Raw genomic sequence first — 72,089 nt, forward strand, 5'->3', positions numbered from 1 at the left:
GAGGGTTTGACACGTGTCTTTTGATGGAACTAACGACACAACAAACTATGCATAAATGACCTGCCAACCAGCGGACTTTGAGTTAGTTTGCAAACCTTAGCCTAGCGAATTTTAAAATCAGGCATCTCCACTAAAATCATATGAGGGCCTCGTGGGGGGCTTAGAGTATTTGATTTCCAATTGTCCTAAAACATCTTATCTTAGAACGTAGCATCACCATTACTGCCAGAAGTATCAAATCAGACTTACGTTCAATTTTTTTAAAATTTTGAACTTGAGATTTGAGCTATAATTAGCTTATTTTGACTTTGGATAGTAATTGGTATCTTATTTGGGTTTGATCTTAGTATAATATATTTGGGGTCTCGAAATAAGTATTTTTGAATATAAGTATTAGATTTATAAATTTAATAAGAAAGATAGAAATGATCTAATTGTCAATATAATATAATACATAATAAAATATAAATTAATATACATATCATATAATAATTTTACATAAGATTAGAAATTTAATTATTTTATATAAAAGAACCCTATTAAATATATATACTTTATGCTTTTTATAAGGTAAAATTGAATTGTGGTTGTCATCGTATAGAAGTAAAATGAATTATTGTATTCGAAATTAAAATATTTATATCTTAGAGAATTCAAAATTATTTGAATCCGTCAAAGCTCACTCAGCTTGATCTAAGCCCAAATCTGAAAAAATTTGAGCTTGAAAATTTTGAGTTTAATAGGGCCGAGCTCGAGAAAATCTGAGCTCGAGAAAATCCTAGTTCGAAGAAAGCCTAGTCTAAGCTCACCCATTTGCCACCTCTAACTATTAAGGATTTAACAGAATTGGAAAAAAAAAGAAAAACGATAAATTGAGTGACTATATTGTAACATTTTAAAGTTGAATAACCTAACTAGAAACTTATTAATAGTCAAGTGATATTTTATAATTTATCCTCTTAAAAAAGTCAAAAGATGGTAGGTTTTTTTTTTTCCTATAAAGAATCGATGGAGGCAAATAAAATAACGCAATGCAGGATATCTGTCCCTAAATGGGCATTCCAAACTGTTCTCTTCCACTTGGACTCGCTTGCCTTCGCCTACTCATTTCTCTCTCTCTCTCTAACTTCTCTGCATTGAAATCCGCAATCTTTTCCGAAGCTATTAAAACCCCATTTGTACTTTGATTTCTTTTTTCTCTTTTCTCCTTGATTTCAGTTCCCGAATCGTTTTCTTTGACTTAAGAGTCAATTCAATTCCTAGTTCTTTTGTCTTGCCATTCAAAGTTAAAAAAGATTTTGAGCTTTTTACCCCCTTGTTTCATGGCTGAATTAGAAGATATTGGAGCTGATATTAGGTAAAGCTTCATATATATATACCTTTTCTAATAAAATTAAACCCATAAGTTTGTTTTATTCCTTTTTTTTTTTGTTTTTTTTCAATATTGGATGAATTTCGGAGTATTCGATTCAGGCTGTTTGCTGAATAAGAAATGGGATTTTGTAATTGGTATTTCATTGATCAGATTGTATAATATGATAAAATGCTCTCAAATTTTGATCTTGTTGGTTTATTGATTTTAATATTGTAGAAGAAGAATGAAATTTAAATATGGATGTTATACTTTTTTTTTCTGGGGCCAATTAAATGGAAAAAGATTCATGTTTTATATCTGATAAGGTTTTTTAACGGTAGAACGCCCCCCCCCCAAAAAAAAATTAAAGAAGGTAGAAGTAAGTTTCAAAATTTGGCTTAGGGTTTATGTCCTTTTCGTCCTACAAAAGATTGATTGTAGGCATGTTGGTTGACAGTTCCGACATTGAAGTGGATGATTTGAGATGTCAAAATATAGCCGAGAAAGATGTGAGTGAGGAAGAGATTGAAGCAGATGAATTGGAGAGACGAATGTGGAAAGATAGAATCAAACTCAAAAGGATTAGGGAAAGACAGAAGATTGCGGCCCAACAGGCTTTGGAAAAGCAAAAGTTGAAGAAGACCTCTGATCAGGCTCAGAGGAAGAAAATGTCCCGAGCTCAAGACGGGATTCTTAAGTATATGTTGAAACTAATGGAAGTTTGTAAAGCGCGGGGATTTGTCTATGGCATCATTCCGGAAAAGGGTAAGCCTGTAAGTGGTTCATCAGATAACATAAGAGCTTGGTGGCAAGAAAAGGTGAAATTTGATAAGAATGGGCCAGCTGCCATAGCTAAGTATCAGGCAGACTGTTTAGCTATGATTGAGGCGGATAACGGTAGAAATGGAAACCTGCAGAGCAGTCTCAAAGACCTGCAAGATGCTACTCTTGGTTCTCTCTTGTCTTCTTTGATGCAGCACTGTGATCCTCCTCAGAGGAAGTATCCTTTAGAAAAGAGAATTCCTCCACCTTGGTGGCCTACTGGTAACGAGGATTGGTGGGTAAAACTAGGGCTACAACAGGGTCAAAGTCCTCCTTATAAGAAGCCACATGATCTTAAAAAGATGTGGAAAGTTGGAGTATTAACATCTGTGATAAAGCACATGTCACCTGATACTGCAAAGATTCGGAGGCATGTACGCCAGTCGAAATGTTTACAGGATAAGATGACAGCAAAGGAGAGTGCAATTTGGTTGGGAGTGTTGGCCTGTGAGGAAGCTCTGATTCGGCAACCTAGCAGTGATAATGGAACATCTGGTGTAACTGAATTGCCTCGACTTGGATGTAGTGATAAGAAACAACCTGCTGTCAGTACTGACAGTGATTATGATGTCGACGGTGTTGATGATGGAGTTGTTTCAGTCTCTTCCAAAGATGAGAGGAGAAATCAACCTACAGATGCAGAGCCTGTGGCTTATATTACCAACTATGATTCCCATCCAGTACAAAGCAATGAGCGAGTGGCAAAACAACCTAGGAGGAAGAGACCTCATTTAAGATCAAGCCATGGTCATCAACAACCTTTGCAGATCCATGGTGATCAACAATCTGTACCAAGCCATGGTGATCAACAACCTACGTCAAACCATATTACCAACTATGATTCCCATCCAGTACAAATCAATGAGCGAGTGGCAAAACAACCTAGGAGGAAGAGACCTCGTTTAAGATCAAGCCATGGTCATCAACAACCTTTGCCGATCCATGGTGATCAACAATCTGTACTAAGCCATGGTGATCAACAACCAATGTCAAACCACAGTGATCAACAATCTGTACCAAGCTATGGTGATCAACAACCTGGACCACGGCATTATGAACATGTAAATGCCGAGTCAATAAGCACTTTGCCTGACATCAACCAAACTGATTTATCTTTTATGGAATATCATATGCCTGTCACTGAGCAGGAAAATGATGCAAGCAAAGAATTAAGACATGTGGAGGACGGTTTAGATGTTCAGCCACATCTACCTGCGGGTGAATACTGCCATTATCCTGCCACCCCTACTGCCACTGAAATTTCCACACATAGACCTATGCTCTATACATTAGAGCAACATGAGCTGCACCAAGGTGCTGCATATGAATTTTATAATCAATCAGCTGAATTAAGGCCTGGTCATGATAGTCAACAAACTCTGATGGACATGAATGTCCTGCATGTTAGGCCAGAAAATGGTGTTGATGCATCAGCACTGGGTGGAAATGGACATGAAATTGCTGGGGGAGAATTGCATCATTATGTGAAAGACCTATTGCATAATGAGCAAGATAGAGTTGTCCATAATTCGTTCAGTTCTCCAACAAGTGATCCATCATTCTTTGGTGGATTTCACAGCCCCTTTGAACTTCCATTTGATGGTACAACTTCACTAGATGAACTACTTGATGATGACTTGATACAGTACTTTGGTGCTTAGGTTGGAAAAATTGAGATGCTAGAAAAATAGATTGCAAGTAAAACCTTTTCTCTTCAACTCCTGTTTCATTTACGAATGATTCATAAACATTGTTTGGTGTTAGTTTTGCAGGAACTGCAAACTTATGTATTCATCATTGATTTGGATGGAGGAGTTTCTCTTATTCATTAGTTTTTCTAGTACAGGTGGTATAATTTGAGCATGCTATGACTGAGTCAAGTCAAATTTTCTATTTTAGTTTTGCTCAATGCTCTTCTCCTTTCAAAGAAGGAAAAGGGTAACATAACATAACATTTTGTGCCATTTTCCTAGCTACCACTCAATGGTAATTGCCATGAAAGGGTTGTGGTCAATGTCTCGGTTTTAGGAGTGTCCATTCCTCAAACTAGTGATATTTTCCTTGTTTCCTTTGGACGGAAAAACTAATTAGTCGATTGATTTCTTTCCCAATAAATGAATTTCCATCTGTATTTAGTTAATTATATTTAGAGCCTCAGACTTCTCAAGGCTTTGCCCCCCGAACCCCCTGCATTACTCTACTCCGCTTACTACATAAGCTGCTGCTTTTGATTATTATGTTTTATATCCAATGCTTTTGCATTTGTATAGGGCTGGTTTATTACAAGATTGACGCTTTTTGAGCTTTGGATTATTGTATAGTATATAGACACCTCCATGAATGAAAAATGATAATCTACAAGATCTCAATGAACTTCAAAAAGCAAGGTTATTCAGAGCAACAAGCAGATATTATCGGCTTATCTGTAATATCAAATTTAGGATGGGATCCAGTTGATTAAATACACATACTTTCATGTTTATCATATTGAAAATAGATGATTAATGAGTGTATCAATGGGCTCTGCAACTGTTTTAGGTCTCAGAGTAAGTAATTTGTCCATAAATAACTGTTAGGAAAATTCATGCATGATAAAGTGGATCCTTATAGAATAAACAATTTGAGAGTAAAAAAAAAACAAAAAAAAAACCTGACCTATTGCCGAGAAAAAAAATGACAGTAAGCCAAAACACTGGCTTTCAAATCCTCTTCTCACTTTTCCTACAAGTAGCCATTGCCTGCCTGCAAATGATATACACTTCACCAAGTCCTTTATTCTTACAACAATTGAGGATGACTCGGACACCAGGATGAGGGGGCAATCGAAGGACGTGTTGGCAGATTAAATAGGGATACTTTCTACCACAAATCAATTGTAGTATATTTGTAAATAGGAGGTTTGATTGGGATTTCTGTCATGCCTCGTTACACAATGCTTTTCTCTTCCTGCTATAATTATAAATGCTTCTTCCAAACATAACAAGATTAAAACATATTCCTCAAAATACCAATGCTAGTTGATTTTTTGGTTTTACAAATCATTAATAGTTTCCTATTGTAGACCCTTGTTTTTGGTCAATAACTAGCAAGCTAATATAAATTTTATAAATATCGCTCTCCTGTACTAACACATCTTGCACGAATGCTTGTGAGCACTTTGTCCTCCTGGCAACGCTTGTTAGCAACGATACATACTGGCTAGTAGTAGTGCCTGTAGGAGTGGTCCTTGGCACACAGTGCAGTGCTCCTTGACACTTAGTCTAGCACTCCTTGAAAACACTTTCTAGTAGCAGCAAGTCCTAACAACGTTAGAAAGATCCACTGCTACGTGTAGAGCGTAGAGTAGAGCTGACTTCGAAAGGTTAACAAGTTGCTTGAGTTTGTTCCAGTCTTGAAATGTCTTGAAGATTATAGCATGGAGGCTGAGATTCAGAGATTGCTAAGAAGCTTAGTTCTTAAAACACTAGTGCTCCCTTTTTTTATGCATGTTCTAATAGCAAGCAAGACACTTAAGGATCAAGCTCATGGACAATGAGTGGATGTACTTAAAAGACTTGAAGATTTCAGGTGGATCAATTACAAGAATCAAATCTAAGGAGATAAGGTGCAAATTAAATGGAGTTGGGCAACCCTTCATTAATTAATTAATTAATTGAGTTGAAACTTAATGTCTAAGAAACCATGCATGGAAACGACAACATGAGAGAAGACACATAGATCAGCCTTAGTATTATTAATGAGCTAAGTTAGGTGTTTAATTTATTATTGAATGTTTATTATTTATGTGGGGACAACATGCGACTATTATGTGACTTCATTAATTGACCTAAGCATAATATCACCATAACATATCATATTTTTACTTAAGAAATAAGCCTTTTGACTAAGTCAAGACAGAAATTCTTTTCTTGGAGGCAAAGGAAGGTTTGTTGAAGTAGTTAAAATCTACATATAAGTTATTATGCTTTGTACTTTAACATAATTTTGGCAAGTAATAAAAATTTACTCTTTTGTGAGGTTATCTATAAGATTCAATTCTTGTTTCTTCTACAAAGTTGTAGCAACTTCAATTGTTTCTTCTTCACACTATACTTTCTTAGGATATCGGATTGGTTAGAGTTTTTGGATTGCTTTGTTGAATTCAAAGAGACATAGGAACACTTCGAATATGATTTTATTTATCATTTTCTTGAATCTTTATTTTTGATTGCTTTAAACTTTATATTTGTTTTACTTGATTTTTGATTGATTGCATTTGTTTGTCCCAATTTTTTCTTCTGCGTGACTTGTGCTACAAATTACTCAGCCTTTATTACTCTCTTAGATTGTCTTAGGGTTCATTGTTATTTGAAATACCACAACTCAATTTATTTGTTTGCTACATTGAAGAATAAATATGTTTTGGATTCTTATTAAGTGGAAAAAGGTAAAAGTGATTTATATTTTTGTTAAAAGCTAATTTGAGTGAAAAATAAGTTAACGGTGAGGAATGCTTTATTTTTTTGTTCTTTTTTTCTTTCTGATGGTAAGAATGAAGTATGACAATTAGGCTAAGTAAGATAGAGAAAGGTAAAAAAGGAACACATTCCCTTGTACATTGAAGCTATGGTGGGATAATTAGAGGATGTTTGAAGAGAAAACATAGAGATGAGAGATTATTTTGTGTTGGAACATTTTCAAATATTTGTATTGTTCTAATAACTATAAATGAACGTGTGTAATTAATCAAAAGATAAATTTTTGGTCATTGGTCAAAAGTTATATCATTTGATTTTGAAAAGAATTATAACTTTCAAACAATATTACTTGAATAGGTATAAAATTAGATGAATAATTATATATATTATTCAGAAGACACCTATTGAAAGATGTCTCTATAAAGGACATGAAAATTCCTATAAATAGGAATGAGATTTCATTTGGAAGTCACACCAATAAATTCTAAATTTTTTTCTTTCCTTCATTTTCTAATATTATTAGATTATTCTATAAAGTATTACTGCATAAATCTTTTGAAAAAATTGAGTTTCTTGTTTTACAGTGCTTAGTGCTTAGTGCTTAGTGGGCTATTCTCGTCAGTGCAAAATGGAAATAGTCATCGGCTTCATTGTATCCTTGAAGTTAATTTTCTTGAAACTCTTTTGCACACCGAAGGTAGGTGCAGGCGAATATAACCTTAAAGATAATGACTTGATACATGCCTTGGAGCCTTATCCTATTTCTTCATTTTCTATTTGAGTTTCGTTCGTACGTTCGAGAGTTTCCTCACCGGAGATTTGTACTAACAATTTGAAGGTTATAATTCATGATGACTACTACAACACATGAAAGTGGAACACTAAAGGAGTTGACTTCTAACTTTGTCAAACTTGATTGGTTTGATGGTGGAAATTTCCGACAATGGTAGAAAAAGATGTAGTTCTTATTAACAAATTTTAAGATTGCCTATGTTTTAGATACTCCAAGACCAGAAAAGAATGAAAACGAATATATTGCTGCAACCTGAGAAAGGTAAAAATGAGACAATGCTGATTACATGTGCATAGGCCACATATTGAATGGTTTATCTGATGGTTTATTCGACACCTACTAGAACGAGGTCACTGTTAAGGAATTATGTGACAAATTGGAGATAAGATACATGACTGAAGATGCTACAAGTAAGAAATTTCTTATTAGTCATTTCAATAATTATCAAATGGTTGATGGTCATTCTGTTATGGAACAATTTCGTGATATTGAAAAAATGCTAAATCAATTTAAGCAATATGATATGAAAATGGATGAAATGATTATTGTATCCTTCATAATAGACAAACTTCCTCTATCTTGGAAAGGCTTTAGAAGAAGTCTAAAACATAAAAAAAGGAAATATCTCTTGAGGCTTTGACAAATCATCTTTGTATTGAATAAGAATATCGAAATCAAGATTAGAACCTAAATTTTGAAAATGCCAAAGTGCATGTTACGGAGGAAGTACAAACTACTAAACCATTCAAGAGAAAGTTCAAACAGACTGATAGAGCACCTAAGTTAAAAAAGAAACAAAAGGGCTCATGCTATCATTGTGGTAAGTCGAGACATTTCAAGAATGAATGTTGATTTTTAAAGAATAAATCATATTCTAAGGCTGATAATAATAAAAAGTTCGTTGCAATGATATCTAAAATTAATATGGCACAAGATAATAATGCATGGTGGATTGATATTGGAGCAACCAAACATGTGTGCAAAGACAAAAACATATTCACAAAGTTCACACAATGTGAAAATCACAATGTCTTGTACATGGGAAATTCTTCCACTGCGACAATCAAAGGCAAAGGGTCTGTTGAACTACAATTTACTTCTGGAAAGGTTTTAACCTTGAATGATGTACTTCATATACCAGAAGTTAGGAAGAATTTAGTGTCTGAAAGTCTGTTGAATAAGTTTGGCTTCAAACTTGTTCTTGATGTAGATAAGTTTATTTTGTCTAAGGGTGGAATTTTTGTAGGGAAATGATATATGTATGAGAGCATGTTCAAACTCAATATTATTAATAAGAATAAAATACTATTTCTGCTAATATGGTTGAATCTTTTGTTTATGGCATTATAGATTAGGTCATTTGAATTATAGAAAATTGAATGACATGCATAAGTTAGATATAATTCTTATTTTTAATAATAATATTAAAAATGCAATACTTGCATGTTGACTAAAATTACAAGAAACCCTTTCCTAAGGTTAAAAGGAAAACAAAGTTGCTTGATTTGATACATAGTGATTTTTGTGACATACATAATACTCCTACATTAAGTGGAAAGAAACATTTTGTTACTTTTATTGATGATTGTTCTAGATATTCCTATGCATATTTATTGCATTCAAAAGATGAAACACTTGATAAATTTAAAGTTTATAAATCTAAAGTTGAACTTTAGTGTGAATCATTTATCAAGTGCTTAAGATAAGATAGAGGTGTAGAATACTATAATCCAAGTTATTTTGAACCATTAGAATTGTCCATCAAGTTTCAACCTTTTACATACCATAACAAAACGGTGTAGCTGAAAGGAAAAATAGAGTCTTGACTGAAATGGTAGATTCAATGTTATCATATTTAGGTCTTGGATAAAGTTTTTAGGGAGAAGTTGCTCTAACAGCTTGTCATATATTGAATAGAGTTCCTAATAAGGAGACTAAAATGACCCCTTATGAACAGTGGAAGAAAATGAAACCAAACCTTAATTATTTGAAGGTTTGGGGCTGTAGAGCTATTGTCAAAGTTCCAACACCTAAACGTAAAAAGTTAGGTGAAAGAGGAATTGAATGCATATTTATATGATATGCATAGCAAGGCATATAGTTTCATAGTAATTGAACCAAATGATTCAATTTCAATTAATACTGTTATTGAATCAAGAGATGCTATTTTTGATGAAAATAGATTTAATTCTATTTCAAGACAATTACAGCCACAACAATTGATTCATTCTTCAAATGAGAATGAGATTACATTGGAACAAATTGATAATAATGATGAATCTTGTCTATAATTAAGAAGAAGTAAAATAATTAAAAGGTCAAAGATTTTGGACTAGATTTCATTATGTTTCTTGTAGAATGAAAAGGTGAAAGTATATGCAATAAGATACCTTATTGTTATAATACGAGATTTGATCCTATTACATTTGAAGAGGCAATGAAATCTCAAGACTATTTTTTAGAAAGAAGAAATAAATGATGAGATGGATTCAATAATGAGAAATCAAAGTTGGATCTTAGTTAATCTTCCACCGGGTTCCAAACCAATAGGTTGTAAATGGATCTTTAAAAAGAAAATGAAGGTCGATGGAACCATTGATAAATTTAAAGCAACGTTGGTAGCCAAATGTTTTTTACAAAAATAAGGTATTGTTACTTTGATACCTATGCTCTAGTAGCAAGAATTGCTACAATTAGAATTTTCATATCACTTACCTCAATATATAATTTGATTGTTCACCAAATGGATGTTAAAACTGCATTTTTAAATGGTGAATTGGAAGAGGAAGTGTACATGGAACAATCGAAAGGATTTGTTGTTCCAGGATAGGAGCATAAGGTATGTAAGCTTGTTAAATCTCTATATGGACTTAAATAAGCACCACAGCAATGACACCAAAATTTTGACAATGTTGTTTTAGCTAATGGCTATAAAATAAATGAATCCGATAAGTGCATATATAACAAATTTGGAAATGGAAAATGTGTCATAATTTGCTTATATGTAGATGACATGCTCATTTTTGGCACGGATTGGGAACAAATAGAAAACACAAAGAAATTCTTGTCAAACAACTTTGCTATGAAGGATATGAGTGTAGCAAATGTTATTCTTGGGATTAAAATAACCCAAGATGAAAGCACTATAGCTTTACCACAATCACATTACATTAAAAATGTGCTTAAAAAGTTTGATTTTTTCAACTGTATACTAGTATCCACACCCATGGATCCTCAAATAAAATTAGTATTTAATACTAGTAGGAAAATTAATCAATTGAAATATGCAAGTCTAATTGGTTATCTTATGTACATAATAACATTTACAAGACTAGATATTGCATATAATGGATATCCTTCAGTTTTAGAAAGGTATTCGGATGCTAGTTGGATTACAAGTGTGAAAGATCATGCATATACTAGTGGATGAATCTTCATTCTTGGTGGAGGAGCCATTTCTTGGGGTTCCAAGAAACAAACATGTATTACTGATTCCACTATGACAACAAAATTTATTGCATTAGCCATTGCATCTAAAGATGCAGAATGGTTAAGAAATTTGCTTTATGATGTACCTCTATGGCCTAAGCCAATTTCACCTATTTCTATCCGTTGTGATAATGGAGCTACTCTAGCAAAGGCATATACTCTAGAAACATAGGATTAAGACATAGCTATGCCCGACAATTAATCACTGATAGAGTGATCACTTTTAATTATGTGAGGTCAAGTGAAAATTTGGCAGATCCTTTGAAAAAAAGTATTTCTAGAGATATAGTCAACAAGACCTCAAAAGGATGAGGCTCAAGCCCATTAATTAGAGTCACCCATGATGGAAACCCGACTCAACGCTTGGTATAACGTCAAGTCTTGAGTTCAATAAGACAAAATACATGATTAGTATGTGACTGTTAGCACTATAAATAAATCCACCCTAAGATTAAAGTGCTAGGTACCGTAATGATAAGGGAAGAATGAGTAATGTACTCATAGCATAAATATGTTAGTGTGTTATAATTATGGGAATACTCTTGATGGGATCTACCTATGTGAGTGGAAGTGTGACCGCTTCTAGGAGCTCAAAGGCTTAGCTTTGACAACAACCATGAAAAGAGGACACAGACACATGGCCATAATAGTGTTATTGGATATTATGCATTGACGGATGTTGAAATAATTGTGTGACATGTGTTCGGTTAATCAAATGGAATAGCTGGTTCAAAACTTAGTGTACCATACAATTTCAATTAACTTTAACATGTTTTCACTAAGTGAATGTTCAATTGTAAGACACTTTCATTTATGCAAATTGATTTCCAAAAATATCAAAATCTAAAATATTTTAAAAATGGGGGAGATTGTTGAATATTTTCACATATTTATAGTGTTCCAATAACTATAAATGAATGAGTGTAATTAATCAAAAGATAAATATTTTGGTCATTGGTTAAAAGTTATATCATTTGATTTTTGAAAAGAATTATAACTATTCAAACAATATTACTTGAATAGTTATACAATTAGATGAATAATTATATTTTTTATTAAAAAAACACCTATTGAAAGAAGTGTCTATAAAGAGACATGAAAATTCCTATAGATAGAAATGAGATTTCATTTGGAAATCACACCAACAAATTCTAAAATTTTTTCTTTCCTTTCTCTATTTTCTATTATTTTTAGATTATTTTGTAAAGTATTACTGTAGAAATCCTTTGTAGAAATTGAGTTTCTTATTATACAGTGTTTAGTACGTAGTGGACTATTCTCGTCAGTGCAAAACGCAAAAAATCATCGGCTTAATTGTATCCTCGAGGTTAATTTTCTTGAAACTCTTTTGCTCACTTGAGATAGGTGAGGACGGATATAACCTTAAAGATAGTGTCTTGAAACACGTCTTGGAGCCTTGTCTTATTTCTTCATTTTCTATTCGAGTTTCGTTCGTGTGTTCGAGAGTTTCCTCACCGGAGATTTGTACTAACACTTTGAAAGGGCAATGCAAATGCAAAAAGACTACTTCACAATACTAATTTTGGATTAAAAAAAATAAAACATCAATCTAGAAGAGGAATTACAAAAACTATTCCAAGGGTTTTACTATTAAAAATGAGAATCAATCCGCTTCTAAAGATTATTCGTTTAAAAAGAGGTGGACTATGATTAAGGGTTTGAAGAACGAAACATCATTTATACTAGAGCTCAACCAAGAGAAGAGATAAGGGATAGTAATGTCAACTTCATCAAATTGAAGAAATTCTTTGTTTCTAGTTAAAAATGATCTTGGGACTTACCTTGAATGGAAATGACATGTAGAGTTTGTTTTTAAATGCCACAAGTATTTCGAGGAAGAAAAAAAATTAAAACAAATCATTGTTGAATTTATCAATTATGCACTAATTTGGTGAGATGAATTATTTTTTTATATTAAACTTCAATTTAGAAAATATGGTTTAATTGATGCTGTAACACTCCCTTACTAGATCTGATGTCCTGTACGGATAGGCGATGTCACATTGACCTATTCCTTACATTTTCTAAATTTCTTTCAATAGAATCATCCTTTAAACAATTTAATAAAGTCCAATAATATAATTTCCAACATTTTCATAGGCTCAAACACATTTTAAAAATCATATTAAATAAATTATTTAGTGTTTGGACGTGGAAAATATATAAAATGAACTTTCGATAACCCAAAATGCAACCAACACACTTCTACATTTTCACCCCAATGCCATCCAAATAGATATTTCTGCCATCTAGATGGCATTCTATCAAAAATTACATACTAAGATAGTTTGTTATCCATCCAAACAAATACATTTTTCCATTTGAATGGATTTACAATTTCTAATCCATACAATACCAACATATAACACTTCATTTTAAAACATTTAAAGACATTTGGAAATCATTCAAATGTTGGGAAATGTGCCCATATTGTAGTAAATATGTAACTGTTTTCTACTTATTTGAATGATGAATAAATAAAGTTAATTTCACATCTCAGTACTATATCTTTTGTATTTTCTGTCTTTTATATTTTGCATGCATAGAGAAATTGTGACAAACAAATATTAGTTCATTGATTGTCTAAAATTCAAACTAAAGATAAATGGCATTGTAAAGAACGTTTATATTGCGGGAAAGACAACTTACTTCAGTAGATAATCTAAATGAGTCCGCAATCCCGTAAAAGAATCAAAGTGTACATTTGATTCAAATACTGAGAAGGATTATTATGTCATCTACAATTCCAATTAGGAAGATGGTTAGTCTTGGCTATCGGAGCAGTTAACTCCACGAGTAGACATAGATGTATTCATTAGTAGAATGATACATTGGGTTGGACGCAAGATGAATTAATTTTGAATCCGTTTGTGAATTAATTCACTTCTGACGTTCATGGTGTGATTTACCTAAATCCTGAGTTAGTCACTGACCATGTGTATGCAAGTCATGTGCTTTGACATAAATGGAGGCTTATGCTCTAAAGATGATCGAGCCCATTGCCGATATGTTGGGTACATGAGTTGTATATGGCATGGCTTTACTAGCAATAGTGAAATTCATAGCTCAATTAAAGAGTTAATGATATCCTCTTATTTGCATTATGTAAATTGATAAATATGGAATATGGCCACGGGTTGCTTATTCTTGAATGAGTAATTTATGACAGTCATTTGTTGATAGTGATGATATTAATTATGAAGAAGACACAATGGTTACAATGAGATAAAATAGGATTGTATTGAGTGAACAGATTTACTCAAAGGATATCATACGAGGTAACACACACATGATGAGGTCATTGGACAAAGCAGTTGGATGAATTACTTTCGTAAAGAGTATACAATAAGGAGTTTTCAATCATCGTACTTCTTGTGGACTGACTACATGTTTAAGTAATTGCGAATTGTCGGAACGATGCTTCTAGATATAATTGCAATTACTAGGCCTAATTGTATATGCCCGATTGGTCCCTCCACTAGCTCAACAAATGTTCGATTGGATTGCATTCGAATCAGAAAAAATTCTACGACTTTGGGAATAATTTAATTGAGTCAATTAATTCGATGTGGAATTAAATTAGATGGGTGTAAGAATTGTTCAAGTAGAAAATTTGATTAAAAATTTTTCTTGAAAAATTAATTTGGAAAATGTAAGTGATTTCTGGAAAAATTAATTTTGAATCAATTAAAATTAATATGATATTTTTGGAAGTTAATTTTCATGTCAGACAATTGGCCCAATAGGAAATTAAACTTAAAAATTGGACCTGAGATCGTAAAATTGATTCAGGAGCCCAAAACTGAGATCAAGACCCAAAAATTGGTCGTACCAGGCTCGATATGTGAAACTGGGTTGATAGTCCATCCGATGGCTAGACTGGAACGGTTTTGTCGTCATTGACCTCGATCGAATCGGCAAAGCAAACCAAACTCGCTCGGTCTTGTAAGGTTGTCACACTCATCCTTTGGACACGGGCGGTGCTTGTGTCATGACGATGGCATCCGGTGGTGAGCAAAGGAAGAGTTACACTCCTACTGGGACTCTACTGGGACTCTACTAGAGAATTTGATTTCAGATTAACTATTTCAAAAATAATAATATTTTAATAGTTTAATATTAAATTTAATTTAATACTTATCTTAATAGTATTTTATTAATTTAATATTAAAATAAATTTATCTTCTTTTTGAATGATTTGATTACTTAGAAAGTGGCATTCTTTAGATCTTATGCATGTTTTGAGTTATATATGAGAATGGATGTGATATTATATATTTGTTATATAATTATTATTTTTTATTGTCGAGGTTGTGGTTCTTAGGAAATAGACTGTGGACTATCATCTCCACGTAAGGCTATGCTTTTTAAAATGCTTAGAATTCTTGTGAGCTGGAAATAGACATAGGACTTAAATGTAATTTTTCCAGTAGGAGTCCATGGCGAGAAAAATATGTGATGGCAGTTGAAGACTCAAGGAATGCCTTGTGACAAAAAAATATGTAATTTTATTGTTTCATTTATTTTTAGAAATAGAACCATGGAAACCTTGGCTGACAATTTTATTTTAATTGCCTATCTCATTATATATCTATTTTATAATTGTTTATAATATTTATATTATGTAATGTTATAATTGTGATATATATATGATGTAACACCCCTAACCTGTGTCTGTCGCCGGATTAGGGTTACGAGGAATGATCGATCAAAATACAACTTAGAACAGACATTCATTTCAATTCAAGTACCAAATAATATAATCATTTCAATACTATTCATCCAGTATAATTTTAAAACTAACATGCTTCGATACTTAATTCATACTCTACCCAAATTAGTATTCAAACATTATAACCAATGAATCATGGCAATCGAGTACTTAACTTATAACCAAGTATAATTCATTTCATATACCAATCATATATTAAGACATCCATTCATATAAATCTATTTCATTAAATACTTTCCAAAAACACTATTTATAATTATGCACTTCTTCACATTTTACTAAGTCAAGCCAAACCACATGATTTATTAAACATTAATATATATATATATATATATATATATACGACATTAACATCTTCACATAATGGTCAAGTATGAAATTTGGTTTTACTAAATTATGCACATTTTACCAAAATAATAACTACCATTTTTATACATAAGAGCCAAATCAAATCATATCATAATTACAATACCGCTTGACTAATAAATATCCAAAATACCTATCTATCATTTACCAAATTCATAAATCACATATATGGCACATTTTAAACTCAAGCACTTAACTTAACAACTTAACCATTAATTACCAAAATCACGAACAAAACATATCATAGGCATGTATAAGCATATTTTACTTATTGTTAGCCAAATATAAAAAAACACACTCTTTACAATTTCCAAAATACATATACATAATCGATCTTTTAACCATATATTAGGTCATAAAATTTACCCTCCGATAATCCAACCAATTTCACATCTCGAATCAAAGCTAATTGTACCATTTATAACTGTACCTAAATGACCATCAAATAAATTACAATATATGTTCATATTTTACCATCACAAACTGTACTTTAACAACCAATATGCAAGCTGTCACACATACATAACTTAACTTATGTGAGTATATGTATTATGTCAAAAACACATCATTTACCACTTTTAAACCTTTACACAAGACAAGTTATAAATAAAAAATGAGCTATTTTCATGGCCGATTATACATCATCATTAACACTTCTCATTGCCGAATCTTATAACCAACATCACAAACATACTTAACATGAAACATACCTCCAAATTAAGCTTATAACATGACCGAATATATATATACCAACATTAGTATCATGATCAAGCCATTTTCGCATGGCTATATACATATATACAAATTTCAAAACCAAGCATATCAAAACTAGCCTATACATGCCACATAACCAAAAACTCAAAGCTTATATTTACCAAAGCGATAACCAGATAGTGTGATAAGGTCTCATATGACTTCCAACCCAAGCAAGTCTCCAAAACTCTATAAACATAGGAAAAACACACAGAATAAGCGTTGAAAGCTTAGTAAGCCATAAGCAAATAAATCATCTCAATGATATTTATAATTCACTTTAACTAGACCGAATTTAGCAAATCTCAACCATTTCAATCTCATTTATCAATTCAAAATTCAAATTAACTACCATACATCAAAGTCATATTACACATGCTTCATAATTCCACTGTTCGAACCATATATACTCCTCATTCAAATATATATCACATTCGGTCATACAAAACACATAACTAACAAATCAAAACATGCTTATTTAACTCTTTCACATATACATAACATATTTAATAATTTAAACCTATCAATAACATTTATCTAATCATCTTTCAAATCAAACTAGCATACTCAAAACCATGTTTCATATTTCATAAATCCCATGTTCGAAACATAGGACCACAATTTCATGGTACTCGAACTCTTGAATATAATTAAGCTTATTTCATTACAATTTCATATAATGAGCATATGTATCACAACATTCATTTATATACATTCATTTCATTCATTGTCATGTATTTCACATATCGTCATTTGAAACATACTCACTTTTCATTCTTGAATATCATATACACTTCGTATGTACCTGAATCGGATATACTTTCACATAGTCATTCATTTCTCGATATTGCCCGTTGAACCATTCGGAATTAATAAGGATACTCAGATAGCTCAGAAGCTCTTACAATGTCAACGTCCCAAACGTGGTTTTACATGTAATCAAATATTGATGCCATTGTCTTAGACAGGGTCTTACACGAAATCGTATACGATGCTGATGTCCCAAACATGGTCTTAAACGTAAATCTCAAATCGACGCCAACGTCCCAAATATGGTCTGACACGATAACTCATATCAGAATCCTATGTCATGACATGTGTATCCTAACTATTCATATGGTTCGTACGGGGCTTTCAGATGTTGTAATTCGTTCGTTTCAAGCTCGTAGTTACTTCTCCTATACTTACATTAATTCAGCATACACATATATAGTTACTAAAATTCAATTCGGCACAATTAAATACATTTTCATATGAATTGAACAACAATTATTCACTTATGAACTTACCTCGTATGGACATGAACGAACCGGACGACTATTTGAAAATTTTTGATTTTTCCCCAATCCAAATCCGATCTCCTCTTTTCTTGATCTAATCAATTCAAATTTGGCTTGTTTAATAACACATTCATTCAATTTTATCCAAAAATACATAAATTGGGCATTTTGCATTTTAGCCCTTAATATTTCACATTTTCACAATTTAGTCCCTATTTCAAAATAACACAAATTACTTAAAATTTCAACAAACCCATGTTAGGCCGAATTTACCTTAGCTCCTTAGCAACCCAGTTATTCAATTTATTTCACAATTTGACCCTTCAATTTACAAATTTCACAATTTAATCCTTATTACACATTTTTATCAAAAATCATTTAATTAAACATATTAATCTATCAAAAAATATTTATTTTCCATTATCAACTATCAAAATACTCATGCATTCAACAATGGCAACATTCAAATACTTTAACAATTTTGAAACCGGAGATACGGGCTAGCTAGATTAAGCTGCAACGATCTCAAAAACGTAGAAATCATTAAAAACGAAGCTAAAACCATACCTATTTGAGCAATGAGAGCTTGGCTGAATGTTAAAGCCAACAATGGCTTTCTTCTCCTTGAATTTTTGGTGAAGATGAATAATGGAAGATGACAATACATTTTGTTTTATTTTAATTTAACATTATTTACTAATTTACCTAACTAACCATTAATAATATTAATAATTACACCATGTGCTATCCCACTATCATCCACTATCTCAAAAATGGGATAATTACCAGTTAAGGACCTTCACTTTAAGGTTCCATAGCTAATAGACACCTTTAACTATAAGAACACAACTTTTACACTTTACGTGATTAAGTCATTTTTTTTAAATTGAGCACACAAATGATAAAATTTTCACACGAAATTTTCACACATATAAACCAACATGCTGTAGACACCAAAAATAATATTAAAATATTTTTTTAACTCGAATTCGTGGTCCCAAAACCACTATCCGACTAGGGTCTAAACCGGGCTGTTACATATGAGATGATCCACAGTTGATCGATTAAAAATAAGAAGCGTGATAATGAGAAAATACATGTGTTGTATTGTTCTATTCACTTCTTTAGGTTATTCGGTAACTATGAGAAGTGTGCTAATGAGAAGGTACATGTCTAGGATTGGCTCTGGATAGGAAAGACTTGTTTTTTAAGTAGTCAAATTTGGCTCACCTCCCTTTCCTAGGACCCTACCTGGTGCACAGTTCGCATTCACTTCTTCGGTTTTTCCCTTAAAAGAAAAAATATGGAGAATCAAAATTGTTTGTTTTAAGATTGATTGATTCTTATGAATGGATATTATTGCTATAGCATGACATGCATATATTGGAAGCATGTCATTTAGATTAGGTGAGAATGCCACTAGGACTATTGTATGATCATCCTTAAAATTTGGGATAAAAAACCTTGCATGTTTTTAAAATATTGAGTGGGAGAAGGTCATTGAACAAGACCCACGACCTCTATTGATGGTCCCTAAGTGATAGCATGATAAAGTTTTGAGCCGGTTCCTACCCTGGTTGCACCCCAAGGTAAATTTTGTCATGTGGGTTCACTAAATAGGTTTTCCTTTTAAGGACAGCTAGTCATGCATAACTTTCAGAGAGATTGTTCCAAGATGACTCACAAATTAGAGCATGTTCATGATAGGGGTTGAGTTAATGGTTACACACTCAAGATCATCTCTTATTAAATAGTTTCCCAAGAAACAATATTTAAGCTAGAGATGATGACCAAACATGAAACGATTATTAGTTCGTGTAGAGTCTTGAGAGTTAAGATTCACAAACTGATTGGATGTAATCCATGTTCTTGCTAGTTAATCATGGGACCCCAAGGTGACATGGTTGATAGGTGTGAGAATGAACGTAGCAACGGATTTCTTTTTCATGGTTTTAATACAAGCGGATGCATCATACTGAATTCTTGGTATGTTGCTGAAATGAAAAATATTTGCTTAATACAAAGATAGTAATTAGTGAAATATTTATTTTTTTCAGTTCAAATATGTCTCCTACTTCTCTTATTAGCATTTTACTAAGAATAAATTAAATGGGGATAACTTTCGAGAATGGAAATGAACTTGCTGATAGTTCTCAGCTATGAGAAACATAAATTCATTATTGATGAAAGTGCCCTCTTGAAGCTCAGTCCAAAGCGAGAAATCACCAAAGAGATTCTGACTTGATTGCTCGAAGTTATATCTTAGCGAGCATGAGTAGTGTGTTGCAAAAGCAACACAAGAATTTATGTACTGCCAAATAGATCTTGACAAATTTGGAGGATTTGTTCAGAGGCCAAGTCACATTGGCTCAACAATTTGCTATTACAAATTTGATGAATTCTCAACAGAACACTAGCACTTCGGTTAAAGAACATATGCTTAAGCTTATGGGATTCTTTGCAGAAGCCGAGGACAATGGGGTTGAACTAGATGTGAATACGCAAATTGAAATAGTGTTCAAATCCTTAACCAAAGAGTTTGCTGGTTTTAGGGCCGCTTACAACTTGGGGAATAAGGCACTTACCTTGAGTCAGCTCATGAAGGAATTACAATCATATGAGTTGATGCTGAATGGTAGTAAGCTGGTACAAGAGAAACCTGAGGCAAACTTAGCTGTGGGCCCCTCGTCCTTTAAGGGAGAAACAGAAACCTAAGGGAAAGAAGAAACTGACTAAGTCTTCTGTTCCACCTCGTGTGGATAGGAAAAAGGCTAAGAAGTCAAAAGATCCTAAAAAAGATCAAATGTTTCTTCTGCCATAGAAAAGGCCATTTCATATCAAACTACAAGGAGTATTTGGATTACCTAGCCGAAAAGGGTAAATGTATAGAACTCTTTATGGTTGAAGCTTGCTTAGTGGAAGAATCAATTGATAATTGGGTTATTGATTCTAGAGCCACAACCATGTGTGTGTTTTTTATAGAGGTTTAGCAAAACGAGAAGTCTATGTGACAAGAGCCTCTCGTTGCAGACTTATTTTACACTTTGATAATTTTAGGAAGATTATTTTAAAGAACGTGTTTTATGTGCCTCATTTTAAGAGCAATTTAATTTCTGTAGCTTGTTTATTTTATGACGGTTATACCATGACATGTGTAAGACCCAATTATTGCCCTACCCATATAAATAACTGAAACCAATATAAAAAAACAAAATATAAATAAAGCCCAAATATTAGGCAGTTCATTTACATGGTCCAATTAAATACCTAGCCCAGCTAACCAAACCCAAACCCGATTACAAAACCCAATTACAGGGTCCCAAAACCTAACCCTAATTAGACGGAAACCCTATCCTTCAGCAAGCTTCCAGCGCCGCAGCAACCAGGGCTCTCCTCTGTACGTGCCAAGCCTCTGCGCCACAGCCGAGCCGTTCTTCACGCACACCTTCGTACACGCCATGTCCATAGCCTCCGTACGCTATACCTGTAAATAGGACGAAAACAACGCAACAGAGAAGGAAAAAACATTGTATTTTTTTAATTTTTCATATTTGGCTATAAAATCAGATAGAAGGCCATTGTAATTTTTTTGCACAGATATTGATAAAAAATCGGTGAAAAGAAAATACAAAGAAAAGAAAATCAAAAGAAAAAGACTGAGTTTTTGAAGGTGATTTTTCAAAGTTTTTTTTCTTTTCTTTTGTCGTTCTGTTTTTGCTCTTTTTTCTATACATACGAAAAAAAAGAGGAAGAGGGGGGAGGATCTTACCTGTGAGCACGCCGTCGGAGCTCCGTTTACTCCTTCCAAATCGGATTTAGACGGATTTTTGGGTTTTGAGGCGGTGGAGGATGAGAGAGGTTTAGTTTTTTTTCTCTGATAGTTTAATAAAGGCTTTGAAGTATTTTGTTTTTAGGGTTTTGAATGGCATTTATATAGGGCATAAAATGACACCGTTTGGGGCCTATGTCAATGGCTCTAAAATGGTGCCGTATTGGCACTGACCCGATGACCCGACCCGAGCATGGCCAGGTCCGCGCGTTTTGGTCTCGGAGAGAATATTTGTGCAACTGGTCCCTCTGTTTTAGTTCCTATTTCTAATTTTATTTTTGTTATTTGTTAATCTTACCCAATGTATTTTGAATTCTGCTCACCTTGGTCCTTATCATAGCGCAGCGTTTTGAGGTGTTGGGAATATTCCTCTTTTGGTCCCTCATATTATTCGCGCGCTGCACTTTAGTTTTTTTATTTATTTAAATTCTGTTTGTTGCTCTTTAATTTTATTTTAATTCCATTTTGACCCACCATTCTTCTTTTTCTTTTTCTCTCTCTCTCTCCTCTTTTTACTTCTATTTTAATTTAAATTCAGTTCTTATTAGTGTATTTTTTAAATTTAATTGGTTCTTGTTTTTAATATATATTTTTAAATCTAGTATTAATTAATATTTAAAGTTAACATCGTTTTAAAATTCATCACTAGTATTATTTTAAGATATAACATGTTATTATTTTAAATTATTATTAACATTATTTAATTTAAACATACATTAACTTTTCAAATTCATTATGCGTTATGGTTTTAAACTTAACATATTATTATTTAATTCATCCTTAATTATTTTATATTTTTTATGAAAATTTGATATATTTTGTATACAGTTTTGATATTTTATAATATGTATTATTACTATCGTGTTTCACTTTATACGTATTACCTATGTAAAATTAATATATGTATATTATTTGCTTCAAACTTATTTCAAATACTATTATGCAACGTTTTTATTCTATTTGAATCTATTTTATACTCATGTATATAATTTATTTTAAAACTTTTGTACATAGGATCTATAAATTAAAATTTTTTCCTTTTGTTATTTTAGTGTATCTTTAAAATTTTGATTAATAATTCATTTGATGTTTGACTATTGATATTGGTATTTACATGATATATGATTGAAATTATTGTTGTTATGCTTGTTTGTATTTGCTTGTTAATTGTTTGTTATTCATTGGTGTACATTTTATTTTCAATTATCTTTTTTGCGTTATATGTATACATTCAATCACATTACATTGTTTAAAAGATTACATTTTATTAAAATATCGAAATAGTTTTATTTATAAGTTTCAAAAACCCGGTATCCAAAGATTATCTTTTTTATTTTATTAAAATAGTTTTATTTACATTGTTGAATTTAGGTGGCCGAGTATCTTTTTTCAATAAAATCGTACAAATTTCAAATAATGCTTATTCTCAAGAGCTCAAATTGTTGGATCCTAACTCACTGGATATGACATTTTGCTACCTCAAATTAAGAATTTTTAAAAATAAAGGCAATAATCGGTATTTAGGAATTTTGAGAAATTGAACCCTAACTTACTGGGTTTTGATTTTTCATTTGACCCAAATAACCATATATCCTTATCAAAATCCATGGGTTTTAAAAGTCAAAAGATAAACTTAATTTTGAAGATTAAAAATGTTGTGCCCTAACTCACTGGGTGTGACATTTTATTTCTTTTAAATAAGAGTGTCTTATCATTTAATTCAATTTATTCAAGTTAAAAGGGTCGTATTTTAAAATCTTTTCAAATTTTTCGACATTAGGACGTTAATCAATCAATTCGGTACTAATTTTGGGCGTTACGTGGGTGCTAATCATTCCTCATACGTAACCGACTCCCGAACCCGTTTTTTTGGATTTCTCAGACCAAAAGCGTTGTTTTAATAAATCCAAATCGTTTATTAAAAACAACCGTTTACAAGGTGACCCGATCACACCTCACAAAATAAGATTGGTGGCGACTCCTATGTTCATTTTCGTTTTCAAAATTAAAGTCGACTCCCTTTATTAAAAAAATGGTTTCGACAACATGCAATGAAGGGATTGCTATTCATAGAAATTATTCTTTAATCTGTAATGGATGGATGGAAAATAATCTGTATTTTATCAAACCAAATAACTACTCGATACTTCAAACTGAAATAGTTGATAAAAAGCTTCACACTCTAATGAGGGGTACTTATGATATTTAAGACTTGGTCATATTAACCAAGAAAGAATCACTAGACTCGTGAAAGATGGTCCTTTAAGTATGTTTAAGGAAGTTAATCTTCCATAATGTGAAATTTTCTTGGAAGGTAAAATGACTAAGAGGTCTTTTAATGAAAAAGGTACAAGGGCCAACCAACCTTTAGAACTTGTGCACATTGATGTATGTGGTCCTATGAGCATCAGTACCTGAGGAAGTAACGGTTATTACTAGAATTTTATCGACGACTATTCTTGATATGAATATGTGTATCTAATACACCATAAAAGCGAAACCTTCGATAAATTTCGAGAGTTTCATGTGAAAGTGGAAAAGTAATTAGGTTTATCCATAAAGAATCTTCGGTCTGACTGAGGTGGGGAATATTTGTCCTATGAGTTCTTAGGATACCTTATAGAGAATGAAATTTTTTCTCAATTAACTACGTTGGGCACTCCACAGCAGAATGACGCAGCTGAGAGAAGGAATAAAACCTTGCTTGACATGATTCGTTCAATGTTAAGCTATTCACAACTTCCTACTTTCTTCTGGGGATATGCGATACAAACGGCTTGCTATATTTTGAATGATGTGCCAATCAAGTCTTCTGTAAGACACTGTAACGCCCCAAAATTTCTAATTTTGTTATTGTGAAAATATGACAAAAATATCTGTCAGCTTTAGTGGTTATGTGTTCTGGAAGTGTTTGGGAGGTCCCAAGTTCAAGCCTTCGCTTGGGCAAATTTTGGTATTTTGAATGAATTAGGCCTTACTCTTGTTTAGTAGGCTTTTATTTGATTGTTGGGTAAATTACATTAGAATGAGTCTGCTGGTCTGGTGGTTAAATGGTGTGTTATTATAGTAGAGGTCTTGTGTTCGAATCCCTATGCAGGCAAGAGTATTATTATTTTTTTGCTCAGATTTCGGGATAGGGTTGTGTAAAAGGGGGATTCTGAGTAGTGGATGTGTAGTGGGAATTAGGAAAGAAGATTAAGGGATTTTGGGGGTTATCTGGATTTTTTTCCCATAACCGAATTTTGACTCTCTTTTCTAAAAAAATTCTCCCGTCTATTTTTCTCCCTCTCCTCCTGCCGAAATTCTCTGAATTTTTCTATCTTTCTCTTCTTTTTCTTCTTCTTGATTTTTCCCTAATCCATTTATTTTCCTTTGTTTTCGCACGTTCTTAGTGCTCGCTTAGTTTTAGTAATTGTTTCTCTTCATTTCTATAATGAATCTCTTAATGACTGAAGTGGTAATTTTTTTCTCTACGATTTGGGTGTAGGGGGAGGCTCGGACTGGTAAATTCAGTGTTCTCATCTTAACAATAGTTAAACGGAGGGTTATCGTTGATGGTAAGTTGGGTTTCTGTTCGTTCTTGGTTTTCAATTTGCTTGTAAATCAATTAAATTGATGTTGAGTATCTTGATTATAGGCTTTGGAGTGCTCAGGGACTGATTTAGCATCAAAGAGATCCAGGTGAGTACCAGAAACGCAAAGAAAAAGGGATTCGGTGAAAAGCTAAAATTGCTTGTTGTTTGGACAGCAGCAGTAGTAAGTTGGGTTTCTATTCATTCTTGGTTGCCAATTTGCTTGTAAATCTGTTAAATTGATGTTGAGTATCTTGATTATAGGCTTTGGAGTGCTCGGGGATTGTTTTAGCATCAAAGAGAACCAGGTGTGTACCAGAAACGCAAAAAAAGGATTCAGTGAAAAGTTGAAATTGCTTGCTGTTTGGACAGAAGCAGTAGGCTAATTGTGAAAAATTGCCATAAATTGTGGAAATTGAATTAGAGGATGAACAAAATATGCAATTAAATCTTATCGAGTCTAGTTTCTCATAGAAGAAATGATGTAAGTAATGGAATTGTAAATCATGATGTATAATAAACTTTGTGAGACAAGGTCAGATTAAATCTGGGTTCCCCTGTTCTGACTTTGGAAAAATCATCAAAATTTGGAGAAAAATAATTAGGGGTTAAAATTTACATATTTAAATTATTAATGAGTCTAATTACTACTTGATGCCTTATTATATTTTTTTAATTAATCTAATTACTACTTGATGCCTTATTATATATCTAATGTAATTGTTAATTAAATTGAATGGAAGTTTATGGATGTATAAGTTAATTCAATTGAATGTAAGTTATGGAAGTATATGTATTTATATAAAATGTGATAGTCAGTGATGAAAAATAAAATTATGGAATTGCAGATGAGAATTATTGTCGGTTATTCGACTAGTACTGGGCGTAAATCTTTTGTCGATTCGTTCAACTAGTGCTGGACACAACTATTGCCAGTTATCCAACTAGCGCCGGGTGCAATAATTTTTCGACTCGTTCGACTAGTGCTGGCACACTGTTGATCTTGTCGGTTATTCGGCTAGCGCTAGGTGTAATAATTTGTCGACTCGTTTGACTAGTGTTGGGCACACCATTGATCATGTCGAGTTAAACGACTAGCGCTAGGTACAAAAACCTTATTTACGGTCTAACCGTTAGGCACCAGGTGCCATTTGATGGTTTATAAATTTTGGTAAGGTAACCAAATTCATGAGATGACTTATATGTTGTGAAATGTGAACTTTTGGTTAATAGTTGAAAATGGGATCTATTGAGATCATTAGTTACTTACTGCTTGAATTTTTATTTGACTGCAGGTTAGGTATTACTGTTGTTCCACGTCTCAGCATCCACGAAAAATCCTATATTCAAAATTGGTAATGTATTTCTTTTTGAGTCTTGGCATGTACCTAGGATGTCAATATTAAGATAATGTCCTTTTGTTTAGTAAATCCTAGAAAATATAGTTCTATAAGCTTTAAATGATTGTAAATACATGTTTGGAGTTGTTATGTAAATGCTTTCCCTTAGTTTTTGCTTCAAGGATTTGGTTGTTTTGGTATTATACTTGAGGTGCTTGATTAGTAAATGAAGAAAGCTTATTCATTGAGCATTTTTGGTTGACAATTGGTGGAAATGATTGGTATAGGTTATAGATTTACCATATTCAATTATTTGAATGTTTGAAATTTACTTGAGGTATCTATGAATGGTATATTGGTTGTAAATGGATGAATTAAATGTGGTGTCAATGAGGGCACATTGGTTAGGCACTTAAGATGGTTGTTTTGGTATGTTTTAAGCATGTTTAAATTGTGTTTTGTTGTTGTTTAGGTCCCTTTTAAAGGGACCTTAAGTAGGATATTTGGTTATACATGTAATGAATTTGAAATGGCTTTGTTTTAGGTAAATTTAGGTCCACACGGCCTGAGACACGAGAGTGTGACTCAGTCGTGTAAGGCATACGACGTGGCGACATAGCTGTGTGCCATCTGGTGATTTTTTTCTTAGGTTGCAACTCAAAGAGTTACACGGTCTGGCACACGAGCGTGTGACACAGGTGTAGACATAGGCTAGGGCACGATCGTGTGCCCCTAGTTTAAAGGTTACACGGCCAGGCCACATGGCCGTTTGACTCCTGTTTTGCAAATTTATGCATAATTTTCTAAGCTTTTCAAACTGTTTCAAATTAGTCTTGCTTTACTTTTAAGATATGTTTAGGGTTTCGATTTAGAGATGATATATGTGTATATGATTGGTTTATGATGTGATTTTATTATTGTATGATACTAATTTAAAATGTTTTTGATTTTATGGTAATGCTCTGTAACCCTAATTCAGCGATGAATACGGGTTAGGGGTGTTACAATTTCACTACTGAGATTTCCTTAAAAGAGATAACTATCTTGTGATAGCATATGATAGTTTATTGGCCCTAAGGTAGGTATTATCATGTGGAATTCATTGAAGAAATTTTTTTTTATAGTGGACAACTAGTCATACATGTTACTCGTTGAAATTGCCCCGAGGTGACTCATTCATGTTACATAGAATGATAAGATGTTGAGTTGATGGTTGTACACTCAATATCATTCTAGTTAAATAACTTCCCAAGAAGCTATGCTTAAGTTTGAATGATGGCCAAACATGAAATGATTATTAGTACGTATGAATATTTAAGGAGTTAGGTTCACATATTACATGGATGAAAATCCATTTTCTTACTAGTTGATTAAGATTGCAACTCGACTTAATTCAATGGGTGTAAGAATTATCGTTGCATCAACTTACAAATGTTTTCAAGGTTTAATGTAATACACATGAATTATCTTAATGCATATCGTTTGTTGCAATAGGTTTTAATATTTGCTTAATAAAAATATATTAATGAATAGATGCTTTATTTTCAATTCAAAAAATGACACCTACTCCCTTACTAAAGATACTTACTAAAAATAAACTAAATGAAAATAACTATAAGGAATGGAAAAAGAAGGTCATAAGTGTCCTAAGCTATGGGAAACTTAAAATAGTTCTTGATAATAAATGCCCACCAACCACTCAAGTTGAGGCTAGAAAATGTTAGGAGGATTCTGATGAGATAACTCGTTGCTACATGTTGGCAAGTGTGGTCAACACCTTTTATAAGCAACTGGAAAGCTGTAAGATTGCCAAAGCGATTCTAGAGATACTAGAAGACATGTTCGGAGGCCAAGCTGCCTTGGCTTGACAATTGACTATAATTAGTTTGATGAATCCCTAGCAAAAACTTGGTCCCTCCAATGATAAAGATATCTCATATAAAACATACGCATTGATACCTAAGGTGGTACCAAACCTTTCAGAGAAGTGCAATGCGTTCATAGAATACAGACAGTTTCAATATGCCAACTTAACACAACACATGGGCGATTACTATCTGCCAACATAACCACAACTTACTCACAACCCATCCATATGCCAGCCTCATACCCAGAATTTAGAATCAGAAGCAAATCATTCAGTCGTATTCATATACATACACCCCTTTAACTCATCATATCATTTCTGTTCAACCAAGCATATTTTCTCGTGATCTGCCAGTCTGGTTTGCAATATATATAATTCATAAATCCAACATATACTCTCATATGCAAATACATACAACTCATATATATATATAATTCATTTATCGATAATTTATTAAGACAAAACAACGAATTCATGCTTTAATAACCCACAAGTCTAGCTTATATATTCACACGCATTTACACACAAAATTTGCATGTATTAATCAATTAATGATAATTTGGCAACTTGGAAACATGAAACATAAAAGTGGGCTTTATCACCACACATTGGATACACGGATTTTCGTCACACCAATGACTCAAAGAGTATAACATATCTCATAAGTGTTAGCATAAAGCTAAACACTCTTAAACACACAAACATATCCCGATGAATGGAGCCTAGCTCGACATTCCCTTATCTCTCTAATCTATCCCGAGGCCTCAGTGCCCAATTCACAAAACAGAAAGGTGAGTACTTACAATCCTATGGCATGCCAACTATCCAACGGTTTCAAGAGATCACATGGCCAAAATATCCACAAAATTCACACATTTAATTACTATTTTAATGCAAATAATTCTTATTCATAAATATCAATTCACATTACAACTTGTACACAACACATGCTTATTAGATTCACATAAAATTGCACTTTAAGTGCCACAACTATGCTCATTGAGCCATCACATATTCGACCACATAGGTGTGCATTAAAAATCAGATTATAACAAATCACATATAAGTATTCACAGACACATTACCTGTCACAATGTCATCACATTCCATAACTCGTCATGCATTAAGCATATTTTCATAACAAGGTGTTAAATTAAGCCTTATCAGATAATATGTTTTGATATAACAAATTAAAGTGTTTTTAAATAATAGTAAAGTTGAGCAAGTTGATAAAATCAAGTTGAAATGGTTTCAATTGAGTCAAACATTTTCAAATATGATTTAACCATTTTCAAACAAGTTAGAATTACTTTAGGATAAAAAGTATCAATACTTTTTGTCTAAGTATCAATATTCTACAAGATATCGATACCCCGATGATAATCGATACAAAATTGACATTCTACCATTTTCAAACCCTAGTAGGTATCAATCCAGTATCGATACTTTTCTTAAGGTATCAATATATTTCTTAAGTTATAGATATTCCTGCTTCAACGGTCACTGAAATCAACATTATTTACAAAAAATATCGATACCCTTTTAGTTGGTATCGATACTCGTTGCTGCAGGTGAAGTTAATGACCTAGTATTTCATCCCAACAGCTACATTCACTTCTACAACAACCACAACAATTGAAAATCAATTAGAGGGTATAAATACCATCTTAAGGTATCAATATATTTCCTAAGGTATAGATATTCCTGCTTCAACGGTCACTGAAATCAGCATTATTTACAAAAAATATCGATACCTTTTTAGTTGTTATCGATACTCATTGCTACAGGTGAAGTTAATGATCTAGTATTTCATCCCAAAGGCTACATTCACTTCTACAACAACCACAACGGTTGAAAATAAATTAGAGGGTATAAATACTATCTTCCAAAGGTTTAGAAGCAACAAGAAACATGTGCAAAGCTTAAAGATCAATCGAAAAAATCTAGAGCTTAATTCTTTCATACCTTTTTCTTGTAAACACTTATGAGCTTTCATTGTATCAATTTAGCTTAAGTTTTCTTATTTGTATTTGTGCTTAATTGACAAACATCCTAATCTTGTAAGGATTGTTTCTTTGTTTACTTATTTGTTTCTCTTTGAGAGAGGGCTAATTCTTAAGGTTTGGGTATGTAAAAATATAATGTCGGTAATGAAAATATTTCGCAAAGAGAAATAGAAATAGAAAAATAAAGAACACACAGATTTTACGTGGAAACCCTTTCGGGAAAAAACCACGGGCAGAGGAGAAGAAAATTCACTATGTCTAATTCGAATTCTAATTACAAGAGGAGTAGACTAGGCCTATTTATAGGCTTGTAAACCTTATTCTAATAGGAGTGAAACTCCTTATTCTAATAATATCAAATAGATGAAGTTTAATAAGGTTTAAAAAACCTTATTCTAAAATAAAATAAAAGAAGTATAATTCTATGGGGATTTTACTTTTATTTTATTTTACCACAGTATTTTATTTAAATAAGGATTTGGGTCACTTAATTCTAACAGGGTAGAAACCTTAAGGGAGTTGTATCTTAAGATTTTGGAGCTTAAATCTTAAGAGAGATTGTAAGGTTAAACCTTGTCTTCAAAGGTTGCCAAATTAGTGAATTTGGGAAAATCCTTAGTTGTGGTAAGCCAAGGTAGTGGAGTAGGCAATTGGGGCCAAAACACTATAAATCCTTGTGTTTTTTGTTACATATTTTCCATTGCTTCCACCACACTTTTTAAAAAGCCAATTCAACCTCCCTATCGGCGATTTCGAGTTGACCATTCTAAGCTAACATAAGGAAAAAAGTATAAGAAAGGCTTACAATCAGAACTTAGGATAGAGGTTTAGGCTATTCCTAAGCTCCCATTTAATGCTATGAATCGTGCATACTAGTAGCGACTTCGGACACTCACCAATTACGCTTCTGCTTACAAGCCGAAAGCTTAAACAAGCTTTTCCTTGCCTTTAGACTTGCTTGTATTGGCTCCCGATTGATCCGACACTAAACACGCATAACAAACACATTCAAAACTCATAAAAAACAACCTTGAGCACAACCAAACAACAAGAAATACACAATTCAAGCCTCTCCTTTTTCACTACTGAAAATTAGCTAGTTTTGCCGAAATTGAAGTTTCGACATCCTAATCTCATTTCTAATCCTCAATTTTGATTTCAAACATCCTAAATATAATTTAATTTCTTATATAAAGCAGTAATTTTACCTAAGTCCATGGTCCTAAATTTTCTAAAAAATTCAAGCTTTGAAGAACATTAAAAAGGGGAAAGCACTTGATTCTTAAAAATTTGGTTATGAACTATCAAATTGAAGTGAAATACCTTCTAATTAGGTTAGAATGAATCAAAAATCACTTTGAAAACACATGTTTTCCCACGATTTCGAGATTTTCTATTTTTGAATCTTAACATACTTTAAAAACACCAAATCTAAATATAATCGTTTAAAACTCGATTTAAATTAACAACACACTTTATTTAATCATATAAAGTCAAAATATTATATTCATTTGATGAAATAAAATATAAAACTCTAATTCGGGATATGAAATTAAGAAGAACAATGACGAATTTGGGGAAGAAAACATGTTTTCTGTTTGAAATTGAGGGTTGTTTTGGTGTTTGGAGAGTTAATAAATCTAAGGGAATGAATCAATTTTAAAGAAACTATCTAATTTTAGTTTTTTTGTAAATTTTGGATGATTGGGTGTTTTTAAACAAGAAAAAGACGTGAATGGCTTGAGGTAGAAGACCAACTTTCAAAAATTGGGCAATTTACCCTTTTGATCACCCTTAATTTTTCCATTTTCCAATTAGGTCCAAAATCAATTAAAATCCATCCTTTTTCAAATTAAACCTCAAAATTGAAAATTCTTTTAGCCAAAAAATAAAATAAAAATTTGATTAAGACATTCATATCCCTAAATACTCACTTACGACCTTATTTTTTGATATTTGACTCCACTATTCGGTAATGCCCTGATTTTACTAACCCAAGACTATTAGGTCAGGTTTTGGGATGTGACAAAATGTATCAATGTTGGAGATGTTAGCGGATGGAAAAACTCAAGTACTGATAAACTGTAGCCATATTCTTGTTTTCGGAGTTAGCTGATCTTACGGGATTGATGTTGGGAAATTTGTTCTAGGATGTAGTTCCCGTGCACCTCTTCCATTCGTTATGAGATTGACTATCATCCTTTTCTCTCTCTCAGAAATTTCATGAGATCCATTCTTTGTACAGAATCATAAAGAGATATATGAGTGGCATAGTACCTTGATATTTCCAATGGTGATATCAAAACTTCTTTGCCTCGAATAATTACTCGATGCCATGGCATGTCCCATTCTTGCTTCATCTCAATTTCTCTTACAGTGACGTAAAATGCTTGGACAACTGGGATACATGTGGGTTCTTTGGAGGTCATAAAATTTTTTTCCCAATCGAGTGATTCGATTATGTCTCTTGTTTTACTCGTCAAAAATGCTAAGAGCTTGAAACCTCTCTCTTGAAGTGGATTTTTCTGTTGAATCTTTCTCATGTTCTTTTCCTTCTCCCTCTCTCAAAGATCTTAGAAATTATAAGCAAATGATTATTTGTTGTCCTAATTGTTGATCATGGTTTTGGGGTTAAAAAGAAAAGAAGAGGCATGAGATTGGTTAAATCTTGAACAAAAGGGTTGCAAACGTTGATTTATGTGGCTATGACAACTTAAAGGGTATAGTAGCTGGTAAGGGCAATATATAGAATCCATTTAGGGCTTTACTTATCGTCCAAACTTGGTGAAAATCTCTGAAGGTCATGTTGAATCAAGAATGGAAAGTTTCCAAAAATGACTTGCATGTCGTGCCACAAGGACTGCATGGCGTGACCCAACGCTAATTTTTCCTTTGTTTGTATAATATGGCGCCATAGGTATAATATGGTGCGACACAATGATAAAATTTCACATTCTTAGGCTTACAGGGGTTGTGTCGTGCCATTGGATTGTTATGTGACAACATGGCTTCAATTTGGTGTCTCTAGGACTTGTAGAAGGTCTTTGGTTGCACGTATGTACACCCTACTAATGTCTAGCTCATCTGTTGTCATCGGAAACATATCTCTTTCTAATTCTAACACAAAAAAACAAGTCTAATTTCTACATCTAACGAATCAAAACAAAGTAATATACAATATTTACAAGTTGATTAAGTTCTATGGTTAGAATTTATGCTATGCTACCAGACTTGTCCGGTAATTCCTTAAAATTTACCATCAACTTCAGATGTCAGTCTCACTGGAAACACGAAAATTTATGTGTTTTTACATGCCCCTTTTAACTTAAAATCATGCTATTTCGGTTAAATTCTTGTCAAAAAATAATTAAATATTATAAAATAATTAAATTATGTTAAAAATACGAACATGATGAATTTTAATTAATTTTATAGTTAATTTTGATTAATTTTGACTATTTTTGACAAATTCGCACAAAGGGCGAAAATTGGCTCGGTAGACAATGCTCGAAGAATAAAATCGAGAAGCAATTTGAAGCATCGAAGCAAATTTATTTCTAGCCTAAGATGGTCCAAAAATGTGTGTTAATTCATAATATAATTAATTTTAATTTATTCCCAATTTAATTTGGGCTAAATAAATTATTATTAATTAATTATGGAAAAAAGGGTCCATTAAACCGCATTTGTTGAACCGAACCAGCCACCAATTGGGCTGCCTAGAACCGTCCATATGCTGACCCAAATCAGCATTTTAGCTGACTAAATAAGCTTGCAAAGAAGCCCTTGAAGAACTTTCAACCTTGCATTCAAACCCCTCCAAAAAATGTGGCTTTATGGATTTGCCCCAGGCTATTTTTAGCAAAGTTGAATCTCTCAACTTTTCCATGTGTGTGGCCAGCCAAGGGGGGTCTCTTTGGCTGATGGGATTTTCTATTTTTAGCAGCCACAATCAGCTATAAAAGCCACCCTTTGCTGATCATTCAAATCATCCCTCACACTCTCATTCTCTCTTCTACTCTCTCACTTTTTCTCAACTTTTCCTTTCCATTTCCCCTTTTGTTCAAGTGCCGATTTCTTCTCTTGGGAAAGAGGTCCTCATCAGCCATTGTTGAGCAGAAATTAAAGTATTCATAAGCCACCATGATATCCAAGGACAACAGAGAACAAAGAACAAAGCAATCAATCAAGCCACGGAGAAACACCGGATTTGCTTCTTGTTCCCTATCTCTTTAAATTCCGTTGTTGTTTTGAAAAACATGTTTATGAATATTTTTTCTATTGAAATGGTTATTTTAATCAATTTATCTTGAATTTAATCCGTGTTGCGTTGATTATATTTTTCCTGCTTAAATGATTGAAATTGTGATTGTGCTGTTATAGGCCTTGGTAAGATGCTTGATTAAGTAAAACCATGCCTAAGTTATTCTTGCAATATTAATTGTTAGATAACCAATGAATTAATTATTAAATCGTATTGAAATTGTAATTAATCAACACAATACTTAATCAGTGCATGTTTATTCTTCTAAGGCAGCTGAATTTAATTTAGCATTGTATTTGGCGATACATATGCCTTGCATAACTTGCAAGATTATTGTGATTAAACTGTTTCAAGGTAGAAATACTCTATTACCTCACTTGATCTTTTATATTCTTGTGAAGATTGATTAATCGCTTGGATTGACATTGAAAAATGTTCAAGAGATTGATTAATTTAATAAGTATGTATGAGCAGTAGTTAGCAAATTACAGAGTTGCCGTGAATTTGTTCGTAGCAGTATAAACATAAGTTTAATAATTCTAAGTTAAAGGAATGTAATTAATCCAACACAATTATATCATCTTGATTAAACCTTATTTGAAATCGTGCATTAGAACCTTTTTATTTTTAAATTTTTTTACTTAGTTTTTAACCCTTAGTTTTTAATCATCTTTAAACCAAATATTTTCCCTCACCAAAGTGTTTTAACATTAATTTCATAAATATTCCTTTTTACAGTCCCTGTGGGTATGATAACTCGACATTTACTTGTCTTTTTATTACTTGTTGCGATTGTGTACACTTGCACATTTTCGTCGTTCCACTCACCCATCTCAGCCCTTGCAATTTCTCTTTCTTCCATTGAAGTCTTGCCATTTGTCTTGTTCCTTCGTAATCTGGTTTCTTACACTAACATAACTAAAGAGATACCTCCGATTGAGGTTGTTAGGGGTTAAATTGAATAATACATAACATTCCTCCCTAACTAATCCCTCACTTTGGGAATCACAACCACATTTGAACACTTCTGTTTCGTCATCGATCTTTATAATTAGCTCATTTCGCTCGAGATTGATAATTGATTTAGAAGTGTCTAGAAATGGCCTACCCCATAGAATGGGATTTCTCTAAGCGATTAAGCTTCTCTAGGATTCATTGGAATTGATCATCATCGTCCTCTTCCTTCATAAATTTTACCGTGGGAGGCTTGGATTGGTACATGATTCTCTCATTAGGCCACATGTATGAATTCATGGCCATGTCCTCAATTATTTTGTAGGCTCGTTCATACGCATGGAACATGAGGGATTCACTAGATGCTCTATCTAGGCTAGATTTCGTGTGTCCGTCAACACCGTTATAGAAAATTTGTATTTGGAGCCATGCTTACAGTCCATGATGTAGGCACTTTCTTAACATCGCCTTGAATAATTCCTATGCCTCGTATAATGATTCTCCTTTATATTGTTTGAAGTTGGCGATTTCTCATCTCAACTAAATGGTTTGACTAATCGGGAAAAAATAGTAGTAAATTATTCCTATATTACAATCAACCATAAAATACAGAATTAAGGGAAAATTAAATAACTAAACTAAATAAACAAGAAAAAAATGAACTAAATCAATAAACCAATCAGAAAAATTAACTCGCTTCAGGGTTTGTAACTAACTTTAGATTAGGGTTTTATGGTGGAATAGCTATCGATTAACGAATTATAACCTCCCGGCCTTTAATTAACTAATTGATTGGTTGATACTCACTTATCTCCTAACCTCACTTTCTCAACTAGGATAGATTCTTATTTACTCGGTTCGACTTATCTCTTGACCTCGTTTAGTCTATGATAACTTCCTTGGATTGTCAATCCTAGTGGTTTAAGAATACGTAATTCATACCAACTAACCCCTCTTGAGAAACCCTAAATCCTTGATTATATCACTTCCTCATCCACTTGTTAATCTCCCCTAAGGGATTTAGCCACTCATGTTATTCATAATCTCAATCTCAATTGAAAAAATCATATGAAGAACACGATTAATTTGAGAGAGAGAAAATAATTGAATAATCGTGGATTGAATATCGAACGGGGAACAGAGTTAGAAAATTGATTGATTGGAATAAAGAATTAAATCAAATGTAAAAGAAAAAAAATTGAAATACTTGAATAATATAAATAAACTCTTAGGTCAAAATTTATTCCAAGAGGAAAAACTACTAAGTTATTGAAAAGTCAAAAGAAATTTAATCTACTCCTAAACTACTAGGGTTTTTGAATGCGTCTAGGACGAATTTGTTACATCAAACCCCTAATGTATTATTTATAGAAGTGTTGATAGCCCAAAATAGGTCTTCGAAATGTCCTAGGTCTTCATATAAAGTTGATTGTGCAGGTGAACATAACCCCAAAATACTTGGGTAGAAAGTTGACCTGTGTCGCGCTACACCATGTCTATGGCGCAAAACGACACACAAAATATGCCTTGTGTCAGTCTTTTTGTGCTTTGATGTCTTGAGAAGCTTGGGCATCACTTGACTGAAAACATAATATAAACTATTAATTTACATAGAGAACAAGATCCTTAAGGGTGGAATTGACCCTAATTAACTACTACATTTGACAGCAAGTCACTTATCTCCTGACCTTACTTTCTCAACCAGGAAAAATTAAGATTTTCTCGACAAACTCATCTCGTAGCCTCATTTAACCTTTGATTACTTCCTAGGGTTGTCAAGCCTAGGGTTTAAGACCACATAATTTATACCCATTAATTTTGTAGGTGTAACAGGATTTTTGTGCAAGTGTACATAGTCGTTCAAGTAATAAGTAAGTAAAATGAGTTATACTTTCCACAGGGACTGTGTATGTTAATCAATTATTTGTAAAATTATAGTTAAAAATTTTGATGTAAAAAAACACAATAAATTGAATGGTGATGATTAAATTATCTAGATGCAAAATTGATCCCTAATTCAATTTTAATCTAAGTATGTAAACTATCTAACCGAATGAATGGATGGACTTTAGAAACAAAAAAAATCAACATAAAATAGGTTAGGATAATTATATTAATCAACTCAATTCATTGTCATCATGCTTAACTGTGTTTGCAAAACATTCCATGGCAACTCTATCTTTCATTAGTTTGGAAACTAAATTAAGTCCTCTCAGAATCTTTTACTTAGTGAAACATGTATTTTACTGATCATATTAAACTAAGGGTTTCTTAGCATTTATACAAGTTAATAGGGAAAGTTACGTTTGAAATAGTTTAATTACATAAACCTAAAAACTATGAAAGATAATAGAGCTAACTAAAGATATTATGAACCTATAATTTAGTCTAGTTTAATGATATAAATTGAGTATTGCACTTTTTAATTATGTGTCTACTAGCTGTCGTCTGGTTAGGATCGCTCAGCTAATCTGAATTCATCCAATCACGTATGAATGAAATACATCTTGATTTTAATTGAAAACATGATCGATTGAGGCACAAACATCTAAAACATGAATCAAATAAATATTATTAAATTAACATAATCATCCTAGCTAAACAAAATTAAGCTGTCATTATTGATTGCAAGATCAATAAACACTTAGAAAATATGTTTAAATTAAACAACAAGGATGAAAGAGTAAACTGTAATTCAATTTAGAAGCCTTTCAGATCTTTCTGACTAAGGTGTTCCTCCGATCTGCTCGTTGCTCCTTTGCTAGGAGTTTCTCAAGGTGGCTGGCCAAGAGATGATCTTGACAAGGGTTTTGTTGGCTAAAATGGAAGGGGAAATGGAGTGGAAATGAAAAGAACAAGAGAGAATGAAAGGATGTTATGAAGAGAGAATGATGGATGAGTGATGAGGGATTAAGGGATGCTTTGAAAGGTGAAAGGTGTGTGGTATTTATAGGTGAAGGTTAGGGTAAAGTTTACTGAAAATAGAGTTTGAAAATCCTTCCTTTTCTCTCATGCTTAGCTGGCCACAATTTGTGGAGAAAGAGGTGGTTTGGTTGCTCATTTTGAATTCAAATCCTTGCTATTATTAGCCATGAAGTGAACGGTTTCAAAGATAAAGTTGGTGTGTCGATTTCTAATATTTTTCCAACTGTAAGAACCTTCAATAAAATATCCCAAAGCTAACTTTTGGGCAGCCGTATGCTTGTGTTGAAATTGGGCTTGACTCCTCCTTGTTGGATGGTTTCTTAGTCCAATAATTAATTAGACATGTCCATCATGTAGCAATACTTTTACTAGGTCAAATTAACATCCTTATGACCTAGTTTTGTATGGTATTTCCATTCAAACAGATTGGATGTGTGCATGTCCATGCAACATTTATATTAATCTCATCTTCCATGGTCCCACTATAGAGTGAAAATTATCATATTAATAATTAACATGAAAATAATATAAATTATGCATAAAAATCCTGTAATAAAGCATAATTGTGCATACTTCATAAATTCATGTCCAATATTAACATTTAAGCAAAATCCACTTAATTTATTAACAATTACTCAACATTAATATAATTATTAAGTCAAAAGGTGGTAAAAAATATATAAAAAAATGCTATATAATTTTGAGTTTACACACCCCAAAACTTAAACTATTGCTCGTCCCAAGTAATGCAAAGCAAAAATTTAGATGGAACATTCTTGCAATAAGTTTAATTAACATCATTAAGTAGCATCAACTTTTGCACAATAGCATACATCAACAAAATCATGCTCACAAACCCTTTTTATTGATAAGTCGCTCATATGCAAACATTATTTCAAAATTCTAAGCATGGAAAAATGCTAGCATAAGTCATAGAGTGCATGGTTTTCAAGATCATACATACCATTCACTATTCAATCAAAGTCTCCTTATCGATCAAACAAAACAATCACAAGGTTTAATTAATGGTCCTTATAAGTTGAACGTAGCAATTCCTTTCCACTAATGTAGTCAGCACAATCATCCAAATCAATAGGTATTTTATATAGTTGTAATGGGGCTAGGCTCAAGGTAGGGATAAAGGAGAAGTAAACTTTTAGGTTCAATAATCTTAACCCTAGTTTTGCCTTGAATCTTTTCGAGGTACATCCTTCCTACTAACGATTTTTACCACCCCCAAACTTAATTTGAAGTTTTATTCCCAACAAGATTTCTCAATGTGTTGAGTATTTATTTTGCTCTTTTTGCTTTGATATTTAAGCAGAGCTTTTTTTTTTATTTACAAAGAACATGTACACCTTTCTAAATTTTTCCTCAATCTTTGCTTACCAAGACAAGTATAGTTAAGATAGTTGCAAAAATAAGATAAAATTTTAAAAAGATGGTAGCATGGCATATGATGTAGGTAAATAGCAAAAATAGGCTCAAAGGCTCAAATTAAGGTTACAAGGGTCAAATTCATATGGTAGACTTGAAAGACTCAAACGATCCAAAGAAAATGTGCCTCAATCATGTTTAGATTCTTATGCCTCTTAGGATTTCTCCTCAAGAAAGTTACTAAGTCAATTTTAAGAACTTAAAACCTTCATGCATGTCTATTTCTAAGGAAATTCAATTTTCATGGGAAAAGGCTGCATAAGACCTAAGTACATACAAGCATTCCATAACTCAAGATAACATAAAAAACTCGGATAAAATCAAAAATCATACTTGCATATGAGCTAACTTATAAACAAAAATTTATTCTGAACATCATTTTATTTTAGCATACTTATGTGTAATCATTGAACCATACTTAAGAAAAAAGTTTAAAATTCATGCAAATATTGTCTTACCCCCACCTAAAAAAGAAGCAATGTCCTCATTGTGTAAGCAAAGTAATGAATGAGAACTGAACACCATGTAGGATAGCAAGAAAGAGAGGTGAGTCATGAAGACTACTGAAGTACCAAGTCTTCCTCAACAATTCAATCCTAGACATGTTCATTCACATTACCACACTACTTAGCTTTTCATTAGAGAGGAGGCATTGAGCTTAATTTATTCATGCTTGCAATTTTTTTATTATGCGAAAGAAAAATACTAACTAAGAAGATAAATATAAATACCTAAGAAAAGAAATTTCCCTTTTTTTATTAATGTGTCATCCCCTTTTTTTTCGAAATTACTACAGTGTAGGCAAATGATGCTGCAACGAAGGAAAAGGGTAGCAAGTATTGGACATTTTTGTCCTCATCACTGTTTTGGGCCTCGAGCCCAAAACTACAAGCTTTTTATTACTTGCACTGAAATAAAGCTTAACAGAAATAAACTGATTAAATATTGGGCCAACTTGACCCTCTTATTGAACATAAAAATAAAAATAAAAATGGAAATAATAATAATAATAATAATAATAATAATAATAATAATAATAATGAAAATGAAAATTTTCTTTTGGGCCATTTAGAAATTTTTTTCTCGAAAAATTACATCAAATTAAATTCTTAGGAAAGGTTCTCCTCGGACAGAATTAATTTGAAGTACTAATTCAAGAAAAATAATTTCTAAGCAAGTCATTTATTCAAATTAGAGAGAAAAAATGAAAATAAATTAACGACAGAGAGAATAAAGAGGACTCCCTCAATGTTGTTGATGATTGTTACTGACAAAGGCAATGTTGAACAACCATTTATCATACCGACTGTATCCATCTAGAAATAACAAGTCATGTTGCCCAGCAATTATATTTAATATTTTCTCAAAAAATAGCGCAAGAAATGGTCTTTCTGTTTTACTTTGCTCAACTTTCTATCATTCATACAAATCTACCTACCTGTAATGGTCATTAATGAAATTAGCTCATTTTCCATTATACCTTCTTTCTCTGGTACAAGTCCCGCCTACTGAATGTCATAGATTGGATCCATGATCCTTGCTTTTAACCATTGAGACTCGATTTTCCCAGGATCAAATACTCGAGAATGAATCAAACTCTTCTGTCCCTTGGCAGATCCCTTTTCAGTATTTGCAATAGTCCACTCAATTCCTTTCTCGAGCCTTTTCAAAATAGTGAAGTCTAACTCGGATGGCTCTTCTCTTGATGGGTTGGCTTGCTTGTACTTATGTGATGTTAGGTCTAATGACTCGAATTGAAATTTTGAATTCATTTCTTCCAAGTTAGCTTCCAAACATGTATAATCCTTATCTTGATGTGAAGAGTCAGATGAAATACCTTCCAATGGATCATTGTATTCTAATTTTACAGGAACCAACGGAACTTTCTCGGAGATAGTAAAACAATCTTTAACCGCATCAGGAGATCTTTGGGCCTTGAGTACATTAAAGGTCACTTGTTCATCTTGAACTTGTATGGTGGGTTCACCTTTCTGTACATTGATTCTCGTCCTGTTGGTTTCGAGGAAAGACCTTCCTAGGATGATTGATACTTCTTTATCTGCTTCAAAATCTAATATAATAAAGTCAACAGGAAATATGAATTTATCAACACGTTCCAAGACATCCTCGATCTTTCCTTCTGGGTATGCAAAAGATTGATCTGCCAATTGGAGTGTAATTGTAGTCGGTTTGGCCTTACCAATACCTTATCATCTAAACGCAGACATAGGCATTAAGTTGATACTCGATCACAAATCGTACAAAGCCTTACCACAATAGGATTCTCTAATATTGCAAGGTATGATGAAACTTCCTGGATCCTTGAACTTAGGAGGCAACTTCTTCCGAAAAAATAGGCTACATTCTATAGTCAGGGCTACAGTTTCAAGTTCACCAAACCTTCTCTTCTTAGACAGAAATTCCTTTATAGCTTTCGCATAGTTCGACATTTTCTCCAAAGCTTCTACCAACGGGATGTTGATACGTAGCTGTTTCAACACATCCAACATTCTCTTAAACTAAGTATCCTATTTATGTTGCTGGAGTATTTGAGGATATAGAGGTTGTGGAACTTTGGCTTGGATTGGACAGCTCTTCCTAGGTAATATATCTGCATCTAATGAAGAGGTTAGCTTATCAGAATTCATTAGTTTAGATTTTACCTTTTTAGAATTTGTAGAATTTGGCTTTTTTGGTGCAGGAATTTCAATTGTTGGTTGATTTTCCTATTTCTAGGGAGGTTTATCTTCAACATCAACCTCATTGGGTTCAAAATTCCTTCCACTTTGTAATTGACCACTTTGCAATTCTCCTTGCTCGATTTTCTTAGGTTCTCCATGTCATTAGGCAAAGCTCTTTGTGGTCTATTTCGAAGTTCGATGGCTAGCTGCTCCATCTGATTCTCCAAATTTCTTAAAGTTGCATATTTTTCGCCATGTCTGCTCTTAATAAGTTCTCAAGATTAGAAGACTCGACTGATAGAATATTTTCTATGTTGCTTGGTACAGTACTTTGGGGTCCATTTCTAAACTCACCAGCTAATGGTCCCACTTGATTTTTCAGATTCTCCAATGTTGTTACTTGGCCTTGAATCAATGCATCATTTTTAGCAATGTATGCCTTCAGCAAGTTCTCCAAATTATTTGAAGGTTCAACTTACGATGGTTTTTGAACTTGTTGATTGAAACCAATAGATTGATTTGATCTATACTGCATGTACATTTTGTTCGGTCCATCTCTTTGGTAGTGGATTGGTGGCTGTGTTTCAACATGATTTAAATCGTTAGTAGTAAATTGTTTCAACATTGAAGAGATAGACGATACCTGAGCTGAGAGTGAAGTAAGGGTGTCAACCTCCTGCACTCTAGCTACTCGTCTTCGTAAAGCTGCTTGATTTGTCGACCACTGGTAATTATTTCTGACTGTTCTCTTAATGGTTTTGTAAGCCTCATTATAAGACTTCGACAAGAGAGCACCAATTGCAAAAGCATCTATCACCAACCTTGTGTGTGCGTTGAGACCATTATAGAATGTCTCCAACTGGATACAATATGGAATCTCGTGATGAGGGAATCTACGTAATAACTCCTTAAATCTTTCTCATGCCTCGTATAAGGACTCGTCATCTAATTCTTGAAAAGTGATGATCTCATTCCGCAACTTAGTATTTTTTCTTGGGGGGAAATGCTTTACCAGAAAGCATTAAGCTAATTTTTACCAAGTAGAAATTGAGTTGGATGGCAATGAATTAAGCCATACACTTGGTCGATCTTGCAATGAGTTTGAAAACAACTTCAACCTCAGTGCTTCTTCAGTTACATTGGCTATTTTGAAGGGATCACTCACCTCCATAAACAATCAAAGGTGAATATGTGGATCTTCTATGGGCATTCCACAGAATTGGCCTATTGTTCGAAGCATCTAAAACATCACAAGCTTCAATTCAAACAGCGGTGCCTCAATCTCCAGTCTGCTAATGCCCAGATTTAGTTCGTTAAGAAGTGGCATAACATACTGTCTTGTGGGTCGGTCCCTATCATCAGCAATAAGGATTATATTTCGAGCATTAACGGCTCTATTCCCTTGAACATCATTTTGATTTTCAAGGTCCATTTCTGCGGCTTGTCTATAGGCCAGTCTTTCTCTTCTTCTTTGTCTAAATGCCCGCTCGATTTTAGGGTCTACAAGGAGTAAATCGATGATTCAATCTATGCTCATGAAGACCTGAAAAGAAAATCACAAAAAACTAAAGAATAGAGAAAAAAAATTAAAGAATTAATTAGTGAAGTTAGAAATTAAATAAAAATAAAAACCAAATTGCAAAGAATAATTTCACAAAGAATGATTAAGGCAACAGTCCCCGAAAATAACGCTAAAAACTTGTAACGAGATTTTTGTGCAAGTGTACATAGTCGTTCAAGTAATAAGAAAGTAAAATGGGTTATCGTCTCCATAGGGACTGTGTATGTTAATCGATTATTTGTAAAATTATATTTAACAATTTTGATGTAAAAAACACAATAAATTGAATGGTGATGATTAAATTATCTAGACGCAAAATTGATCCCTAATGCAATTTTAATCTAAGTATGCAAACTATCTAAATGAATGAATGGATGGACTTTAGTAACAAAAACAATCAACATAAAATAGGCTAGGATAATTATATTAATAAACTCAATTCACTATCATCATGCTTAACAGTGTTTGGAAAACATTCCATGGCAACTCGATCTTTCATGAGTTTGGAAACCAAATTAAGTCCTCTTGGAATCTTTTACTTAGTGAAACATGTATTTTACATATCATATTAAACTAAGGGTTTTTTAGCATTTATACGAGGTAATAGGGAAATTTACGTTTGAAACAGTTTAATCACATAAACTTAAAAACTATGAAAGATAATAGAGCTAACTAAATATATTATGAACCTATAATTTAGTCGGGTTTAATGATCTAAATTGAGTATTGCACTTTTTAACTATGTGTCTACTAGTCGTTGTCTGGTTAGGATCGCTCAACTAATTTGAATTCATCCAATCACGTAGGAATGAAATACATCTTGATTTTAATTAAAAACATGATCAACTGAGGCACAAACACGTAAAACTTGAATCAAACAAATATTATTGAATTACCATAATCATCCTAGCTAAACATAATTAAGCTACCATTGTTGATTGCAAGATCAATAAACACTTAGCAAATATGTTTAAATTAAACCAATCTCGTTGTATTGATTAAGAGTGGAACGACGAATTTATCGATTTGTATCGATTAAGAGTGGAACAACGAATCTATCGATTGGGAAAACTAATCTCGTTGCTTGCAAAGGAAAGTAAACTGAAGAAATTTGACTGAATAAAAGAAATCTTGGATCGAAATCGATTCCAAGAGAAAAGAAAAAATCATTGAATAAAAGAAAAGATAACTAAATCTAAATCTAAATCCTTCTCCTAAAGTATGAGGGTTTTTGGATGCATCTAAGACAAATTAGTTACATCAAACCCCTAAGTTTTTATTTATAGAATTGTTAGCAGCCCGAATTAGGTCTTCAGAACATCCTAGGTCTTCATATAAGGTTAATTGTGCAGAAGAAAATATCCCTGAAAAGCTTAGGCTCTACGTTGGTCTTATGTCGCACCATAGACATTGCATGGCACGACACAACACTAAAATTATGGGCTCTTGAGTCTTTGTCGTACTTTAGCAGCTTAGGAAGCTTGTGCCACGCTTGTTCCAAGTTCCTATATCCATTGGGGCCTTAATTCAACATCTTATACACTTAAATTAATAAATTAGAACTACTTAAGGCTCGTGTCAGCCTAATAGCTCAGTAACACTAAAAAATATTTTAAAAATACTTATTTTATGAACTTTTACTACCTAACTACTGAAAATAAAATAATTTGTACTAAATTGGCTAGAAAAAAAAGCTCTTTAAATGCAAAAATATACCAAAATGACTACTACATTTTACGCAGGTCAAATACCCCTACACTTAAGTCTTTGCTTACCCTAAAGCAAACTAATAAAACAAAAACAAAACAAAATAAAATAGAAAAAAAACAAATAGGAAATAAACAAGCAAGAAAAAATGTACTTGAACTAGTATGATACATGAAATTAGATAGAAATATATTAACAAGATAATGTAAGTAAATATGTAACTGTAGTATGATACACAGTTGACTCACAATTTCTAAAATTAGATAGGTTAGTTCAATAAATTATAAAGCAAATAAATAAAAGAATATTAAGTATAGGTATCCATCAAAACAAATTTATAAATATACAATTATGTTCAAATGAATATAAGTGGTAAAAATGTAATGCCCTCAACTCGACTCAATTCACCGGTTTCGGATCTAGGGTGTTACTGAACAATACAAAACAATTGATGTTTTCTCATTTATTTTAAACCTATTATTAGAAGTTCCAAAAGAAAAACTTAACATTTGGGGATTGAAAATAGAATATATGATGAATAACTCATTACATCAAATTTGATACAGATCTTTACAATTTAGAAACTATTTTAAGACAGAATCAAAGGCATATTCAAGACTGCGCCACATATCCATTGTATGCATAATAGCCAACACTGCCACCATTTTGGCGTACTCTTGGTGCTGTCCCTCCAAGTGAAGCTTCTTCAACAACAACTTTGAAAAGCAATAACAATCCTTGTAAGTACAAGAGTACTTAGTGAATCCCTCAATAACCATACGTTTATAGATACTTTGCAATCTTGTATGAATTTTCTAAGAGTCAACCATAAGCTGCACCATTGACTTCGATTGATACCATTAAAGTCTTATCATTCTTTTATATGCCAGTTATCATGCCTTGTCTTACTTAATCTTCTATATTTTGTTAACTGAGGTATCCTTGTAATCATTTCATGAATATCTTATCCCATGATACTTACTGTTGTGCGGAAGCGTGTAAAAGAGTAAAATTATTGTACTAAAAAATCACACTAAGTTCAATTCCCAGGAAAGAGAGGTGGATCACAAAGATCGCTTAAGTACCAGGTCTTTCCTAGCCAGAATATCCCTCAATCGTAATTTAATAGCATAATAAATCACTACAATCACACTCACAATTCATGCAGAATAATACAATAAAGAACACAAGAATTTAACGAGGTTCAGCAAATTTTGCCTACGTTCTCGAGCACTACCGAATATATTTCACTCCAAAATACAAGTGAGAATTTACAAAGAGAGAGAGAGAGAGAGAAAAAAAACAATGCCTTAAGTAGAGAATGACAAATTTGGGATGATGAAGAAGAGAAATGGTTAGGCCTATTTATAGTTGAGGTTCAGGGATCAAAATTGCAATTATCTTATGCCAAATCTCAATCCCACTTTTGGTGCCTTAAATATCAGATTTTGATACCCATATCTTTCTGATACCTATATCTTTCTGATACCCATATCTTTGACTTTCTATAAATATGGATGATTTCCAATGATCTCCACCTTGAAGATTTGATTCGAATAATCTTATCCTCATACAATTCTCTCTGCCTTTTTCAACAACACTTGATAGTGCCTTCTTCAACTGTTAAACATGCAGAATATTGATCAAGTTCAAACAATGTTCGAACTTGATTGTTGTTACTACCTTGGTCATCATATCTGCGGGATTATCTGCAGTCTTAATCTTCTGAAGGTGAATTTTCCCCTCATAAATAATTTCCCGCACAAAATGGAAACGTACGTCAATATGCTTTGTACGTGCATGATAGACTTGATTCTTTGCTAAATGAATAGCACTTTGACTATAATAATGCACGTTATTATGCTCTTGGACCAATCCCAAGGTTTTAACCATACCTTGTAACCAAATATCTTCCTTTACAGCCTCTGTTACAGCCATGTATTCAGCTTCTATGGTTGACAACGCAACTGTAGACTACAGTGTAGACTTCCAACTTATTGGTCCTCCAGCAAGTGTAAACACATAACCAGTGGTTGATCTTCGTTTGTCCAAATCACCGGCATAATCAGAATGAACGTAGCCAATAACACCTTTACCAAGTGTAGTATCTTGTTTGAACAGTAATCCAATATCGATGGTATTCTGAATATACCGTAGAATCCATTTCACAGCTTGCCAATGTCCTTTTCCAGGATTATGTATATATCTGCTCACTATACTAACTGCCTGTGAAATGTCAAGTCTTGTACACACCATTGCATACATCAAGCTACCTACTGCATTAGAATACGGAACTGGTAACATGTATTCTTGTTCCGTTCCGTATTCGTCGAAGGAGATAGTTGTGCAGAAAGCTTGAAATGAGAAGCAAACGGGGTACTTACAGCTTTTGTCTGCTCGTTCATGCCAAACTTCTGTAGTACCTTCTTCAAATATTGCTTCTGAGACAAACTAACTTTGCCACGAGCTCTATCCCTACATATTTCCATGCCAAGAATCTTCTTAGTTTCACCTAGGTCTTTCATCTCAAACTCAAGGTTGAGTTGAGTCTTCAATCTCTCAATTTCAACTTTACTCTTAGATGCTATCAACATATCATCAACATATAAGAGCAAGTATATGAAAAAAAAACTTCTTGTCGCTTCTAAAAATACACGCAATGATCAAATTTACTTCTTGTGTACCTTTGCCCTTTCATGAACTGATCAAATCGCTTGTACCACTGCCTCGGAGATTGTTTCAATCCATAAAGCGACTTTGTCAGTTTGCAAACCCAATTTTCTTTATCAGCAACCTTGAATCCATTTGGCTGAGTCATATAGATTTCCTCTTCCAAATCACCGTGTAAAAATGTAGTCTTCACATCGAGCTGAACTAGTTCAAGATCATATTGCGCAACCAAGGCTAGCAAAATCCGAATTAACGAATGCTTCACAACTGGAGAAAACACTTCATTGTAGTCTATTCCTTCTTTCTGAGTGTAACCCTTTGCTACCAATCTAGCCTTGTATCGAACTTCATTTTTACCAAGAAATCATTCCTTCTTTGCATAAACCCATTTGCATCCAATTGCCTTCTTTCCTTTGGGTAGTGTCCCAACTCTTAAGTCCTATTTTTATGAAGAGACTGCATTTCTTCATTCATAGCTTGCTTCCACTTTACACCATCAGGGTTACTTCTTTCTTCTGTGTAAGTAGAAGGAATATCATCATCTGCAATTGGAAGTGCATAGGCCACCATATCATCAAAGCGAGCAGGCATACAAATCTCTCTTCTTGCCCTCTTATATGCAATTGAATCATGTTGCTGTAGAAGTTCTTGGGTCAAAACTTCTTCATCATTTGTTCCTTCAATATTAGCTAGATCATCATTAACATTTTCAAGCTCCACCTACTGCAAAGTGCCACTGGTTTTGTTATCCTTTTGTGAATCCTTGCTCTTCATTATGGTTGATTCATCAAAAGTCACATCTCTACTGAAAACAATCTTCCTTGTATCAGGACACCAGAAGCGGTATCCTTTTACTCCACCAGTTATACCCATGAATAATGTTTTCTTTGCTCTTGGGTCTAACTTAGATTCTTTTACATGATAATATGCAGTGGAACCAAAAACATGTAAAGAATCATAATCAGTAGCAGGTTTACCATCCCACCTCTCCATAGGAGTTTTTTCTATTTATTGCAGCTGATGGCAACCGGTTAATTAGATGGCACGCATATGTAACTGCGTCAGCCCAAAATTCCTTGCCCAATCCAGCATTGGACAACATACATCGAACTTTCTCCAGTATAGTCCGATTCATACATTCTACCACTCCATTCTGTTGTGGTGTATCTTGAACAGTGAAGTGTCGCACAATGCTCTCATCTTGACATACTTGTAGAAATAGATCATTCTTGTACTCAGTACCATTGTCTGATCGAAGTCGTTTGACCTTTCAACCAGTCTGGGTCTCCACAATCTTCTTCCATTTTAGAAATGCATCCAAAACTTTATTTTTCCTTTTCATTAGATACACCTATACTTTTCTTGAATAATCATCAACAAAAGTAACAAAATAGTGCATACCTCCCAAAGAAGCCACTTTAGTAGGTCCCCACACATCACTGTGAACGTAGTCTCGAATTCCTTTTGTATTGTGAATTGCTGAACCAAATTTTATCCTCGTCTGCTTGCCCAGAACACAATGTTCACAGAATTCCAATTTGCAAGAATTTGCACCTTTCAACAAGCCTTGCTTCGCCAAACTCTGCAAAGCTTTTTCACCAGCATGTCCCAATATCATATGCCATAACCTGGTAGCCTCTGAATCTGCATCTTTCGCAGATGTTGTTGATGTTGATCCAATAACTGTACTTCCATTTAAATAGTATAGGTTATTCATTCTTGTGCCTTTCATCACCGTCAATACCCCAGCTACTACCTTTAGTAATCCATTTCTCAAAGTGATTGTGAGCCTTTTAGATTCTAGGACCCTTAATGAGATGAGATTTTTCTTCAAGCTAGGTATGTAGCGAACATCTGTCAAGACTTGAATTGAGCTGTTGTGATTCTTCAATTGGATTGTACCTACTCCCATTATCTTACAAGCGCTGTCATTGCCCATAAAAACAACTTCACCTTCTAGTTCTTTAAGAATAGAAAACCAGTCCTTATTAGGACACATATGGTAAGTACATCCCAAATCCAAAATCCACTCATCTGTATGACATGCCATTGCCATGCCAATCAAGCTAAAGTCTGACTCATCATCATGCTCCGCTACACATGCATCAGAAATAGCCTTGCCCTTTTGTAACTTAGGACAATTCTTTTTCCAATGCCCTTTCTCACGACAAAAAGCACATTCATCTTTGGCAGTTTTCCCTTTGGACTTACTCCTTCTACCAGATTTGTTGCTGTGCGAACTACCTCTTACTGTTAAGACTTCTGTAGTTGTATCTCTATGATCTTTTTCATCTTTCTTTCGAGTCTCAAATCTATACAACGCACTATAGACTGCATCAAATGTGATTGTATCCTTCCCATGAAGTAATGTGGTGGTAAGATGATCATATTCATCAGGAAGAGAATTCAACAACAGTAATGCCTTGTCTTTATCTTCAAATTTCTCATCCAAATTTAGCAAGTCTGCTAAAATTTTATTGAATGAGTTCACATGGTCATTCATCGACATACCGGGTGCATAGTGAATCGATAAAATTTCTTTTTCATATAAAGCCTATTTTCAAGACTTTTTGTTAGAAACTTTTCTTCCAATGTATCCACAACTTCTTCACTGATGTCTCCCTCATAGCAGAGTACTTCTGCTCTTTGGCCACACATAGGCAAATTGTTCCACATGATGTCTATTGATCTTGGCCCACTCCTTGTCATCCATCTTGTCAGGTTTTTCTTCAAGGGCTATATCCAGCTCTTGCTGACATAAGAGATCCAGGATCTCACATTGCCACATACCAAAATTATTAGTACCATTAAATTTCTCTATTTCAAATTTTTCATTGGTCACAGTAGTCTTTTCTTATGTCTATGCCTTTTCCATTTTTCTCCTCAATCCCAACTATTGTACGTGAACAGTGTCGTGAACGATCGTATTCCCCAAGTACGAATCTAGCTCTGATACCAATTGTTGTGTGGAAGCGTGTAAAAGAGTAAAATTATTGTACTAAAAAATCACACTAAGTTCAATTCCCAGGAAAGAGAGGTGGATCACAAGGATCGCTTAATACCAGGTCTTTCCTAGCCAGAATATCCCTCAATCGTAATTTAATAGCACAATAAATCACTACAATCACACTCACAATCCATGCAAAATAATACAATAAAGAACACAAGAATTTAACGAGGTTCAACAAATTTTGCCTACGCCCTCGGGCACTACCAAATATATTTCACTCCAAAATACAAGTGAGAATTTACAAAAAGAGAGAGAGAGAGAGAAATGCCTTAAGTAGAGAATGGCAAATTTGGGATAATGAAGAAAAGAAATGGTTACGCCTATTTATAGTTGAGGTTCAGGGATCAAAATTGCAATTATCTTATGCCAAATCTCAATCCCACTTTTGGTGCCTTAAATCTCATATTTTGATACCCATATCTTTCTGATACCTATATATTTCTGATACCCATATCTTTGACTTTCTATAAATATGGATGATTTCTAATACTTACCTAACAGAACATACCCTTATAGGCTACTTCCAACAATCCATATTTTAACCCATGTTCTTATTTCAAAAAAATGCTCACTGACATTATCTTGGGTGAATACATATATATGGCAGATACACAGAATTTCATACTATTGGTTCACATTCAGACATACCCTGATCCAGTTCTCTACACATCTCCATATTGATAATTCACTGTGTATAACATCTATATGAACTCCATATCATGCTATAATAGAATCTCATAATTCAAAATAATATTGACTCAGATTTAGAATAAATTTAGAAGAAGATGTGATACCCCTTACTTTTCATACTTATAGATCATCATAACAGATACCCTTCTCAACATACAAATACACATATCTTTTTCATGGAAAGCCCTTAAGACTTTATTCAACTCTTATTCCAAAGCATATCAATACCTTATCTTCATTATACTTATTACAGAACTACTAGAACTTACTCATATATTACCATAGAGACAGACATTCAGATTCATAGCTTACCAAATATTCCTGACAGTCCACGCCATATAAACTTAGTAGAATACATCATAAAGGCAATTAAATAGAGCACGCCATTAAGGCGATCCATTCTGAATTCACCACAAAGACATTCTTTTCAGATATTTCCACAAAGGCTATTCCTTTAGAGTTCGCCACAAAGGCTATTCTTAGTTTTTGCGTTTACGATATGAATTTGCCTAAACTCATATTACATGAGGTTTGCCCTTCATCATCTTGGGACACGCTGAGAAACCTGTCGGGTAATCACCATTCCTTAGTTCTTATTTAAAGCATGTCATGGCCATGGACTTTTCCTTCATAGTTCATATTAAAATTCGTGTTGTTAGTCCCGACGGACTCTATTAGACACCACTGTGATGAACAGACACAAACTCTTTTGACAGAGTCTTCATCCATTGACACAATATAAATTCAAACTTTTACTTTATTGACACACACCCAAACAGAACACACATCTCATAGTATACATTTCAGACCTATACATACTCATCCATACTTCAATGTTCCAATACTCGTATGCAAAATCATTACATACTATACTCTTCATTACTTGGGATCCATAGTTCAATAAATTTTCTATAGATGACTCACAATATGAATAGTATACATGTGGGAGTCAGTATAAAACTCACATGATTCTCAACTATTGTAGTTCAAAGCTCCAGATCCAAATATCCATCATGAACCATTAACAACCACTTCTTAGAAACATAATTTCACCACTAAAACTCTTGTACATACAAATTACTTATCATTTTAATCGATGACAAGCCCATGCAGTAACATTATACTTACAGTCTCACTGTTCAGTTACCAAATATGGATTTACTTATTCGGAACTTAACATGCAGAGCTAAAATACTTACCCTGATGCGAAGTAACTACTGATTATAAAAGAATCTTAGTCTCTAGATCATCGAGGTAAGATACATTCAGATTTAAAATTGTTTTAGTATATACCACTGAAGGAAAAGAGAGAAGAAGGAAGAACCCCCTTTTAGAACACACTCTCACATATAAATATGATTCATCTTGCTTAGTGGAATTTAACAAGTTTCATACGTACCAGAACTTGTCTTCTTATTGGCCTACAGTTTTCAAGAAAATATATAAATAAGTTCCTTTCAACAAACTTATCAGAGTAAACTATACATTTGGTTTCTAACCAGATTACTTAAAGTCTAGCTAGCACAGTATTCCATACAAACCAGATGTACTATACCTTTGGTGAATACTCATCCAATATTTCTCTTTTATCCTTTAACACGAATGTCTTTTTAGCACATGGTAAAATATTAGAAAAATTAAATTCGTACTTACTCTTGTAGCAGTTACTACATGCCCACACGTATATGCCCAAAATAATCTTTTGGGCAGACAGCACTACGCCATACATGCTATTTTCAACTATACGCCGAAACTTTGGATCTGCCAGATCTTGGGTGTTACAAAAAATATCTAGTAGAATTCAAGAACAGGCTCAACAAAATATCTAAGCACAAAAGTATTTTGGCACATTATATTGCCCCCTGTACTTCCCCAAATGTACATATACCTCACCACCTTATATCCACTTCTCTCACCTTCCTTACTTCTCCATTTACTAAGGTATAATATAATATTCATAAATACAATCATCTGAGCTTGATTTTTTTTCTTTTTTGAGATTTTCTCAATTGACATTTTTCATTTTTTATATTTTTTCTACAAGCTCAAAAATCTTATGCTCACTATACCATACAGTTCCTTAATTCACTCTTTTTTTCTCTTTTGAAACCATCATGGTGTATCTACCTAATCTCTAAATATCAATGATCAAAAATCTAAATCCGTGTAAGGACTAAAAAATAAAGGATCAAATAAATTATTTATTAGGCTCAATGTTTCATTCATGGTTAATCAAGAAAATGGATTAAGGCTCAAGTAAGGTCCTAGGGAAATATTATGAGGATAACTTTTTGGCTAAAAAATTGTCTACCAAACAGTGCCTTAGATCATCCCTAGGTAATTCCATACACAGACTAAATCAGTCAAGTCTATCAATTTCTACAACCTAACATTCAAGTAAACATGCATGTTATTTATTTACCCATTTATCATTTGGTATACTTAACATCTTAAATCTATTCACAGTGTAATAAATTGAACTAATTAGTCTAAAATTTAGATAATTTAGAATCGATTATTATCAAACTAAATTTATAGTTTATTCACAAAATCCTATTAAAATGCTTCTAACCAATCACTTATATTTCTACAAGCTCAAGCACATGGAAAACACACAATAAAAATTTTAAAACAACTAAAACCAAAATAGAAAAATTTTAAAAATTTTCCTAAGTCACCCCCACACTTTATTCGGTGCATTGTCCCTAATGTGCAGTAAAAGATAAAAGAAATATGTTACCTGATTAGCTTTAAAAGTCCATCGCAAATTGTGGGACTGACTCCTTGTAGATTTAGCTCGAAATTTTAGTTCTTTCTATAGTTATGAAGTTCCTACAAAGATAAACTAAACCTACAAAAATATATAAAATAAATTAAATCCTAATTAAACTAAATAAAAAAATAATCCAAAAATAAAATAAGTTTCAAAAATATAAATCCAAAATAAAAATGAAAAATGTTTAGAATAGTTAGAATCAGGCTCCGACTCCTCAATTTGCCTTGTCTGGGTCACCCTCTGAATCCAAATTTTCCTCGGGATCTTCTTCTGGGTCTTCTACTGAATCTTCTTCTACATCTTCCTTCTGATCCTCCTTTGGGTCCTATTCGATTTCTTTCTTACTAGGCTCTTCCTTTACTTCATATTTAGTTGTTGGAAACTGCGACAACCTTAAACCGATTTTCCTCGTAGATTGGTCTCACATGTTGCATTCATCGAATTATCCATTCTGAATCAGGTAACACATTCTCACCTAGATGTGCCTTTGTCTTGATAGCCCTCATTCATTTCTAATTTCCCACCAAATGTTTCATACTAGATTCTTGTATTTGATACTTTGACGGTTGCAAGTAGTGTTCAAATCGTCCCATCGGTACTTTTGTTTGTCTACACAAAGTAGTTACTAAATGTTGAAAAAGCCATTCTACCTTGCTTTTCCTTGCGCAATGAAACATGCTCTTATATATCCATGTCCCAACACATATGTTTTTATTTTGTAATATAGCGCACAATAACATAGCTTGGAAAGTATCTATGTTAGACATGTTTGAGGCTGGGAAGATTCAAGTACTGCTGAATTGTAACCACATTCTCACTCTTGGGGTTAGTTGTTCCTACGAAAATAATGTTGGGAAATTCATCCTTAAAAGGTGTTTCCACTCACCTTGCCCATTCGTTAGGAGATTGATTATCTCCTCCATATTCTCTCTTGGAAAATACATTAGATTAGTTTTTTTACGCAAAGCCGTAGATGGATAAAAGAGTTTCCTAATACCTCGTTATCTTAAATGGTGAGATAAAAATTCCTTTCCCTCGAACAATTACTCGCAGCCATGGTACGTCTAGTTGTCAATTAGTCTCAATCTCCCTTACTGCAACATAAAATTCCTAAACTACTGAAATACAGGCTTGTTCCTAGGGGACCTCACAGAACTTTTCCTATTCGTGGAATTGAATGCTCTCACTCGTTTTGTTGGTTAATGATGCCAGGGAATCAAAACCTCTCTCTTGAGGAGGATATTTCCTTCGAATGGTGTGTAGATAAATTTCAAGCCTCATTTCTTGAATTCCTTTGAAGTTATCAGTTCCCGATTCAGCATCTGAAAGGATTCTCCTTATTGTTTTAAGACTATGGAACAAGTGAAAGGAAGAGAACTTGCGGAATCTCGAAGAATAGGGTAGCAAAAGGTTGTGTGGTTGCTTGTGAAGGCTTGGAGGATGCAGCTACTGCTAAGGTCAATATATAGAGGTCGTTTAGGGCTTGATTTTTCTTGCAAACTTAGAGAATATATACTTGCCAAAAATGGCCTACATGTTGTGTTATAAAGAAGGCATCGCGTGGCACGAAGTGAATTTCTATACTTATTTTTGCTTCAAAGTGGTTATGTCGCACCATAGAATGTGTATGGTGTGACACAACAATAAATTCTCATATTTTTAGGTTTGAGATGGGTGTGCCGCGCCATGGGATTTTTATATGATGACATGGCTTCGGTTTGGCCTTTCGGGGACTTGTCCAAGGCCATTGGTTGTCCATACTTGCCCCCAACTAACATCTAGCTCTTATGTTGCTCTTGAAACCCTATTTTCTTCTAATTATAACATCAAATAAGAGAATAATAATCCTAAAATCTCACTAAAAATAAAAAGAAAACTAATCTATAACTTTTACAAATTAATTAAAGTTCAATGGTTTAAAAATTATGTTGCGCTACCAGACTTGTCTGGTAGTTCCTCGAATTTAACCATCGACTTCCTCTATCCCGCACGGCTATCGTTGGCCTTCTAATCACTCCTTATTCTGTCAGAGTCTCTCTATTTTTCCTGTTCTCTTGCATTTCTTTTACCTGCGCTTGCACAACTTGAAGCATACCTTTGATCAAGGCAATTAGGGATTAAATCACATAGTGTGTAACATTCTTCCCTAGCTGTTCCCTCATTTTAGGAATCGTGACCACACTTGAACACTTCTAGTTCGCCATATATTTTCATTATTAACTCATTCTATTCAAGATCAATGGTCGATTTAGACTTGTTAAGAAATGGTCTACCCAACAGAATGAGGATATCTCGATCTTCCTCAAAATCGAGGACAACAAAGTCGACAAAGACTGTGAATCCCCATACCTTCACTAATACATCCTCGAGTACACCTTTCGAATGTACCAATGATCTATTAGCTAACTGTAGTATTATAGAGGTATTTTTAAGATCCCTAAGTCTGAGTTTCTGATAAATCGATAAGGGGCATTAAATTTATACTGACCCCTAAACCGCAAAGGGCTTATTGAATTGTCGATCCTCCATTTCTATTGGAATTGTGAAACTACCAAAATCTTTCAAATTTGGGGTATCTTTTTCGCAATTAAAGCGCTACAAGAGGCATCAATGTTAATTTGCTCACCCTTTTTTATTTTTTATGCCGTGCCATGATTTCTTTTAGGTACTTGGCATATTTCGGTATTTTATCAATTAGCTCCAAGAGTGGCAGATTGACATTGAGGAATTTAAGTAAATTGAGAAAATTTCTAAAATCTACCTCGTCTCTTTTTTGCTTGTCCTATAATCTTATTGGAAACGGTACCTTTAGTGTGCTCGACTTTGCGGTTACTACATCAGACACCGGTTTGGTTATCTCATCAATCAACCCATTGTGTTCCTCCTCCTCCATGGGTTCATCGATAGCTTGGGGAACGTCCTCCTCTTCATGTATGGATGCCTTTAGCTTTAATAATGTCTTTCCCAACTGCAAAGCGATTGCATTTACACGCTCATTCCCATCTCTCCAAAGATTATTCTCCTTGTTATTGGGGATACTCTGGCCATTCTGCTTTTGAAACATCATTATGAGCTGCCTCATCTTGTTGTAGAGGCTATCCATTTGGGACTCGATTCATCCATATATAGCTTAGACTTTTCAAATGTCTATTTCATCACCTACATCTCCTATTCTATTTTTTTCGAAGTGTTGACCATATGCAGCATGGTCATTACCCACAGATCTATTTTGTGGAGGTTGGTAAGGAGGGTTTTATCAGTTTTGTAATTGGTTTACACCTCCTTAGTTGCCTCCCCACCTAAGGTTTGGATAATCCTTCCAACTGGGGTTGTAGGTATTTGAATATGGATCTCGTCCCCTATTACGTATGTAGCTTTCCTCCTCCGACTGGTTTTCAAAACTTGCCTCTGATTTTATTGGCTTGACAATCAACTCTAAATGATTAAGCTTCTTTAGGATCTGTTGATATCGATAATCTTCGTTGATTGCGTGTACCATTGGAGGCTTTCATTTGTATGTGAATCTTTCATTGTGCCACATATACGAATTCATAGCCATGGTGTCTATGATTTTTTAGGCTCGTTCGTACATGTGGAACATGATCAATCCTCCGGCTGCTCTGTCTAGACTGGATCTGATGCTACTGTCTATACCATTGTAAAATATCTGGATTTGGAGCTACACTTGCAGTCCATGGTTTGGGCACTTCCTGAGCATTGACTTAAAATAATCTCATGCTTCGTATAGGGATTCACCTTCATATTGTTTGAATTTGGAGATTTCTTACCTAAGCTGAATGGTTTGACTGATAAGGAAAAATTTATGAAGAACATTTTTCGTTAAATCGTCCCACGCGGTGATGGAACCTGGTTCTAATGAATCCAACCAATCAATTGCATTGTCGCACAAGGAGAATGGAAATAACCGGAGACGTATAGCGGTATTAGTTACTCCATTATATTTGAAGTTGTCACATAGTTGTAGAAACCGCTTCAAGTGTTGGTTCTGAATCATCTGGATTGTGGTCGTCTTTATCTCAAAATTATTTGCATTGATCGTTGGTATTTTGATGCAACCTCGCACGACATCTAGTGTGGGTAAAATGTACTCACATAATGTCCTTTGATCCATCGATACTTCTATACGGATATTCTCTTGTAACTCTTGTGGATCTTCGAACAATGGTTTCTACTGAGATCGATTAACTGCCATGGGTGGATCAGTGTTCATCAACTGATGATGGCATCTAATAATCTACTTAAGGTCTAGTTAGGGCTCGATTGAAGTGTTTTTTCTTCGAGTCATATACAACCTACAAATTAAAAAGGAACTAAACATATAAAAAAATTAAAAATTAAAAATAAAATAAATAAAATAAATAAAAATATCGTATCTATAGTATTTAACTTTCCTATTTATTTTATTAATTGTAAAGATATTTTTTGATTTAGTGTCGAAGCCTTCCTAGAAACAGTGTCAATAGCTTGACCGCCACCAAGCGTACAAATGTTTGACAGGAAAATACTACACCAAAAATTGTAAGAAATAAAGCAGAAGTGTCCGCAACTATACGAGTCAAATTGTAATATAGTATGTGTTACAACGGAACACAACCAAGTATTCAGAGAATCGTACCCAAGGGAGGATGAATTAAATCTTTTGAAAACCTCTTTACAATAATAAGTCTAAATAGTAAAAAATTAAATTCTATATTATGATAAATCATAAAATATATAAATATCATAAACTAAATAACTGAAATAAATAATAAATAAAATAAACAAACAACTAAACCAATTAAACCAATCAAGAAGATCAACTCGTTTCAGAGGTTGTAATTAACTTCAGATTCAAGTTTTAGGGTGAATTAGCTATTAACTAACTAATTATTACCTCCGGTCCTCTAACGATCAATTAATTAATACTCGCTTATCTCTCAACCTCACTTTCTCAACCAGGATAAATTACGATTTAATCGGCAAACTTATATCCCAACCTCGTTTAACATTTGATTACTTCCTAGGATTGTCAAGCCTAGGTTTTAAAAAATGTGTAATTTATATCAACTAATTATGTAGGAAACCCTTAATACTCCATTAATCACTCCTCTATCCGCTCGTTAATCTCCTCTAATGGGATTAGCTACTCATGGTATTCATAATCTCAAACGCAATTGATATAAACATATAAATAACATGAATAAACTAAAAGAGAAAAGAGATTTAGAACAATCCTGGTTTGTATAGATTAAGAGCTAAATAATAAATCTCTCGATTGAGAAAACGAAGCTTGTCACTTGCAAAAGAAAGTAAACTGAATAACTTCGATTAAATAGAAGAAATCTTGGATCGAAATTGATTCTAAGAGAAAAGATAAAAGTGTTTAAAAAAATAAAAGAAAACTAAATCTAAATCCTACTCCTAAACTACGAGGGTTTTTTGGAGGCGTATAAGATGAATTAGTTACATCAAACCCCTAAGGTCATATTTATAGAAGTGTTAGCAACCCGAATTAAGTCTTTAACACATCCTAGGTCCTCGTATAAGGTTGATTGTGCGGACGAAAATATCCCTGAAAAGCTTGGGCTTCATGTTGGTCCTATATCGCGCCATAAACATTGTGGCATGACACAACACTAAAATTATGGACTCTTGAGTCTGTGTCGTACTTTAGTGGCTCGGGAAGCTTGTGCCACACTCATCCCAAGTTCCTACGTCTATTATGCCTTAAATTCAAAGTCCTACACACTCACATTAACATATTATAACTACCTAGGACCCGTGTCAACCTAATAGGTCACTAACACTAAAAAATGTGTTAAAAAGACTTATTTTATTAACTTTTACTACATAACTACTAACTACTGAAAATGCAATAATTAATACTAAACTAGCTAAAAACAAGGTCCTTAAATGTAGAAATATATCAAAATGACTACTAAATTTGACTGCAGTCAATAATTATCACAATTTTTAAAATTATAATTATTTTAGATGTATAATTATGACAACTTATATTTTACATAAACATTTTTAACAAATAATTCTAAATTAAATATTATAATTATTTTTAAATGTCAGTTTAATAATATGATGAAAAATAAAATATATTATTGGCACTCCAAAAATATTTATAAATCGGTGTTTATATATATAATAAATAATAAATTTTTAATTAATAATTGTAATTGTGATTACAATTATAATATTATAATTATAGTTATAGTTATAATTATATTTTAGAGTTCTATTCAAGTAATAACTATATTTTAAAATTATCACAAATTTTTAACTAATAATTATAAATTAAATTATAATTATTTTTAAATGTTTAATTATCACAACTTTTATTAAGTTATAATTATTTTTAAATGTTTAATTATTACAACTTTTATTTTAATTCAACATTTTTAATTTTAAATATGAATTTAATAATATGATAAAAAAATAAAGATATTCTCGTCATTTTAAAAGTTTTTTAAACTCGTGCTTTTATATTATATATATTATATTTATGTATTATAGATAGATTGTAGAAATTTTATTTAAAATACTTTATATAATATATATTATTATATACAACAATAATATAGGTAAATATCTCAAATGCCGGTTCCCTTTTCGATATAATATCGGTTCATTCATAAAATATAATGCTGCCAATCATGAAAGAATACTGATAAAAATCAGGGGTGAAATATCTAACTAAATATCGTAAATATCATCTGAGATATATACATCTAAACTTCAGTTTGCCCACTACTTAAAACACCAATGCTGCCAATCATGAATACTAATAACTCCTACATGTTTCACAATGCTGCTTGATGTCCTGATGCAAAAAATAGATAAGTAATGCCAAACCAGATTCAAGGGGAAACCAATGGAAAGCGATTCATGAACGAATGTCAGACATAAGCTTTTTGGGGATTCTAATAATTTGACTCATGCATAGTACGTTGTTTTCAAGAAAAGATCTGTCCTATAAATGAATGGTAAGGCTGTTTGGAATAAAAGAAAGAAATGTTGATGTGCTACCCCATTGATTAGGGAGGGGCCTTTAATAATGATGAAGATGCACAACATGTGTTTGGAAAAAGACTTCCATGAAGTTGGAGAGACATTTGATAAAAGAAGTGCTTCCGGGCCCTAAGATTTGCATATGATGAGATTTATTATCATTATTCTTCCGCTTTTGTGGTTTAGAATTTTTGCCTCCTAAAGTCGGTTGAGCTAAGATATTTGCTTTGTGGCTTTATTTGGAGATTGGTTGGGCTCTAAATGACATTGATTGAAACAATTACGTTCTGAAAGTTGGAACTTTGTGACTATCACACGGGTGGATTTCCTTTCATGTATTGAAGATTACGACGCGAAATTCATGTTCTTGTGTACACGCTTATTTCAAAATTGTTATAATAAATAATTGAGTTAGAGAATGTGTTGAGATAGTCGATGAGGGTGGTTCACACTGTACTTAGTGTCAGTTCTTCATTGCTTTTGAAAAGTGCTTTTGAGAAATAAAATGTCTATTTTAGACATGTTATTATCAAGTAACAAATATGCATTTAAATAATATTTAAATTAGTTAATATTATTATATTTTAGTAAGAATATAAAAAAATTATTATAACTTGTTGTTAATATTTTAATATATGAAATATAAATTTTAAATATTTTTAAGCAATAAATATTAATTATTTATAAAATTTAATTAGAATATATAAACTATATTTTAAATATTTAAATATAATCATTAAATATTTATAATTAGTATTTTAAAAAATATTTTTTATTTGTAATTAATGATTTTAACACATTTGTAATTAAGCACCAAGAAAAAAAAAAGAAAATACTATGTTATTGGAGGGGTGAAAAAGTAATTAAGCACCAAAAGTGCTTTTGGGAGAGGAAAAGCTAAAACTTTTAGCTTCTCCTTTTCAGCTCCTTTTTAGAAGTGCTTTTCAAAAGCAATTCTGAAAAGTTAAAAATTTCAGCTTGTTCTTCACAGCTTTTCTTTCAAAAGTGTTTTTGGAGTCAAAAGTGCTTTTTTTAAGTAATGAAGAACTGGCTCTTAGTGTGGAGACTTAGGAATGGAGATTTGGCATAGTGATGGCTTGTGTAAGTGTCTTGTTCTCTCTTTGTTCGTGTCCTCCCATGACCTTAGAAGAGGGGAATTTATAGGAGAACAAGGGTTTGCAATAGGTCTCCAATATCATTATTGTCTCTTTAGTGAACTTGGAAAGTTGTAAGCATTAATGAAATTAGATTTGATGTCATGGTTGTCCTTGATGGTGTTGTTATGATTCTCTCTCCATAGCTAGAGTTGCCCATGGACCAAGCTAGGTTGGATCGTGTCTTGTTCCAAAAACAATTTCAAGTCCAGGCTCGTTTTTGGGGTTGGCCCATCCCGGGTAGAAAGCATGTTTTTACTGTTTAAAATTAATAAAATTTTGCAAATATATGTTTATATTATTTTTTATATATTTTTATAATTACATTTAAATTTAAAAATATTTTTTAATATTGTCAACTCGATTCAAGACTAAAAAATATTATCCAAGTCCGACCCAAGTTGGGCTGAGCGGGTTGCTTGGTCCATTGATAGGTCTATCCATGGCGAAAGGGTGTTCAATTTTAAGGGTATAATAATTGCCCGTGGTCAAAGAGAATATTATAAAGAGAGTTTCTCTAATATCATATTTTTGGGGTGATGGGGTGTCATTTTTCTAGGTAAATGTAAGGTCTTTGCCGTTTGGACTAGCCATAATGGAGTTCATGATTACTCCACAACTATTTTAAGACTTAAAACGATATCTTTAAATAATATGATTGTTTATTTTTTACATGGCATTGCTTTACTGGCCATTGGTTACTTAGCTTGAGAATACCTCTGCTTGAGAATACCTCTTTCTTCACTTTGTTGCCATTTCAAAACTTAAACCTTTCACTATAAATAAGGGCCTTAATGCTTTTGAGAACAGATTCACTTCTACGATTTTTTAGTAACCTCTCTCAGTTCTTCGGGTTTCTTTCTTTCAGTGCTCTTTTTATCTTCTTTCAGAGTTCTTGAAATTGTTCATTCTTCCTTAGTAAGCCTTTTTCTTGTTGCATTGTTGCCTTTTGTGATTTCTTACCTCTAGGAAGTTTTCTGTCTTTTGCTTGTATGTTTGTTTCTTATTTATCTTAATTCATAATTGGTAATGGCATATTCATTAAAAAAATTGATAAGGGAAAATAGAAAATCCAAGAATATTTCCCTACTACTAGTGGTCAAATTTCTTTGCGCAAGTACCATAGAGGATATGCTGCAAAATTTTCAATTTAGGGGAATTAAAGATCCCCATAATAGGTAAGTTCATGGTTAGGTCCTGGCTAGGGATGGTGTTTATCAATTGAACGATTTTTTTACATTAGGAAGCGTATTTTTCTTCATTTGTATATTTTTTTAATTAGGTTTCCATTTGCCCCTAAACTCATGGTTCGTAGAGGTTCTCCATTCTTTCAGTGTGGCCCTAAGGCAATTGGTTGGGGGGTTCATGGTTCCACTTGGCTCATTCTTCCTAAATTCCCACAAGAAGAGGGAAGAGCCTCATTTTAATAGCTTTTACAACTTGTACTTCCTCCAATTTTCTCACAAATTGGGCTAATAAGGGCTTTATTATTTCCAACAGTTGAAGAATATGGGCTCCCCAATTTCTGATAAGCCTAATAACTTGCACCAAAATAAAGGTTCATTCATCTATGCAAAGGAAAGAAAATGGGCATTTTTTTCTTTTACTATGGCATGGAAGGAACTTGACAATGGAAAATTGAGTGGGGTTCCCAGATAAAAGGATGACCTTACTAAGGGCCAATATGATCGTGATTATGATTCACATTGCTAATCTACTAAAGTTAGACCTCATCTAGGTACTTTACCTAGAGAGGAGGAACCCAAATTACATGGCTCCATTCAATGCTAATAACTTTAGAGATAGGCTGGATACCTCGGCATGGCCTACACAGTCTGATGGTTGGCTGACCACCACCAAATGTGCAAACATTTGACTGGAAAATACTACACCAAATATATATCAAATTAAATCAGCAATGTCCACAAGTATACGAGTCAAATTGTAATATAGTAATATATATCAAATTAAATATATATCAAATTAAATGTGCAAACATTTGACAGGAAAATACTACACCAAATATACTACGAGTCAAATTGTAATATAGTAATGTGTTACAAAGGAACACAAGGAAATATTTTAAGAATCGTACCCAAAGGAGGATCAATTACATCTATTGAAAATCTCTTTACAATAATAAGTCTAAATAGTAATAATTAAATTCTATATTACGATAAATCATAAAATAGATGAATAGAAAAACTAAATACTAAAATAAATAACAAAAATTAAAACACAAACGATTAAATCAATTATTCTAATCTCGAAGATTAACTCATTTTAGTGGTTGTAATTAACTTTGGATTTGGATTTTAAGGTGGATTAGCTATTAACTAACCAATTATTACCTTCCAGCCTTTAACTAATTAATTAATTGGTTGATACCCTCTTATCTTCTAACCTCACTTTCTCAACCAGGATAAATTACGATTTACTCAGCAAACTTATCTCCCGATCTTGTTTAACCTTTAATTACTTCCAAGGGTTGTCAAGCCTAGGGTTTAAAAACGCATAATTCATACCAAGTAATCCAATTGACAAAACCCTAATCATTTGTTAATCACTCCTTCATCCACTCATTAATCTCCCCTAAGGGAATTAGCTACTCATGATTTTCAAAATCTCAATCTCAATTGAAATAAACATGTAAATAACACAAATAAACCAAAAGAGAAAAGACGTATAGAATAATCTTGTTGATGTAGATGAAAGAATGGAGTAGGAAATCTCTCGATTGGAATAGCGAAAATTGTCGCTTGCAAAGGAAAATAAATGAATAGCTTCAATTAGATAAAAGAAATCTTGGATCGAAATCGATTTCAAGAGAAAATAACAAAGAATTTTAGAAAAATAAAAGAAAACTAAAATTAAGCATTATGCATACTCAATTACACAAATGAAAACTACCTATGGCTTGTGTTAGCCTAATAGGTCACTAATGCTCAAAATTGTGTAAAAACACTTATTTTATTAATATTTAATACTAAACTACTAAATACAAAAAATGAAATAATAAATACTAAAATATTAAGAAAACAAACTCCTTAAATGTCGATACGTATCTAAACTATCACTATAATTAGTACATGTTGTTGGCCACAATAAGCTTTAGATGAGATCAGTCGAATGATTACAAGCATGATGGAAGATCCTGAAGAATTCTACAAAGTCTTCCTTGGTGGTTGGGCCAAGAGAAAGGCTTCCAAGCAATGACTGAAAGCTATAACCTTACCTAATTAGGCTTAAAAAAGTGTAAGGTTGTTGATCCTACTTCCTCTCAAGCTTTTAGAAAATAAAAGGTGGCTCTCCCTATGCTACCCAACATTGTAACAGGCATTGCCCAATGTTAGGAGATTCTCCAAGCACCAACAAGTGTTCTTGTTGACATTCTTCCCAATGAGATGGAGGATGATCTATAGACATTGAAAATTATAAGGACCTTGATTCAATGACTCTTGTGGTTGTGGAGGGCATGGATCCTTCATTTTTTATAGAGTCTTATAAGAACAGAGATTCCATTGTGTAGTAATATTGTAATTACTATTATGATCTTAATTAAGCTTTGTCTTCAATGCACTTATCACTTACTTTTTTCGTAGAGATAGCAACTGGTGTGTTTAGCAGATACAACCCTTTTTAGTAGTTTGATAAGAAGGATGCCCTGTGTGCAAAAAGGCCAAAGGCTGTGGGGTTGACACTACTAGTGTTGGAGTATTGATCTGCCATGATTTGATATGTCAAATTAGGCTCCCTAGTACTCTTAAAGAGCTTGTTTCCGAGAAATTTATATGTTTATGTTATGTTTTTACTTAGGTTTAGTTCTTTGCACAAATAAGTGATTAGTGTGTGATACAGAATGAGGCGGATGAATGCGGAAGTAGATCATAAAGTTTGTTCAAGTTATAGATTTGACTTAGGGCTCCAGACGTTCGGTAAGAAACTTGGATTTTGACACAACTTGAAACACAATCAAATCCAATTCAAACAAAACAAATAAAAATAAATAAATAACTAGGATAATTAAATAGAATAATAAATCAAAGATTGGAACAATAAAGAAGAAAATAAAGAAGATAGATGAAAATTATAGAACATGATATGTTGAAGTCCTAAGAAGCCTTGAAAACACGAAGAATCCACAACCTCCTTCAAGTGGCTCTAATTTCCCCTCCAATATAGAAACCTTGGCAAGAAAAAGTGTGAAGATGATCCCCACAATCTGAAAACTATGTTAAAACTCTTCTAAAAGAAACTCAAGAGAATTTCTTGAAAAGAAAAACTCAAAGAGGATTTATTAATTTAAAAGAGAAGTTGAATAATAATGAATTGATTCGTGTACAATGCAAAGGCCTATACATATGCTAGCTAAATAAATCTAAAAAAACCTCTTAAGTATACTAGAACTCTAATTAATCTAAATAAGAAGTAGTTTGAAACTAAACTTTCTTGTTGACATCAAACTCCTAAATAACTTAACATACTTAATAATTATTAAAAATTCGAAATAATAAAATAATAAGAGCTGATAAATACAATATTGGGCACATATCTAATAAAAATTAAGCTCAAAACCCAAACCCAAGAAGATTTGAACTCGAATTAAAAGCTCAAAATTTGTAATTCCTATCATAGTTACGTCCAGAAATTTTGCTCGCAAAGTCTTTATTAAAATGGTCATAACTTGAGCTCCTGAAATCTAAATCGAGTGATTCAAAGTGCGTTTCGAAGATAAGAGATAGATATTCAAACTCCATAAGATATCTCAACCTTAAAATGCATGTATCCCATCTAAAAGATCGTCTCAAGTCTGATGGTTTCCTAAACTTGAAAATTAGCAACTTCGGTGAAAGGAATTTAATTAATTTCACCCCATCCGTACATGTATCAGTGTGCATTTTATGTTATTTTGAAACTAGAGATGAACAATTGGAATTCAGGGCATCTAATGAGGTTGGTGGATGATGCAGTAAGCCCACAGTGGTCCAAATGGAGCAAGAACATCAACAGGAATAAAGGTATCGTGATATTGAAGCATGAAAGTCATGACACACCTGACAGTGTTTAAATAAGGAAGCTCGAGCCACCAATAGTGGTATCACGATACTGGCCATAAGGTATCATGATATCTAAGACTCCTAAGGACCCCCATTTCAAGATTGATGCTGATACCTTGATATTGGGCACTGGGTACAGCAATATCATTGTCGAGGGAGACAAAAAATGACCACAGGGGCAATCCTTGTCCAACATGTCCCCCAACCAAAATTAGATGTTTATGGGCAATTTCGTTTATATTTTTGCATGTGAAATCTGTTAAAATAAGTCAAATTGGCTGAGACAAAGAAGACACTTCACATTTTTAGTTTTAGGATTGTTCTCTTAATCTTTTACAATTTATTTTTCTTCTCTATAGTTTAAGGTTTAATTTCTTGCTCGTATTTTAGTGTTTCTTTATCACACCCGAAGTTGTTAAATTAAAGTTTGGTATTAATTGTAGGCAAGACATTGATTAAAACAATTATTCTGAATTAAATTCCACTGTAAGTAGAGGTATCAAATTAAGAAACATTTTGTTCATGAGGGATTTAGTGTGAATTATTGAATCTTGTGAACTGTAACACCCCTAACCCGTATCTGTCGCTGGAACAGGGTTATGAGCATTACCAGACTTTAAAGATCAAACACACAAAAATTTCAAACATTTCATATCATATCAATATTCACAATAAAACCAAAAAAATCATATATATTGTCCCTTATACGAGCCCTCGACGCCCTAAATACGCATTAGAAACAAGTCGGGACTAAATTGGAAACTCAAAGCATTTTTTGAAAAACATTGAAAAATTTCAAAGCTGGAAGGGTCACACGGCCATATGGCCAGGCCATCTGGGCATTCGAACTAGGGACACACAGCCACGTCTCAACCCGTGTCCATGCCCGTGTAACTCTTTGACTTGGTCACACAGCCAAGGCACGTACTCGTGTGCTAGGCCGTGTAACAGCCTGACTTGCAATCCTTTGAAAACTACAGGGGACAAACGGCCGTGTTGAAGAAAATAGGCCATTTTACAAGCCATATTTCTCACCCAATTTGGCATCAACCTACACTCAACATTGTGCATATAAACAAGCCATATTAAGGAATCCAAGAAAAGCAAAATCAAGCCTTAAACATATAGTATATTCACATACAACCAATATGCCCTTAGGCACCTCAAATAATAATTCATAAATATGTGCAAATATAAACACAATTTGATCATTTAACCAACAAAGGCTTGACCAAAACTAAGCCATATTATGCCACTTGATTTACCCTTTAAAAACATACCAAAATGTACCATATATGACATACAAAAACTAGCTCCAAATGGTCAAATAATTCACCTATAACTTGTGCACTAAAAATACCAAATAAGTCATCCAAACAAGCACCAATTCACAACCATTCATGGCTTACAAAAAATGCATATTCAAACCACCATTTTACCTTCCATCATTCTACCATATCAAGCCATACCTCAACCATATCAGGCAACTTATATACATATCAAAATATACCATTTCACCAACACAAGGCCACGATGCAGACCAACCAAATGGTCATATCCACAACCAAAACACATAGGCTAACATTAGCCAAAATAACCTGTACATGCCATTACAACCAAACTTAAACCAACCGAAGGTACCAAAAGAGCCGGTGGATAGTGCGATATAGCTCTAACAAGCTTCCAACCCAAACAAGCTTCCAACCCGAACGAGCTTCTGATTCACTATAAAACACAGAAAATAACACAAAGTAAGCATTTAAGCTTAGTAAGTTCGTATAACATGTAATTTAACTTACCATTTATTCACATATAAGGTAAGTAAACAAAACATATCCCAACATATATTGGTAAAATGTCTAAGCACGTATACATCAACCATGTTAGTCATGTAAAAACATACATAAACCAAGTCATTGATGAGCTCAACAATTAATCAAATTGCATATACATGTATCACCCATTTCATATACCCACATACCATGTAATATAATTTTCCATGTAATTCATATGTATACCTGTAATAGTTCGTATCGAACTCATGTCTTATCATATCAAAACATTTCCCGTTAAACCAATTAGAATATCATTGGATATGCGGGATAACTCACACATAGTGTGCTAAACTGTAATCCGTCAATTCTTGTACATGTATGCTCATACAAGCTATGAACCGGTATGCTCTCATGAATTGGAAATCGATAAGCTTATATGAGTTGAGAATCGGTAAACTCTCCCAAGCTGAAATCGATAAGCTCATACGAGCTGTGGTGTGTCCGCAACACATGTAAGACCAAAAACAAATTGGTAACCCTAATGACATGTCATTTGTATCCTACGAATTCCTAAGGTTCAAAAGGGGCTTGGTAATCGTTGTACGTCGTCAGATATGCAATCGATATTTATACATAGCAATTATACAATTCACACACATATAATTCAATTCAAACATATAAATACTCAATTTAATTATACAAACTTACCTCGATGAGTATACGTAGATACGGAGGTGATTAATTCAAGATTTTCTCTTTGCCTCGATCTAACTCCGTACGAGGTCTGATTAGATCTATACGGATAAATTTAAATCAATTTAATATATTTATCAATCAATTTATTCTAAAAATATTTTTGGAAAATTTATCATTTTGCCATTATACTTTTAATTTCTTTGCAATTAAGTCTCTAGTTCATAAAAATGGAAATTTAGACAATTTCACCACAACTCAACATGGTCGAATATCAAATAGGTCCTTAGCACGTGCTATACTTCAATTATTTCAAAATTTCACCATGTAATATTTCCTTCTTTTCAATTTAGTCCCTATTTGACAATTTTACTAAAAATTCCTTTACAAAAGTTGTTTATCTAAAAACAACCATTCATTTTCTATAATCAAGCTTCAAAACTCAAGCATGCTCATCAATTGTAAAACCATAACAGTTTAACAGTTTCACAAATTAATCCCCGGGCTAGCTAGATTAAGGTACAACGATCTTGAAAATGTATAAATCATTAAAAGTAGGAAAAAAATCACTTGCCAATTGAGCAAAATAAGCTTGGCCGAACCTAGCTTCAAGAAAAATGGTTTCTTCTCCTTGATATTCTATTCAGAAAGATAAAAGAAAAGATGATACTAATTTGGTTTTATTTTACTTATCATTTATTTACTTAATTACCTAATTAACCTTTATAAACTTTAATAATTACACAAAATGCCAAGCCATTATCATCCACTAACAAACTAATGATCAAATTACCATATAAGGACCTCCACTTTAAAGTCTTATAGCTATTTAATACCTTTATATATAAGAACTCAACTTTTGCACTTTACGCGATTAAGTCTTTTTTATCAAATTAAGCACATAAAAGGTAAAATTTCGTAGCAAAATTTTTATACAATATTTCTATCATGCTGTAGACCATAAAATAATAATAAAATATTTTTTTAACTTTGAATTTGTGGTCCCGAAACCACTGTTCTGATTCCACTGAAAA

At 33.1% G+C, this 72,089-nt stretch overlaps 1 protein-coding gene and 3 non-coding genes across 4 annotated transcripts; all 4 read left to right on the top strand.

The window, feature by feature from the left end:
- The first annotated feature begins 1,041 nt into the window (after positions 1-1,041).
- Positions 1,042-4,056, top strand: LOC105773993 (ETHYLENE INSENSITIVE 3-like 3 protein). The gene is made up of 2 exons (XM_012596271.2): positions 1,042-1,357; positions 1,812-4,056. The coding sequence occupies exons 1-2, from the start codon at positions 1,323-1,325 to the stop codon at positions 3,835-3,837; spliced, it is 2,061 nt and encodes a 686-aa protein (XP_012451725.1). The 5' UTR covers positions 1,042-1,322; the 3' UTR covers positions 3,838-4,056.
- Positions 4,057-36,335: 32,279 nt separating this feature from the next.
- On the top strand, positions 36,336-36,441 carry LOC128042166 (small nucleolar RNA R71). The gene has a single exon (XR_008197372.1). It is a non-coding gene; the product is annotated as a small nucleolar RNA R71 (small nucleolar RNA).
- A 7,376-nt stretch (positions 36,442-43,817) lies between these two features.
- Positions 43,818-43,923, top strand: LOC128042062 (small nucleolar RNA R71). The gene has a single exon (XR_008197270.1). It is a non-coding gene; the product is annotated as a small nucleolar RNA R71 (small nucleolar RNA).
- Positions 43,924-59,045: 15,122 nt separating this feature from the next.
- Positions 59,046-59,151, top strand: LOC128042053 (small nucleolar RNA R71). Its single transcript, XR_008197261.1, has one exon. It is a non-coding gene; the product is annotated as a small nucleolar RNA R71 (small nucleolar RNA).
- The last annotated feature ends 12,938 nt before the right edge of the window (positions 59,152-72,089 follow it).

Source organism: Gossypium raimondii, chromosome 6 (assembly GCF_025698545.1).
Source record: "Gossypium raimondii isolate GPD5lz chromosome 6, ASM2569854v1, whole genome shotgun sequence".
Taxonomy (NCBI): Eukaryota; Viridiplantae; Streptophyta; class Magnoliopsida; order Malvales; family Malvaceae; genus Gossypium; species Gossypium raimondii.

What these genes read in the sequence shown, in the direction of transcription:
- LOC105773993 (XM_012596271.2), top strand. Translation starts at nt 1,323, where the DNA reads ATGGCTGAATTAGAAGATATTGGAGCTGATATTAG. An exon ending in GATATTGGAGCTGATATTAG is followed by an intron (nt 1,358 to 1,811) that starts GTAAAGCTTCAT and finishes GTTGGTTGACAG; the next exon opens with TTCCGACATTGAAGTGGATG.